Source organism: Dendrobates tinctorius, unplaced genomic scaffold, assembly GCF_039654945.1.
Source record: "Dendrobates tinctorius isolate UK_male_01 unplaced genomic scaffold, ASM3965494v1 ptg000145l, whole genome shotgun sequence".
Taxonomy (NCBI): Eukaryota; Metazoa; Chordata; class Amphibia; order Anura; family Dendrobatidae; genus Dendrobates; species Dendrobates tinctorius.
Window position 1 is genome coordinate 12,805,025 of NW_027361812.1, and position 60,684 is coordinate 12,865,708.

Sequence of the window (60,684 nt, forward strand, 5' to 3'; positions counted from 1 at the left end):
CATATTCGCTCATTTCTAACTTGGACTCAATTTAACACCTGATTTATGACTCACTACATGCATGCAATTCACACCTCCACCAAATGGACTCCGGATAACTAAGAATAACATTCCCACTGCCTCTCCATTTATAAGAAAATGCCTAATTTGATTTATTTAGCTTATCTTTAGGAGGCATCACCCCTCCCACACAAATGGCCTGCTGTAGTATGCCTTAAAATGTTGTGCCTTTTTCTTATTAATTTATTTGTAATCCTGCCTGCAGAAGCCTCTGTCCTATGAAAGCTTGCAAACATTTTCTGGTTAGCCAATAGAGGCATCACTCAGAGAATACTTGTTATCATTGGCCAGGAAAGAATTCATAATGTTAATTTTGTTGGAAAGGAGAAAAATGCTGGTTAACTATTAACAATAGCAACTTCCTAAATAAAAAAAATCAAAAATTGTGCTGATGTAAAGTAGACGTGTGGAAAATGTTCTTTATTACTTGTGTGACATAGCTGATTTAAAGGCATAAGAATTCAGAGTTTGAATATTGCTAAATTTTTGCCAAATCAGTTTTTTTCACAAATAAAGGCAAGGTATAGCGAAGAAATTTTACCACTATCATGAAGCACAAAATGTCACGCAAAAACAAACTCCGAATCAGTGGGATAACGTGCAAACCACCTTGGTGAGGAGGGGATAAAGATATTGGACAAAAACTAGAGAAGGCATTTGGGTCTTTTCCACACTTTGATAAACCTTGAGGGTACGGACTCTGCTGCGGATCAGCGGATTTGTCCCTGCGACTCTCCCAGCAGTTTCTGCTGTGATGTACAGTACCATTTAAGTCTACGCAAAATGGAAAACGCAGTGCAGACGTTGCAGATTTTTCCAAGCGAATTTGCTGCGGTTTTAAATCCACAGCATGCCAATTCTTTGTGCGGATTCCGCAGCGGTTTGGCACCTGCTCCATGACAGGTGTCAAACCACAGGGGAAAACCACACTAAATCCGCAGGTCTTCTGACCTGCAGATTTAGACAAATCTGCACGGAAAAATCCACAGCAGAATCTGTAACGTGTGCACACACCCTGAGGCTCGCAACAGGTTGAGGTTTTTTGGTTTTTTTTTTTAAACAAAAACAGTCTAACATCATACAGAGAAAAATGACAAAGTGCAATTATGCATCTCTACAGCCAACATGAACAGATCAACCAGTCCTGAAAATCTGACCCATCTTTACCCTTTAGGACACCTTCATTTCATCCCCAACATAAGGTAGCAATATTGTAGACAATTATATAACCAGGCTTTATTAATATCTAAAGTAAACATGTATAAAAACCAAACACAAGAGCAGGGCTTCCTTATGGCCAGTTCTAATCGTCTTCATCACTCTCCTTATCATTTCTGCTATGCAAGCTGGAGAGAGAAAAAAAAAGCCCACACGTTATTCATAGACAGAATTAATCTGTAAGACAATGTACATAACCCCTTCCCACCCCCTCTCTCTCCTCAGTAATAATGTCAGGGAGGCGCTCTCCTGATCCGTCTATAGGCATGCATGAAGCTGGGTAGAGTGGAATAAAACATCAGATGGCTGATATCAGAAATGCAAAGTCACTTTTTTCTTCTGCATGTAAATGGCTGTTCCAGGCTATGGGCCCTGGACACTGATCTGCAGGAGAATCTGCCTCCAGAGATTTAAAATGAAAGGGAGTGCTACCAGTGGGAGACATGTAATGACTGACACTTTACTTTCATAATCACACAGCTCTAGCAGTGGTTGCAGAACTAAAAAGTACATAAGAGCCAACCTGTGTCTCATTACAAGCATTTGCAGCAGCATTTCTTCTCTCAATGAGGTCAATGTAGAAGGAGTGGAGAAACATCAACAATCCCTTGAAGGTCTTCTGGCTATATAATGCATTGTACCACTTTCAACATTTTAAACGGTTAGCCACAGACAGGGTTAACTTTTGGAGCACCTCCATGAGGGAGGAGTTACATTGAAAACAAGGACTCTGTTCCTGTTAGGAAGATAGGGAAGTGTACTGAAAGGAGAAGGACCTATGGTCCTAATGTTCACAGGCCTACCTTGAAATATTTGCTGTGTGTGAAGGGAAGCCATACTCTGAAGGCACATTCAGAAGTAAACACAGAACTCTTATCTCAGGCATGTGGGGAAACAGCAAACTTCATCTATACTAAGTAGGATGCGAAAGTGTATCTAGATGTGAGGGTCATAGAAGGAGAATGGCCAGACAGGGAAACAAGTTCTCCTAGAGTGAATTGAAGATGAAGTGGCACAATAAAGGAGAATATGGGCCACGGCAAATGGATTTGAGAATAGTAGTGAGGAGTTGTAGTGACGCACTTCAGCAGATGAGGTCCTTCTAGTGGTTTGCTGGTCTAATGTAATGCCATATGTAACGGATTGTGCAGAAGATGGATTCTTTAAGTGTTGTGCCTGCTATCTAATGTATATACTTCATCAGTTTGTTAGGTAACCAAGTTTACATTTGGAACCGTATCCCTCATTCATCACTACCCCACTGGGCCCTGGCCTGTCGAGGGACATCATGCGGTCTGCAATAGTGTTTAGTTAAGGCAACAGCACACTCCACATCAGGATCTCCCTTTTTCCTATTGCATGGCAGGGTGCAGGTGTGAGTCTTAGCCATAGCCCTCTGCCTGTTGCATCAGATCTGCTGTACTGGCCTTCACCCACGCTGGTTGCTTGCGAGATGGAAAATTAATTATTGTGGGAGAACTAGTGCTGCTGGAGTTGTTTCTATGCAAGACAAACTTGACTCCCGCAGTAACAGTACAGCAGTCAAATGTCAGTCATTAAATGGTAATGCCTCCTACTTAAAAATAAATAGACTTAAAATAAGCCAAGGAGGCAGAGTCTCAGGGAAATTGTGTCCTGCCCATAGAGCGCAAGAGCTCATTTACAAAAAAAAAAAAAAAGTCGTAGTTACTTACCGATAACGGTATTTCTCTGATCCCATGACGGCACCACGGAGAGAAAGGGATCCGCCCTCAGGGACAGGAAACCTACAGATGAAAAAGGCAGTACCTCTCTCCCACATCAGTTGGTTTACAGAGCATTACACAGAACTTTCAGCTGAAACTCAAATGGTTATAAAAAATCCGCAATTAATCAAATTACTCAAGTTAAGTTTAATAGAGGCACCATGTGGCTAAGTATCAAAGCTAACTAACTCACTCTAATGTGCACACCTGTGTGTGTGTGTGAAAGGGAGGGGATGTACGGGTGCCGTCATGGGATCAGAGAAATACCGTTAACGGTAAGTAACTACGATTTTCTTTCCCCCATGATGGCACCACGGAGAGAATTACAAAGATTGTACATCTAGGGAGGGACCACTGCCTCCAGAACCCTTTTCCCAAAGGTGAGATCTGAAGAGGAGGTCAAGTCTAGACGGTAATGTTTGAAAAATGTAGAGGGGGAAGACCAAGTGGCAGCTCTATATATCTGGTCTATTGAAGCGCCGGCTTTCTCCGCCCAGGATGATGCCACTGCCCTGGTTGAATGGGCCCTTATGTCCTCTGGGATGGCTACCCCGCAGGAGGAGTAGGATAGGGTGATGGCTTCTCTTATCCACCTCGCCAGCGTGGCCTTCGATGCTTTTTGACCCTTCCGAGGACCCTGAAAACAGACAAACAGAGCCCTATCCTTCCTAAACTCCCTCGTGGTTGTTATATAATGGACCAGGCATCTTTTTACAGCTAAAGTGTGCCATACCTCTTCTGTTTTGTTTTTGGGATTGGGACAGAAGGAGGGTAGGGAGATTTCTTGGGTCCTATGAAACTGTGAAGACACCTTGGGGAGATATGCTGGGTCGGTTCTAAGAATTACCCTATCATTCAGAACTTGCGTGAAGGGTGAGTGGGCAGACAAGGCTTGTATATCACTAATGCGGCGGGCAGAAGTTAAGGTTACGAGGAGGCAGGTCTTAAGGGACAATATTTTTAAGGGAGCATCCGCCAAGGGTTCGAAGGGAGATTTGGTTAGTGCTTTCAATACCAGGTTTAGATCCCAAGGGGGGTGGTGCGTAGGGGGATCGGCCTAGATCTACTTGCGGCCCTCATGAATCTCCTAACCCACCGATTTCCAGCTAAGTCATGATTTATACAAAGCCCCTAAGGCCGCCACCTGTACTTTCAGGGTGCTTGTAGCTAGTCCCTTTTCCAACGCTTTCTGTAGGAATTCCAGAATTTCCCCCATTGGGATCTCTCCCGTTGGGTCAGAATCTGAAATTGATAGGAATTTTTTCCATACCTTCCCATATGCCATAGTGGTTACTGGCTTTCTACTTTGTAGTAACGTGGTTATCAAGTTTGACGAGAAGCCCCTATTGCTTAGGAGTTCCCTCTCAAAAGCCAAGCTGTCATGTGTAGGTTTTTTTATATGAGGGCGATACACTGGTCCCTGTGATAGAAGGTCAGGGGTTTCTGGTAGCACCCAAGGGTCTGTGACAGACACTTTCCTCAGCCAGGGGAACCATATTCTCCAGGGCCAGAAGGGCGCTATTACTACTACCATCGCTTTGTCCCCCCGTATTTTCCTCAGTACTAAGGGGATGAGAGATATTGGAGGGAAAGCGTAAGCCAGATGATAATCCCAGGGAACCGTGAAGGCATCTAGAGCTACTGGGCCCCCCCCAGGGATCTATTGAGCAGAAGGCTTCCAATTTCCGGTTCTGACTGTTTGCAAATAAGTCTCTCTGGTCGGCCCCAGAGGTTCACAATCTGGTTGAAGACTGACTGGCTTAGTTCCCACTCCCCCTGATATGGCGTGTTCTGCTCAAGAAGTCTGCTGTTCGGTTTTCCGACCCTTTTATGTGGAGGGCTGTCAGGGATTCCAGATTGTGTTCCGCTAGGTGAAAGATGGACTTTGTTATTTCCATCAGTGCTCGAGACCTGGTGCCCCCCTGGTGGTTTAGATATGCTACCACTACCCAGTTGTCTGAGAAGACCCCTGTGTGTTGGGAGCGAAGTGAGTCTAGAAAATGAACGAGAGCTAGTTTCACTGCCAGCAGCTCCTTCATGTTTGAGGAAACTGACTTTTTTGAGCCCAGGGCCCTTGCGCTACCTGGCTGTCTAGATGTGCACCCCACCCCCAGGGGCTTGCATCTGTGGTTAAGATTTTTGTCATTGGTAACGCCCAAGGGACCCCCTTGGTTAGATTGGCTGGGTCTGTCCACCACGCTAAGGAGTGTATTGTGTTTGGTGAGATGTTTAACCGCCTGTCTAAATTCCCGTGTAGGGAAACGTCTGCGTCTAATATTTCCCACTGTAAGACTCGCGTGTGGCTTTGTGCCCACTGTACTGCTGGTGTGCAGGCTGTCATTGACCCCATAGAGACATTGCCTTTCTCAGGGTAGTTACTGGTGAAGCCATCACTTGTGACAACATCTGTGTCATCTTTTGAATCTTCGCCTGTGGAAGATAACATTTTTGTTCGGTTGAGTTCAGTATTATTCCCAAGTATTTCTGTACCTGACTTGATACGAGTCTGGATTTGGGCAAATTTAGAATCCATCCTAGATTCACTAGAGATCCCATGACCAGGTCCAACTGTTTGCAGTGGTGAAAGGTGACGCCTACTACTAAGAGATCGTCCAGGTATGGGACTATCAGGATGTTTTGCTCTCTTATGTGGGCCATTACTTCCGACATTATCTTTGTAAATACTCTTGGGGCAATAGCTAGCCCGAAGGGGAGAGCTCTGAACTGATAATGTTTTACCGCCCCCTGGATTGTCACCGCCACCCTGAGGTATTTCCTGTGGTCTCTGAATAGGTACATGGTAGTATGCGTCTCTCGCGTCTAATACAGCCATGAAGCATGATGGGGGAAGCAATTTTACACAAGATTTTATTGTTTCCATCTTGAAATGCTGAATTTCCAGGAACTTGTTCAGTCTCTTTAGATTTATTATGGCCCTGTATGTTCCGTCTGGCTTTCTGCGGAGAAAGAGAGGGGAGTAGAAGCCTTTGCCTCTGTCCTGGTAGGGGACTTCTTGTAGTACCCACTTTTCCCTTAGGTTCATGACCTCTTGTTGCAGAGCCAGCTGCTCGTGTGGTGTCCTTTGGGGCGTTATCACAAAAAGATGGTTGGGGAGGGTATTGAATTTTAGTCTCAGTCCTTTTATTATGTTCAGAATCCACAGGCTCGCGGATATTTTTTCCCAGGCCTGGAAGAAGTAGGACAATCTTCCCCTGACCCAGGGAGCACCTTCACTATGGCTTTTTGTTATCAGGGGGCTTGTTGAACATAAAGCCTTTGTTCTTATTTTTTTTTTTATCCTCCGAATCCTTCTCTGTTCCCTTTTGGGGGTCTTTGCCGCATAAATCTTCTGTTCCAAAAAGGCCGTTTGTATGTCTGATTAGGGAAACCGGGAAAGGATTTTTCTTGTCCCCCGCCTTCTCCAAGATGTCGTCTAACATTGGGCCAAATAAGAACTCTCCCTCACATGGGATTGCGCACAATTTGGTTTTAGTCTGCAGATCCCCCGGCCAGCATTTTAGCCATAAGGCGCGTCTCGCGGCATTTAAGGAGGCTGCTCTGGCCGCCAACCTAGTTGAGTATACTGACGCATCTGCCAGGAAAGCTGGTGCTCCCTTCATTACAGAAACTGACCTTTGTATTGTTTCCCTTGGGACTTTTTCTTTTATTTGGGAATCTAAGTTGTCTAACCAAACCATTAAGGCACGGGCCGTGCATGTGGCTGCTATAGCTGGCTTTAGTCCCCCTCCTGCCGCTTCCCAAGCGTTTTTCAAAAAGTTTACTGCCTTTTTATCCGTTGGGTCCTTCAGGGTACCCATATCTTCGAAAGGCAGGGCAAGTTTTTTTAGAAGCCTTTGCAACCGCCACATCCAGTTTAGGTGCTTTACTCCATAGGGAGCAGGCCGGATCATCAAAAGGGTATTTCCTCTTGGGTGTTAGGAGGGCTTTCTTGTCTGGCTTTTTCCATTCTCGTTTGATTAGAGAGTGGATTTTCTCATTCACCAGGAAAAAACTCTCCGTTTTTTTTTGTTCCAGTCCACTGAACATTAACTCTTCCGCCGTTTTTTTAGGGCGTTCATCTAGGGAGCCCCGCTGCCTATTATCGGACTGGTTCGGTTCCCGGCATCCCGCGTCGACTGCAGGTACGTGCTGTAGGTTCCCAGTCAGGGACAGGAAACCAACTGATGTGGGAGAGAGGTACCGCCTTTTTCATCTGTAGGTTTCCTGTCCCTGAGGGCGGATCCCTCTCTCTCCGTGGTGCCGTCATGGGGGAAAGAGAAAATAAAATAAATTTTCTCTCTAGAAAGAGACACGATCAGATATCAAGGTATCATATTATTCATCTTCCTATGACCTACATGCCCATATAGACTGCTCAGGAGGGTTGATCCTACAGACAGACTCCCATTAATGTCTAGTTATGCCCAGCTTTAGCATTTGCCTCTGCATTTTGGCTGTCATTACTTTACTCTTCCATTTACATGCTTGCACAAGAGCTTGTTTTATGCAGAAGTAAAAATTATGCAATATAGACTACAATTTGGTGGTGAGTGGACTTTTCAAAATGAATGTTTTGCTAAATGTGGATTTTTAACATGTAGTTTCTATGCAATGTGCACCAATTAATTTTTTTTTTTTTATTGAATTCTAGTGACTTAAAGGGGTTTGATAACCAGGGCAGACATATGGCCGATGCAACTGCAACGGGGCTCGAAGGTGGTATGGACCCCTGCAGGCAGGAGCATAATGTCCATAGTGGCAGAGCATGCAGCCGCTAAGGGGTCACTCAGTCAATATTACGGGCAGGAGTGAGGGGCTGGTGTCAAGCAGCATCGGGCCCCTCTCACTCCCTCCCGAAATCATCAATGACTGAAGGACCCGATGAAGCGCAAGACAGCTGTAGTCCATACCTTGCATATGTCTCCCTTACCTGAGCCGCACACAGTGTTCAAAAAGCAATTTAAAACCGCATTGGTGAGTGCCATCCATCATTTTCTTTGGTTAATGTTCATTTCCTGCATGTTTTTTTTTTCACACGGATTGAGCACCTACAGCGGTGTTTTTGGAGGCTGAATAGTGTTCATGATTTAGAGTGATTAACCTCATTTTATTACGAGATAAAGGCGACACAGTGGTGCCAAACACTTTTCTGCTGTTGGCTTGTCCTCCCGTAATCATGCCACTATCCAGAGTCAGGGAGAGAGCGGTTCAAAACTGCTCAGTGCTGTTCAAAAAGGGGGCGTGTCATGCAGGGAGAGATGCTGGCCAATGAACGCTTTCCCCACCAGACTGACGAGTGCGCGCACTGGCTGCCGTCTGCCCTCCCTCTTCCTGCATGGCCCATCCCAATGGTGACTACTCACCTGTAGTCAGGGGGCCGCACAGCACACAGGGGACAACAGTGGAAGAAGAGTAGGACTTACAGGGGGAAGGGGGGGGGGATCTTCTGCTCCCTCCACTGTTCTGTACCCAGTAGGCTGCAGCATATCCTCACAGAGAAGAGGTCAGGAGGAGGAGGCTCACTTCATGGGACAGCACAGCCGCGGCAGGGGACTGACATCAGTCCTCTGTAGAGTCCCCATCCCCCATAGTGGGTTCTGCAGCCCTCTCCAGCTGATCTCTGCACTACGTTGCCGACCTCCTCCTTGGAGCATCTGAACACCTGAGGTCATAAATGAGTGTGCATACAGTATGTGTATCTATGTGTTTGTACAGTATGTGGGTGTCTGTACATCTGTATATACAGCATGTGTACACAAGTGTGTATGTGTACATACATGTATGGCATGTGTAAATGCATGGTAAGTGTATGTACGGTGTATGTGTGCTATATATGCATGTACAGTATTTATGCGTTTGTATGAAGGATGAATACGTGATCCATCGGATTGTGGATAATTTGCTCATCACTGGGGATTCGACCACTAGGCCCCCCAGAGATTCTGAGAACAGGGGTCTGCAGTCTCATCTTAGATGGAATAGAGATGTGAAGGCTTTTCATGATCTATAGAGCTGCTGAGCGCTGCACTCGGCTATTTCCATCAATTCCATAAAAATTGAATAGAGCAGATACCAGATGATACAAATTCCATACATATAATATATACATGGTCGGGCTCTGCTGGCTCATGAGGATGCGCCCGGCACACTTGCTGTCATGTGCAAACTAGTGTCAGCCGCATCTGCAGTGTTTAGTCACTGACATAGCTGACTCTAGTTGTCACCTGACTGCAATGGAACCATAAAGTATATCTCTGTGCAAGTGTGAATAAATTATAATATATTATAATTTAATATATATTTACACATATATTACACATACACAGTATAATTTTAGGTGGGGGGGCCGAATAGAACTTTTGCTACAGGGCCCCTTTTGCTATGTACGCCCCTGCTTGCAGGGCAGAAATAATGTGGGCCATCTAGCTCGTTTCTCGGAGCCAGAGGCTCCAGGGGTCCCATTGCCAGATTGCCCTCATCATAAGCAGCATACCCGGCAGGGAGGAGTACCCAGACATTTCTGTGCAGGGGCCCCCAAACTGTCAGTGTCTGCCCGAATGATAATGAATTTCCTATGCATTTTGCATTGTGTCTCATTGCCGAGTGTTGTCACACACAGTGCAAACATCTTGGGGTTCTTAATGGATCCCCAGGGATTACGGCAGAGGGGTCTCGCATTCTACGGTTTTGTCCACGGGAAACCCAATAAAAAAAAAATAATAATTTGATAATCATGCAGCAGTCCATAGCTATTGCAGCTTCCCCTGATCTCTGCCATTAAAGCAAGAGAATGTTTCACTTGCAACATCTTGTTCAGACAACAAGGGCGCTCACTGAACGATCATGCAGTCCTCATAGGTGGCAAAAGACATTGCTGCAGACTGAGGCCCGACTCGACATCCAGTCACAACAAAGCAGGCCAAGGACCACACATCAGGTCAGGTTGAACAAGACACCAGCCTACAGGCGTTACCTGGTAAGATAGGAGTGTACATCACTGTAACCACGATAACGAGCCAGAGGAAACAGTATGCCGGTAGCACAGCGTCCTTCCCGCTGTCGACAGAAGCTACAGTTACAGATCCCTCTGCACGGAGGGCAGGTCCAGTCCTGAAGGGTAGAAGAATAAGTAAATCTCACAAATACAATGTGAGGATAACCTTTATTTTCTTCAGACACAAAAGTTTATACAGATTTAGTGACGTGGTGAAAGCTGTGACGCGCAGCAGACACCTTTCCCTTGAAGTTTTGGTGCAACTAAGGCTATGTTCACATGTCTTCATTCTTTAGAACAGATCCAGCAGCAATCAGTTGACAAGAGTTTTGCAGTATTTTTTTTTTTTTTTTTTTTAAATTTATGTCTGTCTGAAGGAGAGGAAAAAAAAAAAATAAAGTCTGCACAACTTGTAAACGGATTGCTGCTGGATCAGTTCTTAAGGGTATGTGCACATGTTGCGGATTTGGCCCTGCTGATCCATAGCAGTTTTGCATGGGATGTACAGAACCAATGTTATCCTAGGGAAAACAAAAAACGCTGTTCACATGCTGCGGAAAATTCTACGCGGAAACGCAGCGGTTTATTTTCCACAGCCTGTCAATTCTTTGTGAGGATTCTGCAGTGTTTTTATACCTATTCCATTACAGGAATCCGCATGTGTAAAAACACAGGCATTTTGACCTGCGGATTCTGCAGATGCCGCGCGGAAAAATCCGCAGACGAATCCGCAAGCGTGCACATACCTTAAGGATGGTTACTGCTGGACTTGAGAACATTCAGACACCTGCACTTCTTTAAGCAAGTAATGTCTGAAACTGACAAACCAGTCTTTGTGTACAATTTTTACCAACTGTGTTTTACAGGTGGATAAATAACATTGAAAAGGATAGGAGAAGTCAAGCAATTTAATTATGGACCCATAAACTTTCATCAGTGATCAAAACGGCAGTTATACATGGCATGGAATTAACATTCATCTTCTCTCTTCACACAGGTAATCAACTGAGCCACCCTGCATGTATTTACTCCATTCACTGCTAGCAAGCAGCCTGAATGGTACAACTTCCCACCTCTGCTGCCTCTATTTTCTACTGCAATATATCAAAATGGTACAACTCCATACTTCTGCTGCTTTACCATTTTGCTGCATATTTTAATGTGCTTGCTAAAGCTTTGGTATAATTCATTTGTTGCACTGTATGTAATACTTACTGCTTTAGATCCGTGACTGGGGCCTTTCTAGATCTTATCAGGTGGAAGGTAATATAGCATATTGACACAGCCTGGTCTAGTCCCTTTGATCATCTAACCATCCCCTGGTGTGCTGGCCCCAGCTGCCAAATTATACCCAACCAGCTCCCACAATCCCTCTCTCCTGACCCTGTAGTGTGGCCTATATATATGTAGTAGTTCTTTAGGGGAAGCACGCAGTGTGGGGTGCAGCACGCAAGCATCCCATAAGCAAAGCATCATAGAAGCCAAGCATCAAGAAAATGGCAGTTATACATGCCAGTAAATCAGGGCCTGCAGGAGTTGGGTAACCCACACTTTGCTCTCCCCTTTATCCATGTGCTTTATTTTTATCCTCCTCTGTTCCCTTGCCATCCACATTCACCACCCTATCCCCCCTCCATCACAACTCATACACATCAGCCCCTCTATACTTGCCTTTCCCCATGTACAGCTCCCATGCACTCCTCACCTTCCTGAGAAACATCAGCCCATCTTACCCAAACACATCGCAGAAAAAAAACTATTCACAATTCCAACAACTATTTGCTCTTTATCTTCCTACTCCTACTGATTTCAGGGGACATCTCCCCCAACCCTGGTCCACCATTGCCCAACCTCAACCCCTACCTTACCTCATATCGAAACCATAATAATCTTATTATTACTTACACTTCCTCATCTCCATCTTTTAATTGTGCCCTCTGGAATCCATGGTCTGCTTGTAACAAGCTTCCTTTCCTACGCTACTACTTTCTGAACAACTCTTAATCTGTTGGCCCTCACTGAAACCTGTATTCAGGATTCTGACACTCTCTCCTGCTGCCATTTCCTACGGTGGCTTACAATTCTCTCACTCCTCGAGACCCACAAACAGACATGGTGGTGGAGTCGGCATACTCCTGTCCCCACAATGCACTTTCCAGGTCATCCCCCCAGTTCCATCACTCATTCTCTTCTTTTGAGGTCCACACCATCAGGCTGTTCCATCCCCTCGCCCTCAGAGTAGCGATCATATACCGGCCCCCAGGCTCACCCTCCCACTTCCTTGACTACTTTTCAGCCTGGCTGCCGCATTTCATGTCCTCAGAACTTCCATCCCTTATCCTAGGAGACTTCAACATCCCCATTAACAGCCCTACTTCCACATCTGCATCCCAGCTCTATCACTAACCACCTCTCTAGGCCTCTCGCAGCTTTCAACCTCTGAGACACACAAGGACGGTAACACCCTTGATCTGGTCTTTGAACAGAGCTGGACAATCTCCCACCTAAATAACTCGCCGCTTCCACTCTGACCACAACATTCTCTCCTTCACGCTCGCAAATCCTCGCCCACCCCAGCTCACTCCTACCTACCACACAGTCAGAAATCTACAAGTCATTAACCCTCAGACACTTTCAGACTCCCTACACTCATCACTGTCCCCAATCTCCTCTTTGTCCTGTCCTAATCTGGCTGTTCATCACTACAATGACACTCTTAGAAGCACCCTTGACCAAGTAGCTCCCCTCACCCTCAGAACCTCCAAGCACAGAGTAAAACAGCCCTGGCTCACATCGCAAACTCAACTTCTCCAGCGATGCTCTAGGAGTGCTGAATGCCTATGGAGAAAAACCTGCACACCAGAAGACTTCATCCACTTCAAGTTTATGTTAAGAACCTATAACGCTGCCCTTCACCTCGCCAAACAGACCTACTTCACCACCCTGATCTCCTCACTAGCCAACAACCCCAAGAAACTTTGACACTTTTCACTCCCTCCTCAGGCCAAAAGCACAAGCCCCCATCACAGACATTTGTGCTGATGACCTGGCCTCCCACTTTACAGAAAAAATAGATAATATCCGTCAGGAAATCTGATCCCAACCACCAAGTGCTGTGACTCCCATCCCTTCCTGCATCTCCCCTGGCTCACTTTCCACATTTGATCCCACCACAGAAGAAGTCTCCAAACTCCTTCTCGTCCCAACTACATGCACTACCGACCCTCACATCTCCTCCAGTCGTCACAACCCACCTAACTACAATCTTTAATCTCTCCCTCTCCTCTGGCATTTTCCCATCCTCCTTCAAACACGCCATCGTTACTCCATTACTAAAGAAACCCGCTCTCGACCCATCCTGCACAAACTACTGACCAGTCTCCAATCTCCCCTTCATTTCTAAACTTTGAGCGCCTAGTTTACTCCCGCCTTACCAGTTACCTCTCCACTCACTCCCTTCTAGACCCTTCACAGTCCGGCTTCCGCACCCTACATTCGACTGAAACTGCACTCAAAGTGACCAATGACCTTCTGACAGCAAAACGTAACGGTGACCACTCTCTGCTCATTCTTCTAGACCCATCTGCAGCTTTCGACACTGTTGACCACCATCTTCTACTCTCTAGACTCCAGTCACTAGGCATTAAGGACACTGCTCTCTCCTGGTTCTCTTCCCATCTCTGACCGCTCCTTCAGTGTTTTGTTCTCTGGCTCCACGTCATCTTTTCCTGTCGGGGTACCTCAGGGCTCAGTCCTTGGCCCCCTTTTCTCTCTCTACACGGCCCCAATTTGATATACCATCAGCAGATTTGGATTTCGGTACCATCTTTATGCTGATGACACACAACTATATACACATCTTCCCCCGCTGTACTACAGAACGCCAGTGACTGTCCGCAGTCTCCAATATCATGTCCACTCTCTGAAACTCAACCTCTCCAAAACTGAACTACTTCTGCTCCCGCCGTCTACTAACCTCCCTAAATCTGACATTTCCCTCTCCGTGGGTGGTACCACAATAACACCCCGGCAGCAGGCGCGCTGTCTGGGTGTTATGTTTGACACCAATCTCTCCTTCACATCCCATATACAATCTCTTGCCCGCTCTTGCCGCTTACACCTAAAGAACATCTCTAGAATCCGCTCTTTTCTCACCATGGAAACAAAAACCCTCACTGTAGCATTGATCCACTCCCGCCTGGATTACTGCAACACTATTAATTGGCCTCCCCATCACTCGTCTGTCCCCTCTCCCGTCCATACTTAATGCAGCAGCCAGGGTCGTCCATCTGGCTAATCGGTACTCGGATGTGTCCGCCCTTCGTCAGTCATTACACTGGCTGCCCATTCATTATAGGATCCATTTCAAAGTACTTGTTCTCACCCACAAAGCTCTCCACAGTGCGGCACCCCCCTACATCTCCTCCCTCATTTCTGTCTATCGGCCTAGCTGATTGCTGCGCTCTGCAAACGACTTTCGACTAACATCTCCACTAATCCGTACCTCCCACTCCCGACTCCAAGACTTCTCCCGTGCTGCTCCTATCCTCTGGAATGCTCTACCCCAAGAAATTAGGACTAACCACAATTTGCATAGTTTTAGGCGCTCCCACAAAACACGTTTGTTCAGAGCAGCCTATCACGTTCACTAATCAAAAGTCATTCTATGTGTAAGTGTGCGTGTGTAGCCCATTCACTATCTCCATCCATCCTACACTCCCTCAAGATGGCTGGACCTTCATTGTAAATACACATCTGTACTTTGTATCTCCCTCACCTCATTGTAAATTGTAAGCTCTCACAAGCAGGGTAGTCTTATTTTGTTTTAATTATTGTATCGTTAACGTTGCTACTTATGACTTGTATTTCAAAACTGTTAAACTGTAAAGCGCTGCGGAATATGTTGGCGCTATATAAATAAAGATTATACACGTGTTTTACGGTCAACAACCGCAGCCATTAAACAACCACATACATGCAAGCTGATCAGTGGTCATTTACTCACCTGCTTATACCAGACTACCACAGGTTGAAATTGTGCAAAACGATTGTTCAGTGTACAAAAAAAAATGTCTCATTTGGCAGCACATGTACCGTACATGGGCTGATAGTCATGAACTAGCATTTCCATGTCACCATATCAACCCATTTAAATGGGTTCCAAGGCAAATTACATTGAGTTTCTAAAAATAAGAAAAGGGTCCATGTAACAAGTGATATTGTTCATGGAAATTTAAGTAACATAGCTGCAGTCAATTCTTCAATATATAGTAGTTTTCCTTTGTAAGGTTAACGTGTAATCATCCAAAGTGTTTCATTTACCAACTGACGTACTGGCCGATTTAGCGTCAGGGGAATTGCAAAACTGCACAAAAAAAAGAAAATATAGGAAGAAACTGTGGGGGGGTAGTCAACTCTGCTGTTTTAATTTGGCCTCTTAGGGTATATGCACACGATGCGGATTCTGCTGCGGACCCGCAGCGTTTTTGGGTCTGCGGGTCCGCAGCGTTGTACAGTACCTTTATTTTCTATGTAAAATAAAAAATGCAGTGCACATGCTGCGGATTTTTCAGCGCGGTTTTGCTGCAGTTTACAGTCTGCAGCAGGTCAATTCTTTAGTGCAGAAACGCAGCTGTTTCACTCCTCATCCATTATGAGGTGTAAAACCACAGGGCAAAACCGCAGATAAACTGCAGGACTTTTGTCCTGTGGATTTACCTGCGGTTTTGTGGCGCCCCTGAGGCTTCAGTCGCCAGAGAGGTACTGCACCTCCTCCTGAGGTGTGGTACCCCACCATCCAGGTAAGGTGGAAGCTCCTGACCACACTCCAAAACCTGAACCCCACACCACAAAGTAGTGTAGCAAAGCACCTTCGGCGGACAGGAGGAACTCCAGTTTAACTCAGTACTGAGAGTACTTCACTCAAAGGCGCTAAGAGGGAGACGTTCAGAAAAGGCACATATGTTGGCGTAGTGTTGGAAAGGAGTGTTCCATCTTGCCTGGATGTTGACCGAGTCTCTGACCTAGAGGACCCGGCACGGATGCGGGCACCTGTTTGCACAACAGACTGAGTAAAGCTTTGGAACTACATGCCCTGGTGTCCTCCACTTATTCCTGCGCTAACACACTCAGCACTGCTACATCTCGGGGGCCAAACACCACACAGCCTGCGCCTCTCCCCCATCTCTTCATCTGCTCTGCCCTGGGACTACAGCCCTGCCTGTGGAGGGCTACAACATCACAGCTGCACTAGACCATCAGTCCCAGAGGATCTGCATGCAGCGTCGGCTTAACATCTCCCTTGCCGAACATCACAGGTGGCATCACAAATCATCAATAGACTTTATTCCCCTTTTACAATGGAGCCCCAGGGCCACGGGCCGGGTCACCGCTGCCGTGACATTCCCCATTGAGATCCACGGGGCCCGGTACAGAGTATCCCACAGCCCTGGGAGGGCGCTCCAGTTTTCTCTACAAAATCCGCACAATCAAAAAAACTACATGTGCACATACCCTTAGAAATCGCTTTAATTTTCCTCTACTTACAGGATCTAAAAGAGCATTGCGCACATCTTCTCCATATCGGTTCCTGAGACAAGGCCCACAGAACTGTCCTTGGATTCCATGACATTCTTTATTGCGGCAGTTTGTCTTTGTGTCTATGGTTTTCTGTCTGCACTGATGACATGTGGATCCCTATAAACAAAGCCATGAACATTGAGCATGCAGTGGACATAAAAGGACCTTTGTAGATTGTAAGCTCATGAACAGCGTCGTCTTATTTTGCTTTAATTATTGTATTGTTAACGTTGTTACTTATGACTTGTGTTTTGAAACTGTTAACCTCTTAATGACAGCCAATACGTCTTTTTACTGACCTCAGATATAAGAGAATATCATCCCCATACAAGTGACAATCCAGCAGCTGTCGGCTGTCCACTATAGCTGACAACTTGCTGTATCACCAACGATCAGTGTTGGCACCGTCCATATCTGTTTAACCCCTTAGTTGCTGCTGTAAAAAATGACTGCATCAAATAAATGGTTAATAGATTGTGTGGTCCTGATGTTTGCCATAGCAGTTCATGGCCAAATAGCGGCCTTAGTCTCCTGGCTATAGCAGTCAGTTCAGAAGTTAGCAATATTTAGGTGGTAAACACTTTTTCATTCCTGCTATACTACTTTGCATTAATTTCTGAAAATCACCTGAAGGGTTAATAAACTACCTGACAGCAGTTTTAAATGTGTCAGGGGGTGCCATTTTTAAAGTGGTATCGCACTTTTGGGGTTTTCCAATATATAGCACCCCAAATTCAATTCAAACCTGGATAGGTCCCTCAAAAATAAATTTTGTAAATTTCCTTGAGAAAAAAATTACTGCTGCATTTTTAAACCTCCTAAAAGGCTAACATAATAAATTAGCGCTTTAAAAATGGTGCTGATGTAAAGCAGGCATGAGGGAAACGTTATTTATTAATGTTTTTGTGTGGTATGACTATCTGGATTGAAGGGATAATCATTCAAACTTTGAAAATTAGTTTTTTGTTTTTTTTTAAATTTGTCAAGTTTGATTTTTTTTTTTTTTTTTTTATAAACAAACAACATATCAACCTAAATGTACGATTATCAAATTATAATGTGCCATGAAAAAAAAAAAAAAAAAATCTCAATCACTGGTTTGTTGAAGCGTTCCAGAGCTACCACAATGTGACATTGGGCAGAATTTTAAAAAACTGGCCACGTCACCAAGGGGTTAGACTAAAGCGCTGCAGAATATGTTGGCGCTATATAAAGATTACTACTACTACTTTGAAGACCTCTGTGTCATCTACTAGTACTGCATTAATGAGAGAGAGAGAGAGAGAGAGAGAGAGAGAGAGAGAGAGAGAGAGAGAGAGAGAGAGAGAGAGAGAAAATATATAAGGGTGCCATCATGGGCTCTGAAGAATCCTGTTGCCGGTAACCAAGATTTTTTTTTCCCCCTTCTCCCATGACCATACCACCCGAGAGATTTAAATAGATAAAAGCACCCTAGGGAGGGATCACTGCTTGCAATACCTTCCTCCCAAAAGGATAGAACAGAGAAGGACAGTTTAAGACGATCGTGTCTATAGAAGGTGGAAGGGGAAGTACATGTGGCTGCCTTACATATTTTTCCAATCGACACCTCCGCTTTCAGCCCCGGAGGTCACCATGGTGGAACTGGCCTATCACGAGAGGTGTATGCTAAGCTAATGGCGTCCCTAATCCATCTAGCTATAGTCCCCCTTGTAACACCAAGCCCCTTCCCGATTCCCTGGAATGGCACAAATCAAGCCTCACACTTCTTCCACTGCCCTAAGTAGTGTATCAAGGCCCTCCTAACGTCTTGTGTGAAGTCTGCATTCCTCTGCAGTCTTTGGTTTTCTACAGAAGGAGGGAAGAACTACCTCCTGATTCCTATGAAACTTTGAGGTCACTTTGGGGAGATAAGCTGGATCTGGCCTCAGAATCACTCTGATACCTGCATAAATTGATGATTAATGGATAGAGCCTGTAAATCGCTAACCCTGCAAGCGGACATGAGTGAAACTAGTATCAATGTCTTTAGTGTTAGTGTTTTTAGCTGATACTTCATGTAGGGGCTCAAAGGGTGATCTTGTTAAGGCTTTAAGGACTAGATTTAAGTCCCAAAGAGGCATTGGTCTTGACCTCTGGCATGCTTTAATGAACCTAGCCACCCACTTAGCTGCTAGGTTATCTGCCTTAGTGGCCCTATACAACTATAACCTTAAGGGTGCTGGTGGTGAGGCCCATCTCCATACCCCTCTGAAGGAACACTAATAGCTCCTATTGGGATACTACTCCTGACAGACTGTCCTGAAAAAGCTAAAAACTTAGCCCATATTCTGCCATATATCCTAGTTGTTACTGGCTTCCCACTGTACATCAGGGTAGCAACCAAGGCCGGGGAGAACCCCTTCTGTGCTAGCAGCTCCCTCTCAAAATCTAGGCCGTCAAATGTAGACCTGACTTCTGAGGATGTGACATTGGTCCCTGCCTGAGGAGACCCAGAATGTCTGGGAGAATCCAGGGATCTGACAAGGACATACGCCTTATCCATGAGAACCATGGTCTCTTGGGCCAAAATGGAGCAATGAGGATGACATTGCTTCTTCCTCCCGAATCTTCCTCAGAACTGCTGGGATCATCAAGGGGAAAATGCGTAAACCATTTGGAAACCAAGGAATCTGTAGTGTAGCCACTGTGTACAGCTTTTCTCTTGGGTTTAGAGAGCACAACATTTGTCACTGTTCCTCCTGTTGGCAAGCATTTCTGGCTGCTGAAAGATTGACGGATCCAGTTCCCATTCCCCCCTATTTCAAGGTTGACCGGCTGAGGAAATCTGCTTCTTTGTTTTCCCTTCCCTTTATGTGTAGAACCGAAAGCTGTAGATGTCCCTCCATAACCTGGAGAATTACCCGAGCTAGCCGCATTAGGGGCTGTGATCTTGTGCCCTCCTGGTGGTTGATATAGGCACCTGAAGTTCAGTTGTCGGACATTATGCAGACATGTTTCCTTCTAAATGGGGAAGAAACTTACCACCTGCTCCTTGTAGTACGAGGAATGATCAGCCTCTAACAAGATTCCCTGGACTATGTGGCATCAGCCAAAAAGGAAGCTGCTCCCTGCAACAGCGGAAGGTCCATCAGGATCTTTTCTCTCAGGGTGGTGTCTCCAAGATAGTCCTCAAGCTGCTGTAGCCACACCATCATATCTTGCTGTGCAGATTGGCGCCATTGTCGGTTTTAATGAATCTGAAGAGGATTCCCAAGCTTGTTTTAGAAAGACTTCTGCCTTCTTATTCAAGGGATCCCTGAGTCCCTAGGGCCTCAAAAGGGCAACGTAGATCTTTTCACCGATTTCACGACGTCGATCTTTGGGGGTCTTCTCCCATATGTTTGCCTCTTCTTTATCAAAAGGATATCTCTTCTTTGAAGATGATTGTAGTGGACCTTTCCTTTCCGGCCTCTTCCACTCTACTAATGAGCATTTTGATCTACTCATTAACTGGAAAGGAATGCCTCTTCCTCTGCTCCAAACCACTGAACATAGTGTCCCTGGATTGTTCTGGTAGTCTTGGAATCAGATATGCCCATAGTGGACCTTATTGCATTAACCAGCCTGTCAGTATCCTCAGCTGGGAAGTAAGGTCTACCACCAGTGTCCTCAGAGGAGGAAGAGAAGGATGAATCCATTAAAGGGGTTGTCCAAGCTTTTCACATAATCTCAGTACATATCTGGCCTGCAGAATTATGACAATAAGTAATTTACTTTGTCACTAGTGTGCACGGTTTTCTAGATATTCTAAACAGAATGTCCAAGGGGGGGGTGTTATGGCATTGAAATGAGAACTGGTCGTAACCTCCTACTCTACTCCAAACATGCCCTCTATAGCAACAACCCCACCCTCCATAGCTACAGGCCCTCCCTGTCCACATGAAGAAGCCCTCATCACACAGTAACAAATCCTCCCCCTCTAGCAGCCTCACTGCAGAGAGCATACCACCCAGCTGCTCCTCCCCAAGACACACGCTGAACAGTGATCTATGGAAAGTGAAACTAGTGAGGAGGGAAAATCGTCCTGTATTCTGGGACAGGCTGCTCCCATCAGTATTTGTGTCATTAGACACAGTGCTCACACATACACTGCACCAAATCTGCTGCTGTGTGAAGACATCAGTGACACAGAGCTGTCTCATTCACACAGCAGAGGCTTGTCACAACAGATTACATCAGTGACTGCCATGCCCTGTGCAGATTAGAAGCTGCAGACCCCCCCCCCCCCCCCATCACACAGTCTGTTCTCACTGCTGCCAGCAGCCTTGGACAGTGAGGGAAGGAATTACTGATAATCAGTTATGTATTGTAATCATGGAGTGGCCCAAAATACAGGACGATTTTCCCTCCTCACTAGTTTCACTTTCCATAGATCACTGTTCAGCGTGTGTCTGGGGAAGGAGCAGCTGGGTGGTCTGCTCTCTGCAGTGAGGCTGCTAGAGGGGGAGGATTTGTTACTGTGTGATGAGGGCTTCTTCATGTGGACAGGGTGGGCCTGTAGCTATGGAGGGTGGGGTTGTTGCTATAGAGGGCATGTTTGGAGTAGAGTAGGAGGCTACGACCAGTTCTCATTTCAATGCCATAACACACACCCCCTTGGATGTTCTGTTCAGAATATCTAGAAAACCGTGCAAACTAGTGACAGAAAGTAATTTGTCATAGTTCTGCAGCCCAGATATGTACTGAGATTATGTGAAAAGCCCAGACAACCCCTTTAAGTCTGAATCCTCCCCCTTAAACACTACTGATCTTTCAGACTCTGGTGACAATAGTTCTGACTTCCCCTCTCTTTGCCCCATCAGGTGCTTTAAGGACTCCTTGACCTCCGATCTAATGATGGCCTTCAGGTCCATAGCAACCCCGGGGGGTTCTTTCAAGACAGTCTGCGGTATACAACCTGGGCAGAGCCTCTTACTATAAGTGCACGGTCAGTCCCCCTTGCACAGGGCACATTCCCTATTGTTCTGCTTTGAACTATGTTTCAGAGGCCTTCCCTAGTAAAAGGAATACACAAAGGGGACCCGTTTTAACACAGTGCACTTTCACATAGATCACTCATCATTCAGCCAATTAACCTACGATACTGGAGACTGAGGATGAGCTGATTCTGAAGCATGTCTCCCCCTGGAGGTGGGCTTGTGACCTGTCTTGCTTTTCAGGCTGGTCCTGCTTCTTGTACGACTGCCATTGCAGCATCCTTGCCGATGCCGCTTGTGGCATTTAAATGGCTCCTGTGTCGACAGCAGCGAAGACAGTGGTGGTGTTGGATGCTGCTGTGGTGGCGTTGGGCAACGATGCTGATGTAGTTCATCCATGATCTGGATTGCTGCAGGAAATGCCACCATCTTTCTGGGCACCTCCCCTTAAATACTGGATGGCCTAGCCCACCTCTGGCTCAGTCACACAAAGCTCAAATCTGGCACGCTGTGTGCAGGGAAACCCGTAGCCCTGGATAGCCACTGTAGTTCCCGGCGCGCTAATTCATTAGGACGCTCCAGATATCACCCTGCACAGACCCGGGCGGCCTCGCTTTGCGGCGCACTCTGCCCCAGAACACGCCAGCTCCATCCAGCTTCCCCGGCACGTGCACAGACCAGGGACCTCATGTCAGATAGAGACATGAGCCCAAGAGGTCTCAGCCTGCACGGCACTGCACCAACCTCCCGGTTGGTGTTACCTAAGAGGGTGTCAAGGAACAAGGGATGCCGTCTGCGGGGAGGCAAGTGTACCGCTTCCTTCTGCAGGTTCCCACAAGGACAAGAAACCAACCTGATGTGGAGGAGAGATACCCCCTTTAAAATTCAGTAGGTTTCCTGTTCTGGTAGGCAGATACCCCATCTCAGGTGGTGCTGTCATGGGAGAAGGGAAAACTGACCATTTTTTGGCACACGAGGTTTGGTGTTATTACTTAAGTCATAGTACTTTAAAGTGCTTCACAGACTAAATATTGGAGAGATTTTTAAATTTTGTAGTTGACCAAGTCACTGGCCAATGCTGCAGTGTGAAGCAGATGGTCTCTTAGGCAATGAATGCTCTAAAGCGTGCAAGAACGCTGGGTCTGGCCAGCTTTAGTGCCCCTGCATTTTTAAATAATGTAAAATGCCTTTGAGTGTAATCTTAGCTGCAAAGATTGGGCAAGTGGCACAAAAAATGCTGCTGTTCTGAATAGTCATGCAGGAGGTAAGCAAGGAGCAGGGGAGCGATGTGCTCTTGAAAACAGGACTTGGAAAACCTGCATAATTGTGAATACACTACTAGACTTAGGGCCCCGTCACACATAGCGACTCACCAGCGATCCCGACAACGATATTAACGTGTCAGGATGGCTGGTGAGCTGTCAAACACACAGCTTCACCAGCGATCAGCACTAGTGACGCCGAGCGCGCGGCGTTGCTGTGTACGTTACCAGCGCGCTGATGCAGGGAGCTGGTAACTAAGGTACACATCGGGTTTCTAAGGGACATGCGTCCCTTGGATACCCGATGTGTACGTTAGTTACCAGCTGATCGCTGGTCTCCCGCCTGTCACACGCAGCGATGCGTGCTTGCCATCGGGAGACCAGCGACCAAAAAAAAAGTCCAGGGCTTTCCAACAGCGATCAGCGATACCGGCAGGGGGGCCGATCGCTTTCACACATAGCGATCTCGCTGGCGAGATCGCTGTTGTGTCACAAAACTTGTGATTCAGCAGCGATCTCGGTAGCGAAATCGCTATGTGTGACGGGGCCCTTAGTCATGCCTTAATCTAAGATCAGTGCAAGTAATAAAGAATAAATACTTTGTACATTTACAAAGTATTAATGTACGAGTGGTGAACTATGTTGTCGCATTCCTACCGATGAAGGCACCAGTTGCATTATGTGAATAATGTCATGTGAAGAGTGAATTATTTCCTGCAGTTTTTAGGATCTATTGTGATATGGTAATGTATAGAGTAAGAAATAAGGTAGTAATTATAGGGGTAAGCTAGACTTTGGTAAAGATTATAAAAAGTAATACGTTTGAGGTATGCAAATGCATGTTTGTAAAAGTATCAGTCAGCTACAGACAGACATAGTTCAAGTTTGGGATTAGCGGCAAGCCACAGTACAAAAAAAGGATTGCTTCCTGATAGGGAAGTTTGCTAACCAAGTTGAAGTGGAAATATGGATCCATCTTTCGGGTCAGTGGGAGACCTCGCAGACATTCCTGCAACGTCCAGAACTAAAGGCTCAATACAGGTACTACAAAGAGTGTCTTATCCTCTGCTGTACAGGGCACAATGGACATGGGACAGTGTAAATGGAAGGTTACAGATCACGGGTGTACTACAGAAATGGACAGGAATTTCCAGGGACAGAGCCAGTAAAAGTAGGGATAGTCCAGGAGGAACGGATTGTAATGCGGAAAATGTGCTGTGTTAAGGAAACAAAAAATTAGAAATGTTGCCCATTACAATCTGATGAACTTGAACTGTCCAGTAAATGTCTATGTGTTGAAACGAACTGGGTGTACCCCAAGTTATGTTAGGAAGCTCCAGAAGATGGAGGCCTTGAGACAGCAGCTTACAAGTGGTGATACACCCCACACCTGACTGTATATTGGGACAGGGACATGATTTTCCTGTAAACCATCAGCTTGTCCATGGCTACCGCCCTCTAGCAATTCTCACATTAAGGCTGTGTGCCCACGTTGCGTTTTGTTAAGTGTTTCCGCAGCGTTTGTGCCGGCTCAGACGCTGCAGAAACGGTTAAAAGAAGCTTCACATTAAATTGCATGCGCTTTTGGCTTTTTGTGCCAATGCATGCGTTTTTTAAACGCTCAGGAATCGTTTAGCGGCTAAAAACGCAGCATGCTCATAAATTTCCACATTGCTGAGTGGTTTTAGCCTTTTCCAATGTTCCCAGAAAACGCACGGAAAAAAACAAGTCAAAAACACACATCTTTTGTGCAAAAACGCGCAAGAAACACAAATAAAACGCGTGTTTTCTGGGAAGGAGATCAGTTTCCTGAGCGTTTAAAAACGCTAACATGGGCACATAGCCTTACATCAAATGATTCACTCAAAAGCCAACTCAAAAGGAGGAGAGAAAAAAAAAAAAAAAAAAAAATCTGACAAGTGTTTCTCACATTCACAGTGTTATACACTTTCTCCTTCACATTATCAGCAACATTATTCAATTCCTCTTCTGTGATATCCTCCACCGGTCGCACAACATGGGGAATCACATGAATGCTGGACCGTGTAATTCGCCTCCTTCCTTTTGTTTCTCTCTGTTTTAGATAAAAGCAAAATTGAAGGCAATTAAACAGTAGAGCTTTAGCATCATACAGTCTGGAGAAGTGTGACTGAAAATAAGTGCCAGTGACTATTTACGGAATACCCCACTGCTCCTGGTGTATGTGACCACCGAGGCCAGAGATTGGCTTCAGCAATCACATGAATAGTGGAGACAGTGGCCCTGGAGGTCATCACTGCAGAAGTAACAGCAGGGATTCAACAGGGCTTTAGTGGCAATTTATTCACGTTACTTACCAGATAAGAGTTCTATAAAACTTGCCTAATTGCATGATGGGTGTCTAGAATATTTTACACATAACATATGGGCAGCATGCTGGATATACCAGAGTGCTGATGAAGTATTAATGACTACTTCATATCTTAGAAAAAAAGCATTAAGATGGTAACCCAAAAGTGTAGGTCTTTTCCCCCCCATTACAAACATTTGTTTTAAACATTATATATCAAATAAAATGGTGGCAATCAAATGTAAACTGATCCTACAACAAACATTAACACAAAATTTGATATAAAAAAAAAAAAAAAAAAAAATGCTCGCTTTGCACGTTGCACCATTGTAAGCTCTTCGGTGCAAGCAAATTAAAAAGGACATTTGTTTAACATCTGCTAGGTTCTTACTTCCTCCAGCAAATTATCCTCAAGATGCTGCAGCTTTTCCTCCTTTTGTGGAGATTGAGGCAGCACTGCTCCCATAGAGCGGGTCACTCGCCGAGTGGCTCTTTCTGGATTCCTTCTAGGTTCAACTTTAGGTAGAGATTCACGTGAACGCCTTTTATACTTCTAAGTGAAAATACACATACATATTACCATACGGTGGATAGCCAGTGCCCAGAATGGTCGAGGACTACTGAAAATTGCCATTTTTTTTTGCAAGGGAGTTGAGTTATACATTGGGGCAAGAGCTGTTCCCAAAATTAAAAATGATCTTATAAGTGTACATATATTCATTTCTGCCAGTCACCGTTACAGCTACCCCCCCTTTGGATGCCCTTACAGTTTCCATTGGATCAGTCTTGCGGTTACTTCACCTCTTCTGGTCAAGCATATGCAGTAAAATCTTTCAGCATGGCTCCCCTATATCTCCAACATGTGCAGTGGGGGAAAATAAGTATTTGATACTGTGCCCATTTTACAAAGTTTTCCCACCTACAAACAATAGAGAGGTCTGTAATAAAATTAAAATAAAGAAAACCACATTGTATGATTTTTCCATAATTAAATTGCATTTTATTGCACAATATAAGCATTTGATCACCTACCAACCAGCAACTCTGGCTCTCACAATCCTGTTAGTTTTTCTTTAAGAAGCTCTCCTACTCTGCACTCATTACCAGTATTAATTGCACCTGTTTGAACTTGTTAACTGTATAACAGACACCTGTCCACACACTCAATCATACTCCAACCTCTCCACCATGGCCAAGACCAAAGAGCCATCTAAAAGACACCAAGGACAAAACTGTAAACCTACATAAGGCTGGGATGGGCTACAGGATAATAGGCAAGCAGCTTGGTGAGAAAGCAACAACTGTTGAAGAACACAAGATGACTGTCAAATCAATCTTCCTCGGTCTGGGGTTCCATATAAGGTCTCACCTCGTGGGGCAAAAAGGATTCTGAGAAAGGTCAGGACCTGCATGTGAGGACCTGTTCAATGATTTGAAGAGCGCTGAGACCAGTCTGAAACATTACCATTAGTAACACATCACACCATCATGGATTAAATAATCCCTTAGTGACCACCAATAAGCATCCACATACTGGTGACAGTCCAGCAGCTATCAGCTATACACTATAGCTGACAACTTGCTGCATCATCCATGATCAGTGTTGGCACTGACCATAGCAGTTTAACCTCTTAAATACTGCTGTAAATAAGCTCCCTGACATCTTCATAGTGTGGTACTGGTGTTTGCTATGGCAATTCATGGCCAAATAAAGCCTTAGAGTTTGCAGTCTAGAGTGGCCTGTTCAGAAGTTAGAAACATTTAGGTGGCAAAAATAATTTTTTTTCATTCCCGTCATGTCACTATGCATTCATTCCTGAAGCGCATCTGAAGGGTTAACTACCTGAAAGCAACATTGAATATGTTGAGGGGTGCCATTTATAAAATGGTATTACTTTTGGATGTTTCCAATATATAGGACCCCCAAACTGATTTCAAAACTGAATATAATGTTTTTTTCCCCTAAAAAATTTCTGCTATACTTTTAAACCTTTTAAAAAGGTTAAAATGCATTTTACAAATGGTGCCAATGTAAATCAGACATAAGGGAAATGTTATTTGTTAATGTTTGCGTGTGGTATGACTATCTGGATTAAAGTGATCAAAGTTTGAAAATTGCAATTTTTTTTTTAAATGTCAAATTTGATATTTTTTTTATAAATGCACACTAGACATACCAACCTAAATTTACAATTATAAAGTATAAATGTGTCATGAAAAAAGAATCTCAAAATCAGTAGGATATGTTGAAGCATTCCAGAGTTACTATATAAAGGGACATCATATTTCAAAAACTTGGCCTGGACATTAAGGGGTAAAAAAAAATAAATCACAGGGCACCCAACGTCCCCCTGCTCACACCAGCACATGTCTATGCCCGTTTGAAGTTCGCCAGTGACAATCTGGATAATCCAGAGTAGCTATGGGAGAAGGTCATGTGGTCAGATGAGGGCAAATTAGAACTTCTTGGTATCAACTCCACTCGCTGTTTGGAGGAAGGATGAGTACAACCCCAAGAAAACAGTCCCAACCATGAAGCATTATATTTTCGGAGTGCTTTTCTGCAAAGGGGACAGGACGACTGCATCGTATACCAAGGATGGGGGTAATGCATCGTGGTTCCTTAAGACGCATTTCTGTAGTGGCCTAGCGAGTCTCCAGAACCTGAACCCAATAGAAAGTCTTTGGTGGGAGTGGAAACTCAATGCTCCCCAACAATATTCCCAAAACATCTGGAGAAGATCTGTATGGAGCAGTGGGCCACAATCCCTGCTCAAGTGTGTGCTAACTTGGTCAAGAGCTACAGGAAACGTCTGACCTCTGTAATTGAAAACAAAGGTTTCTGTAACAAATATTAAAGTTCTGTTTTTCTATTGCATCAAAATTTCATGCAATAAAAGGCAACTTAATTATGTAAAAAAAGTGATTTTCTGGTTTTTATTTTTAGATTCTGTCTCATTGTTGAAGTGAACCTGAAATAGAAGTTACAGATTTCACCATCCTTTGTAGGTGGGAATACTTGGAAAATCAGCAGTGTATCAAATACTTATCCCACTGTACATTCCATGTTTAGTACACACCATTCTGTGCATTTAGCACATTGTAAAACGAATCTGTTTAGAACACACTGCTTCTGTGCGCCGCATAATCTTGTACATGTCATCGCACAAAGGATCTCTTCTGCCAACAAGACTAGTTTACTTGCTGTTTGTGGAATCAGGAAGGAATCCCCCCCCCACCCAAAGATGGAGCTATTAGCATCTGACCCATGTGGTTTTTGCTTCTCTCTGGATCAACATGTAAGGTTATAGGTTGAACACAATGAGTCACCCCCCAAAGAAGCCCAACATGCGAAACGTGCGTCGGGGCAATCGACGCACACGTCACTCTCTCCCACACGGGTAAGGAAATTGTTTATCCTTTTGCACTGTTACTGGCACTTTAAAGATACTCCATGGATGTTGACGACACTGGATCTCAACAATAATAAATATATTACACCATCTGTTGATTATACATCTATTTAGTGGTGATTTTGCCATACAAGTTACATCTTTAACTGGTGCCATTGTTGGGGTTTGAGTGACATTTAAACCTTCCAGTGCATCTGAACACCCTCACCTCCCCCCCCTCCCCCCCCCCCCCCCCATGTACTCATCCTGTATATTGTGTGCAAAGTCATCATAACCCAGTTTTATATAATTTGTGAGATAATAAAAAAATTCTAATGGATCATTTATAAAAATTTGTCTCACCATTATTTATTGAGTAAAGTGCTCCATTTCACTTGTAGGATTAAATGATGCTTGGGAGATACTCTTTCTGCTAATTGCAGATTCTAGTTTTTGGAGGTTGTGTATCCGCAATGTCAGTTTTTGTTAACCAACATTGACTTGTTAGCTTGTATAAAACAGGGAACAACAGTCCTGCACTACATTCTGCTTTCATTGTAGAGCTTGAAACAACTAGATATAGTAGAGCCAAGACAAGCAGGCTCAAGCAGTGTTTGATGGCTGATGCAGGTGTAAGAAGATGAGCCAGGGCAGTCAACAGTTTCCAGTACACTTTGTGGCCAGAACTATCACCTATGTTGGCGGCGGACGATTCTTCTGGGAGGGGGGGGACATTTGCACTGGACAGCAGGGGGCGTGGGGGAGATAAGAGACTGAGCGCGGTAATGAGGGAGATTTGGCGGGAAGGTGACAGGAGAACAAAGAAGTTGACTCCCTCCCCACTGCACCGACTACCAACTTCTCATATCTATCACCCAGAGGTCTGACTTGCAAATTGACTGTCCTTACTGAGCTGTTCCCGGACCTTCCCTTACTTGACGGCTCCTTCCAGCTCTCAGTGAGAGATAATCTGACTTGCTCCATTCTTAGCGACCACTTCAGAGGTTCGCAGGCTGCCATGGCCTGCATGCTGTTTGTGTCCTACGCCATTCCAGAGGAATCTACAAAAGAGATTGTTTCCACGTTCCAACGCACTCAAGCCAAGCAGACCTGGATACATCGGCACAGTTGGGAGACAGTGCTTTTCGTTCCTATGTAACAGAGCCAGAGACATTGTTCACAATTTACGATGCCGGCGGAAGATATTCCAGCTTCTCCCCAACTGCAAGCGATAAGCTTTTTTGTACACCTTTTTCCCCCCAATATTGTATGTTCAAATCCTGTCATCGCCACTGTTGATTTCGTTTCCCTGTGCGGAGTATTTCTTGGATGATAATAACCTGTTCTAGTAAATCCTGTTATCCCCCTCTGCCTCCTGCTCTTCACTGCATCCAACGAACCTTACTTCCAGTACCTCTTACAGACACCACTCTGCATCTCTGACCTATGTAGGCAGGGCTGACCTGTGTTTGATGTCACCTGCAATTTGAAACTCCATAATGGAGGCATAGTGGAGCGCAGGACAGTTGTGTCCCGCTTCAAAACCAGCGCACAAGCCTATCATACAAAAACACCAAAATCCTCAATTCTGTGACCATAGTGACCCAAGGCCCTATTGTGCAGAACTTACTCAAATTCAGAAATATTTAGCACCTCAAATTCTATAAAACAACTTAGGCAAAACTAGCATAAACCTAAATTGATAACATACACAATGCTCTGCTCCTCTAGACACAATCTTGTACTAGTGTTGGAATAGGTTTGGTGCAACAACGCAATTTCTGTCTGAGTGTTTAGTTGCTAGATTTGTATGCTATTCATAAAGTTAGGAAAAAAGGAAAAAAAAAAAAAAAAAAAAAAAAAAAAAAAAAAAGACTCCCAGAGGCTCACACAGGGGCAGCATGTGCCCATTTCCTGTTTATTTCCTGTGTCTGTGTAGGAGAAAAGCAGCCTGCTGTGGATGCTGCACAGAGACACACAAATGATTTATTCCTGATCTATTAAGCTTATCCTATATGGTTCCTGTTTGTTCCTGAATAAAGAAGCTCTGTTGTCACATGCTTGGAGAGTATCCTGAATAATCCGCTGCCAACAACTAGTTATGTCAATATTGCTACATTAATGCCTGCATCCCCTTTCAGTTACGCTAGCATATTTGGTAAGCAGTCTCACCTGGGTGTTGCCATCTTGTGAGGTAGATGCTGACTGCAGATGTCCTGGGAGCTTCTCCAATTCTGCCATAAGTTTGGCAAGCTGCAGAAATCCAAGTGTAGCATGCAGATGTAAAAGACAATTGCAGCATAGAAGACATTGTTGTGTTCTACATAAAGACTGCATTACACACACTAGTTAACCCATTAGTGACCACCAATACGTTTTACTGAACTGCGATATAGGAGACTAGCATACGATTAGTTTTAGTATTGATTATAGTTGTTCAGCCCCTTATATGCTGCTGTCAATAACTACAGCATCTAGATGGTTAACAGTCTGGGGGCTCCCTCTTTAAGCCCATCGACATCCTGAGATCTTGATCATGTGGTCCTGGTGTTATAGCCAAATAATGGCCTTAAAGTCTGCCGGCTACAGTGGCCTGTTCAGAAGTTAACATTTAGGTGGTAATAAAAAAAAAAAAAAAAAAAAAAAAACACATTCATTCTTGTTATGCCACTTTGCATTAATTCCTGAAAAGCACCTGAAGGGTTAATAAACTATATGAAAGCAATTTTGAATATGTTAAGGGGTGCTGTTTTTAGACTGGCATCAATTTTAGGGGTTTCCAACATATAGGATCCCCATTTCAAAACTTAATAGGTCCCGAAAAAAATCTAAGTTTTGTAAATTTCCTTGAAAAAATTTTTTTTTAAAAATTACTAGTAGAATTTTAAAAGGTTTAAAAATGTATCAAAATAAAACATTTTTACAAATGGTGCTGATGTTAAGAAGACATAAGGGAGATGTTAGTTATTAACCCCTCTCTGACATCAGATGTACTATTCCGTCCATGTGCCCTGGTCCTGTCTGACCGTGGATGGAATAGTACGTTATAGCGAATGGACGCGCACACAGGGTGCACGGCCGATCGCGGCCAGGTGTCAGCTGATTCTCACAGCTGACATCTGGCACTAGGTGACAGGAGCTGTCACAGACACGAATACAATCACAGCATTCTGGGAGCAGGCAGAGGGCTGACAGCCCCTCTGCCTTTGGCTCGGAGACCTCGTGGCATGACGCAGGGTCCCAATCGCTGTCATGGTAACCTGATGTAGTCAGCACGACATCCAGGTTACCAGAGCTGAGAAACTCCGTCACGCACAGTGCATGTCAGGAAGTCTCTGAGGTCAGTGTGCACAGAGTGCAGCTCTGACAGCTTCTATGGCATGCAGATCTGCATGCCATATAAGCCATCAGTATGCATAAATGATTGTTCCATAGTGGGACAAAGTATAAAAGATAGAAAGAAAATCAAAATAATTGTAAAAATATTTAAAAATTAAGTGTTTATCACTAAATAAAATATTTGAATAAAAAAGTCTAAACAATTTAAGTCACATATTTGTTATCGCCACGTCTAATGACCCGACCTATAAAACTGTCCCACTAGTTAACCCCTTTAGTGAACACCATAAAAAAAGGCAAAAGACAATGCTTTATCATCATACCGCCGAACAAAAAGTAGAATATAAAGATGGATATAAATAAACATGGTACCGCTGAAAACGTCATCTTGTCCCGCAAAAACGAGCCACCATACAGCATCATCACAGGAAAAATAAAAAAAAAAAAGTTATAGCTCTCAGAATAAAGCGATGCAAAAATAATTTATATAAAATAGTTTCTATTGTATAAAAGTGCCAAAACATAAAATATAAATGAGGCATCTCTTTAATCATACTAACTCAGAGAATAAAACTGCTTTATCAATTTAAGCACGTGGAATGGTATAAACGCCCCCCCAAAAGAGAAATTCATGAATTGCTGGTTTCTGTTCATTCTGCCTCCCAAGAATCTGAAAAAAAGTGATCAAAAATAGTCACGTGCCTGAAAATGGTACTAATAAAATCAGCAACTCTTCCCGCAAAAAAAAACAAGACCTCACATGACTGTGGGCCAAAATATGGAAAAATTATAGCTCTCAAGATGTGGTGATGCAAAAACTATTTTTTTGCAATAAAAAGCGTCTTTTAGTGTGTGACAGCTGCCAAACAGAAAAACCCACTATAAGGCCTCTTTCACACGTCCTGATATTTCCGGTACCAGAGCCGTTCAGTGTGTGTAATATTTGTGGCACATGTGTGGCATGCGTGTGCCGCATCAGTACCACAAGGACGGTCGCCAGGGAAGAAGCGTTACAGTAAGCGCTGTTCCCCGGCGCTGAACACTGCTCTCATCATTCTCCCCTGCTCTGCCAGCGATCGGCACAAGCAGGGGAGAATGATGAAATGTGTTCAGCACCCGGCGCCAGGGAACAGCGCTTACTGTAACGCTTCTTCCCGGTGCCGATGGGTGTCACATGGTTAACATCCATGTGTTACGCGTACGCACGTGTGCTGGATGTTTTGTGGCCCGTGCTGACATTAAAAAACGGACATGTCAGCTTTTTTGTCCATGGACATACAGTCCGTGGAAACACACTGAGATGTGAACAGACCCATTCACTTGAATAGCCAAATAGTGCTCCGTTCCTCCCGAGTCTCTACGCATGGCTGCCCAATGGTATAAAATTCTGTGACACATCCATGGTGTCAATATGATCACTGCACCCCTAGATAAATTCATTGAGAGGTGCAATTTGTAAAATTAGGTCAATTATGAGGGGGGGCGGGGTGTTCTGCTGTCTTGGGCCCTCATGGGCTCTCAGTGCGTCATGGCACCGGCAAACCATAACAGTAAAATCTGGGGGTTCCATCCCTTCTGAGCTTTGCCATGTTCCCAAACAGTGGTTCCCCCCACATATGTGGTATCAGCGTACTTGGGACAAATTGCACAATAACTCTTGGAGTCCAATTTCTCCTGTTACCCTTGGTTAAAAAAAAAAAGAGATTGGATCTGAGTAACTTTTCTGTGGGAACAAAAAAAAAAAAAAAAAAATAAAAAAGGTTTGTTTTTTTCAAACATTGCATAAACTCCTGTGAAGCACCTGAAGGGTTAATAAACTTCTTGAATGTGGTTTTGAGCACCTTCAGGGGGTTCAGTTTTTAGAATGGTGTCACTTTGGGGTATTTTCTATCATATAGACCCCTCAAAGTGACTTCAAATGTGATGTGGTCCCAAAAAAAAAATAAAAAAAATTAAAAGTTAGAAATCGCTGGTTAACTTTTAACCCTTATAACTTCCTAACCAGAAAAAAAACAATTTGGATGCAAAATTGTGCTGATGTAAAGAAAACACGTGGGAAATGTTACTTAAGTATTTTGTGTGATATTTCTGCAATTTAAAGGGCATGAAAAGTCAAAGTTGGAAAATTGCAAAACTGTCTCCAAATTTCTGAGTTTTTTTCCCACAAATAAAATGCAAGTCATATCAAAGAAATTTTACCACCATCATGAAGTACAATATGTCACGAGAAAAAAAATGTCAGAATCACCGGGATCCATGGAAGCGTTCCAGAGTTATTACCTTATAAATGGACAGTGGTCAGAATCGTAAAAATTGGCCTGGTCATTAACATGCATTAACCCTTGGGGGTAAAGGGGTTAATGTTGGTGTGGTGGGACCATCTGGATTAAAGAGATAATCAGTTAATCTTTATTACCACATAAAGTGACACTAGTAAAGTTTGACCTGGTCACTAAGGAGTTACATATAGAGCCTAGGAAGAGAAAACCATGACTGCTTGGTTCCAGAAGAGACACGTGTCCATGGGTTATATCTGGTATCAAAGCTCTGCTCAATTTTATGGAATAGGGCTGAGCATCAATTGCTCATAACCCCTGCATGCCATTTTAGAGAAAAGCAGTAGAATATAAATCATATTATGCACAGAAAAGATACTCGACAGATCCTTGTAATATTTTCTGCTGCTATGCCATCAGTTACGCATTAGAGGTTTCAGACAGTCGTGTAGACAGCAGACCCTAGGGCATTTGACACTAGTCAAAGTGAGGATGCAATTCACGATAAGTCCCCATCACCCTTTCGTCATTATTTCTGGAATATACCGTTATCTAACCACATTAAAAATACAATGGTGGAACAAACCATGGCCTTATTATCTTTGATGTTCTTTGCTCTCCTCTTTAGGAATTCGTTTGGTTCCTCTTCGTCCGACTCACTTGATGGCACCACTGGCGGTTTCACCACTTCAGAGTCTGAAGAGGAGGAGCTGCTTTTGTGTTCTTCAGACTCGCTGGTTTCAGAAAGATAGGTCGCCTTCTTCATTGCCACTCTGAGCGAGTACCTGTGGCCTCTTTGCGCAACGGAAACGGCAGGTGACTTTCTAGGCATGGTGTCCTAAAGTAAGGGAGCAATGACAATAGTTGGTGTAAAGCTCGTGTCAGGAATGCATTAAGTGAAACCATACATGCCAGTTTTGCAGCCACTCAACTCACTGTTCATGTTGATTTTTAAATTGCCACATTGTTTTGCAACTAAAACTGCCGGTGACCAAGAAACTAGTATGCCATTATCAGTCTGAAAACCTCAAGTGATCATGGCCACAACCTGGCCACTAGGTGCAAAGTAACACTTAGGCCTCTTTCACACTTCAGTTTTTTACAATCAGTCACAATCCGCCAGGTTTTGAAAAAACGGATCCGCAATTTTTTTTTGATGATCCGTTTTTTTCCCCATTGACTTCCATTATTGGCGGATTGTGACGGATTGCCGTCTGTTGCATCCGTTTTTTTTTGCGGAGCCGCCAAAAGTTGCTGTCCGTCACCATCCTCAAAGATTTCAAAACGGAGCTTGCAACGTTTTTTTTTTCCTCTGGCGGATCCTCCAGACACTCATTTAACCCGAAATTCTTTCTGGTTGCCGGACAAAAAAAAAAACTCCCTCTCTCTCTCTCTCGGCTGAGATTCCTTTAAAATTCTTCATTTGTCGGATCCGTCAAAAAAACGGACGGGTGGCATCCGTTGTCATCAGTACTAAAACGGATCCGCCATCCGTCCTTTTGGCGGATTATGACTGATGCAAAAAACTGAAGTGTGAAAGAGGCCTTAGTCTAAGACTTTCGCAGAAAAAAAGGAAGCAGGACATGATTTTTGACCATCCTAGACAGACACAGAGGCAGAATTTGCTGCACATGTCCATGTATGGCACAATGAAACAAACAAAAAAATAAAAAACTTTATAGTACATTGCCAGTGTTGCTACACATTGACATGCACTGAAAGTTACATCTAGCCCCTAGTCAGACATTCAGGATGACAGGTTCCCTTTAAGGATAAGGTCACAGTGCAGTTTTCGTGAAGGGGGGGGAGAAATCACAAGCAGTTTTTAGATAAGACATAATGGATTTAAAGTCTCACCCAGATGTGAATTGTTACATGTATATTGATATCCACTGTTTAGTGTTTAAAATCTTTTGAAACCTAAATAAAAATAACTGGTTTAAAAAAAAAAAAAAGTCTCACCCAGAGGTCTTTGTAGGATAGAACAGCTAAGGTCTAGGGTGCACACTACCAAATATGGCTTTATTAGCTAAATTTAGTCTACAGAAAACACACACGTTTTAAATCAGAGAAGAAACACCTTAAATTCACAAGTGTAACTAAATGAAGTGATGATCAGCTAGGACACGAGAAACACTTCTGAGCATCTGCTCTACTCAACAGTATATTTCCATTCTCTACATCAGCCTCTGCCAGCATTTCACGGACTTTATGATGAAGCCTTGCACAATGAGCCATATATATATTATGTCAAATCTGCCAATGCCTGACAGCTTTCCTCTAATATCAAAATTACTTGTACCTTTTATTAATTCCCAAATTCCATGATTTAAAGCAGTTACAGCATACAGAACATTAGTACACCATAGCAAAATCAAAGTGGGTACATACTGTTATTTTACACCAATGGCTTCTCCTTTGTTATGCAGCTATCCTGGTTTACAGCCCACCTATGAAGCAACTCAATCTTATACACAAGTGCTGACAACCCAGTGATGAGAATCCCCAGGTATTGGCAACACCTGGGTCACTTATTACCAGCAATCCAAGTTTACATTCTCCAAACTGAGCACTAGGTGGCACTATTCCCTTGGACACGTTTTCTAAGCATAGAGCTCCTCAGTCGGCCATCAGTGTCAGGAGGAGTTCAACAGCAACTGCAAGGACTGCTGATGTTACTGTCCAGCTCTTGCTTATGCCACATTCACATGTCCAGTATTTTACATCAGTAATTATAAGCCAAAACCAGAAGTGGAACAATCAGAGGAAAAGTAGAATAGAAACACGTCACCACTTCTGGATTTATCACCCACTCCTGGTTTTGGCTTACAGATACTGAATGTGTGAACGCGGCCTTATGGTGCCGTCTCACATACATAACATACAAAGTATAAGATGTGTTCCGCCAATAGTAGTGTGCACCCAGCCTGAAAAGTGTCGGTGCGGAACCATTCGTGACGTTCATTTAGAGCTAATTCACACCTGATTATCAGGAATCATCCACTGAAATAGCTTTGCTGATTAGGGTGGTATAGCTCACCTTCCTGCTTTTTATTCATGTGCCTGGCTGTACTATCAATACGCAGCACATTCCAATCTATGGGTATTGCTAGGCTTCTTTCTCACGTGCGTATTTGTCATACGTATTTCATCCGTTTTATAGAACTGGCTAATATAAACCATTAGTGCTCGTCACACTGAAGGGTTTTTTTTTCCCCCCCAAGTCCTTTTTATAAAACTAAAAGCAGCATGACCTATTTTGATTCATTTTCAGGATTGAATATGTCTATTAAAATCTCCGGGGAGTTCTTAGAAGGGAGATACTACATCAGTATTTGATTCGTATTTGATCATTCATTTCATCCACATTTGCATTTATTGCTATTGTTTTCTTGTGTGTCAAAACAGATCTGTTCTGTTTTTGCCCAATAGAAAGAAAATAGCAATGAATGAATATACAGATGTAAAAAAAAGATAAAACAAATGGTCAAATACTGATGCATCCTGTCCCATCATGACGTGTCTTAGGCCATGTGCACACGATGCAGATATCCAGCAGATCCGCAGCGGATTTTACCGCGCAGAAACGCTGCATATCCGCATTGTGATGTACAGTAGCATGTTAGTCAATAGAAAAAAAAACCGCTGTGCAGACGCTGCGGATTTTTCTGCACAGTTTTCTTGTGGTTCAAAATATGCAGCATGTCACTTCTTTTGTGCGGTTTTCCACCTGCTCCATTCTCCAGATCCGCAGGGGGAAATCCGCACAAAAACCGCAAGAAAAAAGGAAGAAATCCGCAGGAAAAATGCAGGTCATTTGACCTGCGGATTTCTTAAATTGTGCGTGGAAAAATCCGCAGGACCAAAAAAGAACGCCTGCACTTAGCCTTAGGCCTCATTCAGACGTCTATTTTTTTTTTCTTGTACGTCAAGAAAAAAACCAGACTGATTTTCATCATGGTGGTGGATCAGATTTTCCCCAGAGTCAGTGTGTTCGTTTTTACCATCAGGGATTTTCCTGTATGCCAAAAACAAGACAGTACAAGGATGGCATAAATGTGGTGTCAGTGTCTAGGGTGTCTCCATGATTTTTTGGCATACACGTGCTCCGCAAAAAAAAAGCCCATGTTAACAGCTCTACAGATTATAATGGATGCGTGTTGTGTCCGTGAAAAACACAGATAAGGTCACTTTCACACTTCCGGCTTTTGGTATCCGGCATGGTGCAGCGAAAAACTGGACTGCCAGATCCGGCGCCTGTTACGACCAGATCCAGCTTTTTCCCCGTGCTGTTTCATTGGTGCCGCATTGCGCCGGATGGCAATGCGGCGCGTCCGGTTTTTTCCGGATCTGGAGAAAATAGCCGGTCCGGCGTCTGGAAAAAACGTTGCATGCAACGTTTTTTCCCAATGCTGGACCGGTTTTTCGCACTGCGCATGCCCGGAAACCTTCTCTGCCAGGAATATATCCGGCAGAAAGAAGGATCCGGTGTCTGCGTTTGCGGCCGGATCCGGTAGTCCGGTTTTTCGCCGCACCATGCCGGATACCGAAAGCCTGAAGTGTGAAAGTGGCCTAACACACGTATGTTAAAAGCGGACATCTGAATGAGGCCTTCTAATATTGAAGGCCTCAATCAGACCTTTGTTAAGTACAAATGGAGCATATACCTTTGTAGTGTATGGTGCCGTTCACTAAATTGACACTGATGAAAATCTGATCCAGCACAAAAAAAACCAACAGATGTCTGAATGAGGCTTAAGGCTGTATTCACACTTGAGTTAAGGTGTTACCAGCCAAGAGAAACAGACAGCTTTTTTTACCAGGTGTTATCCGCGTTGCTTCCATTTTTTCCCCCACTATTTTAGGCAGAAGGTTGTATGAAATTTTATTTATCCATTGTCTCTGATGGAATACTGAAATAAAAATAATGACTTCCGTCCGTTTTTCATCCTTGTCTAACAGATCCCCATGGACTTTAAATGCCGTCTGATCTCCAAAACGGATGAGGAAGAAATGTGCGCTGAGCCTCAAGGGCTCGACACAAGGATTCGATTTTAAACCTGATGTATACATGGATCAATGAAACACTATGTGTGTGTGGGCAGTCCAAGAAAAAGAAACTGGAGCACAGACAGACATGTAGAAGACATATGACTGCAGCTGAAGAGTAAATGCCTATTTTTAATAGCAGAAATATATGAAAACTGCATCATGAATATGGAAAACTATTATATATAATACTACTTTAGGGAAAATTGTATAAAATTTGCAATCAGTTAAAATAATCCAATATTCATAGCTTTTTCAAGAGAGTGGCTCCATAAATAGTGTCTATAGGAGAGACACAGTCCTTAAACAATGGGCCCAATATGGTCATTTATTCTGATTTGTACAGTGTTGTTTCTTAGGGCTTAGTCACATGTCCGATTTTTCCACGTACAAGAAAAATGGACTGATTTTTTTGCTTAGACTTTGATCAGAGTGTGGTCCAAGTGTCATGTTTTTTTTCGTAAAAAAAAAAAATTTTCTCCTATTCCATACTGACATTCCATGAAAATTGGGTAGCCCTCAGATGTCAACTGAGTTGGGTCGGATTTCTTTACCAGCCCATTGACTTGTGTTGATGATTTTGATCCGACCCTTAGATCCAAATTGGACATGTCTCAGCATTTTTCCGTGGCCCTCTTGGTCCTCAAAAAATCATGGGCGTGTGTATGCCTCCATAGACTATTACAGGTAAGAGTGCTATCCGTGAAAGACACAGAATGCTCTCACACATTAAAATCAGGCATCTGAGTGTTAATGTCTTCAATAGGCTATCCCTCTAAACAATGCCAATCAGAGAGTATTGTTATTTATTTGTTGGCCTTTGACTTTATCTTGGCTGTAGAAAGATCTATCTTGTGCAAGACTAGATATGTCCACCAGAGTAGCATAGTATAAAGTGTAAGGTGGCTGTAGGACACCTAGTGGATGGGAGATAAACCTGGAGTAATGCTTTAGTACATATAGGACTAAAAGGGATTAATCAGTCATGACAGGTCGATTATAAGCAGCAGAACAGCTGTTCACCATATGTCCACCCCTGGGTGTGGTTCACTTGGTAAAATGAAACCTATTTGTCTGACACATGTCTGTGCGAATAGAGGTGTTAGGTTCCGAGGGCTGCACAGCAGGAATCACGAGCGCTGCCATCAACAGTCTCCCAATTCTTCTTCGGCCACAGTGGAGCCTGCTCAGCAGACTCCTCGATCCCAGTGTTCTGCTCACACCAGCAGTGTGGACTTGGTTGCTGCTGCCACCTCTGGTCCAGTTATGACAATGCAGCCTGGCCAGCAGCAAAAGACTCCAGAGTCTAAGTCCTTCCGTCGCTCCACTGAGCATGCTCATGGGACGATCTCCCATTGGGGATCCGGAGTCACATGCTCAGGTCCTTCTCGGACCATCAGGGGGATCATGAAGGTTCCGGAAGGACACGGCTATAAAAGCTTCGCATGGCCGCCCCGCCATGTGCTATAATAGACTCTGAGGCTTTAGTGCATGTGGGATGGATGGATGGATGGATGGATGGATGGATGGATGGATGGATGGATGGATGGATGGATGGGCGGGCGGGCGGGCGGGCGGGCGGGCCTGGTGACTGACGCATTATAATACCCCCTCCTTGGATATTACGTATGAGTTAGGAATCAGAGTCAGCACCGTAGCTCTGAAACTGTTAGTGCCGCAGTGTGTGTCCTCATCATCCAATAGCGCCTTGGGCATCGGCCAGTACAGGCCTCGTGGACTACTGCTACCGCAGCGTCCGCCAGAGCAGTGCCGTATGTGCGCTTTCCATCACCCTTGACAGGCTGGTTAGTGGCGTCTGTCAGAGCGGACATTGCACCCGCTCCAAGCAGTGGTTCACATTGTGACGTTAACTGGTTGCGTTTGTTCGCCGGCTGGCACGAACTACGTGAAGTAACGGAGTTCGTCCCTGCTAGCACTGGGTGAGTGGTTACCCACCAGTATCAGGCTTTCTCCTACACGCCTTCTCCTCATTGTTTAGCTGCAGTTGGTCATCTCTGCACAGTGGGCCTCGGGCTGCGAACGCACCTCATATATTATTCCATCTTTATTATGTGGTGCGTTCTGCCTGCCCGTAACAGGATGTGTGCAGACCTCTTGAATTGGAGGTTGGACCTGAAATGTATGTCCAGACCTGGTCAGCCTTTATCTGCGCTCGCCCTTTCTGGCACCATGGGAGTGATTCAGAATCGCTTCAGGTACAGTTTGCATTTAATGTGGTCTTGCTTTTAATACATTTAGGAGGCCGTAATGGCACAGGGAGTATAAAAAATGTAGAGTAGGACTGCCCCATATGAGAATGCCTTAACATGGCGGGGTGGCTCAAAAAATTGATCAATTGTTTGCTAAATGTCTGATTTTTTTAAATAGTTAGGAATTAATATATGCATATGCACTTTATGTATTGCGTTCTGACCATAGGCAGCGCTGGCTTCTCTCTTTTTTTATTTGCTCTTTGATTGAGTGCCTTTGCTAAAGGACTAGGAAGCTGGACTTTAAGCCAGGTGGGCTAACCTGCATTATTGTATGGACTTGTTACTTTATGTTTCACATTGTGATGGACAACGGCTGTATTTAAGTTTCCTTGTGATGTGGTTTATGTCCTCTTAAACCAGCAGGGCCTTAAATAGAAACGGTTCCTGGGATACCTCAGATTGCTCCCAAGTGACTAGCATTGTTGCAAAAGCCATCGGGTTGCTGGTTTTCCTCTTCACCTTGTTTCTTCTATTCTTCCCACCACGATGTCCTTCTCCAGTGATTGCTCTCTTCGTATGATGTGGCCAAAGTAGGCAAGTTATCACTTGGTGATCTTTGCTTCAAGTGACATGTCTGGCTTGATTTGCCCCAAAATTGATTTGTTCATTCTTCTTGCCATCCATGGTATTGATAACTTCCTCCTTCAGCACCACGTTTTGAAGTTGTTGATTCTTCTTCTGTTTTGTTTCTTTATCATGCAGGTTTTGCATCTTTATGTTACCACATAAAAGACCAAACTATGTATGAGCTGTGTCTTCATCGCCAGTGGAATATTCGTTGATTTGAAGACTTTGTCAGAGAGTGCCCACTTATATAGTGTAATGCTACGTTCTCCTGATGAGGTTTTAGTGAGTTCTTTTAGTCTGAATATTTTCAATAAAATTCAAGTATTTTATTTTTCGGACTATAGGATGCACTACACCATTAGACGCACCTAGCTTTTAGAGGAGGAAAATAGAAAAAAATTGAAGGCAAAAATGTGATCATGATGTACTGTTAAGGAGTGATCTGCTGCTGACACTGTTATAGGGAAAATGTCCACAAATTCTGTACTAATATCCTGCATCCTGGTATATACACTCACTGGCCACTTTATTAGGTACACCTGTCCAACTGTGTGTTAAGACTTAATTTCTAATCAGCCAATCACATGGCGGCAACTCAGTGCATTTAGGCATGTAGACATGGTCAAGACAATCTCCTGCAGTTCAAACCGAGCATCAGTATGGGGAAGAAAGGTGATTTGAGTGCCTTTGAACGTGGCAGGATTGTTGGTGCCAGAAGGGCTGGTCTGAGAATTTCAGAAACTGCTGATCTACTGGGATTTTCACGCACAACCATCTCTAGGGTTTACAGAGAATGGTCCGAAAAAGAAAAAAAATCCAGTGAGCGGCAGTTCTGTGGCCGGAAATGCCATGTTGATGCCAGAGGTCAGAGGAGAATGGGCAGACTGGTTCGAGCTGATAGAAAGGCAACAGTGACTCAGATTGCCACCCGTTACAACCAAGGTAGGCAGAAGAGCATCTCTGAACGCACAGTGCGTCGAACTTTGAGGCAGATGGGCTACAGCAGCAGAAGACCACACTGGGTACCACTCCTCTCAGCTAAGAACAGGAAACTGAGGCTACAATTTGCACAAGCTCATCGAAATTGGACAGTAGAAGATTGGAAAAACGTTGCCTGGTCTGATGAGTCTCGATTTCTGCTGCGACATTCGGATGGTAGGGTCAGAATTTGGCGTAAACAACATGAAAGCATGGATCCATCCTGCCTTGTATCAACGGTTCAGGCTGGTGGTGGTGGTGTCATGGTGTGGGGAATATTTTCTGGGCACTCTTTGGCCCCCTTGGTACCAATTGAGCATCGTTGCAACGCCACAGCCTACCTGAGTATTGTTGCTGACCATGTCCATCCCTTTATGACCACAATGTACCCAACATCTGATGGCTACTTTCAGCAGGATAATGCGCCATGTCATAAAGCTCGAATCATCTCGGATTGGTTTCTTGAACATGACAATGAGTTTACTGTACTCAAATGGCCTCCTCAGTCACCAGATCTCAATCCAATAGAGCATCTTTGGGATGTGGTGGAACGGGAGATTCGCATCAGGGATGTGCAGCCGACAAATCTGCGCCAACTGTGTGATGCCATCATGTCAATATGGTCCAAAATCTCTGAGGAATGCTTCCAGCACCTTGTTGAATCTCTGCCACGAAGAATTGAGGCAGTTCTGAAGGCAAAAGGGGGTCCAACCCCTTACTAGCATGGTGTACCTAATAAAGTGGCCAGTGAGTGTATGTCCCCACCATCATCACCATCCTGGTATACTTGGTCCCCTCACCCCCATCCTGGTATACATGGTCCCCTCACCCCCATCCTGGTATACATGGCCCCCTCATCCCCATCCTGGTATACATGGCCCCCTCATCCCCATCCTGGTATACATGGCCCCTCATCCCCATCCTGGTATACATGGCCCCCTCATCCCCATCCTGGTATACATGGCCCCCTCATCCCCATCCTGGTATACATGGCCCCCTCATCCCCATCCTGGTATATATAGCCCCCATCACGCTGCACACATAAAAACATAAACCATTCTACTTACTTTCCCTCTGCTCCCATGCAGCATCCTTTTCTAATGCCAGCAGAAAATGTCAGCTTGGAAGAAGTGTGTGGCAGTGACGTCATGCGTTCCTTCGTGCCGAGGTTAGCTGCCAGAATACTCACTGCTCCCCACACCCAGGACTATGGGAGAGGAGAGCTGTGAATATTCATCTTCTTTAATAGCAGGCACACTATTAACGGCAGCTGCCGGCTTCCTGCAGCGGCTGGGTGATCACGTGTGCTCACTATTAAAAGGAATGTATATTCAATGCTCCACATGCCCATAGTCCCTCCCACCTCTTGGTGCCAGCTTCAGTGCATAGAGTTGGACTATGGGTGTGGGGAGCAGTGGATATTCATTTTCTTTAACAGCGGGCACAAGTGTTAGCCGCTGCAGCCGACTCCTGCCCCCTGTGACCTGCTCGTCCGCCGCTGCCACTCCCCAACATCCCCCAATCCACAGCAGGTACAGGCTATAAGACGGACCCTCCATTTTCCTCCAAAATTTTGGAGGAAAAAAGTATGTCTTATAGCGCAAAAAATGCGATAACCTCTTCTACTTAATGGATGCAGAAGATCTCCAGCATCAAAGGCTCATAGTGGAAACATAGCCTTGGTGTAAGCAGCTTCAGTCACATAGTGACCTATAAACAGCACTAGTTGACTAGACAGCCTACAATTAGCCACAACCACGATCCAACATTCAGCTGAAATCCAACCCTGATACATTCACTATTATTACTGGTAATATGTGGTCACATGGCCACAAGTTTTATATAGGTTGACCCTGCTACATTTAGGGACTATGTGTAAAAACATTAAGGGAAAGTAAGTGGTCTATGTAATCAAAATAGGAAGGTAAGGCCACGTGCACAGTATAGTGCCTAAATAACACAATACTACCCAAATAATACTACTGTGCATAAGTATGCATTTACGACCTAGAGAGGATGATGTGCCTCTATGGAAACCCGTTATTTTAAATATACTGTATTTTACGTGTTATCTTTCTGAAAGTTACAGTTCCTGCTAGTTAGGTTTAACTGGAGGGCTAGCTCATAGGTCCCCAATCCTCCTCCCCAACTATGTGTCAGTTCTATTTTGGTAGGATTAGTTAGTGGCAGAGAGACAAGAAAGGACACTATGAGTGGAAGGTGATCATCACCGAGTGTGTATGACAAGATTAGGAAGAGGGTGGTAGCAGTGTACTTCTTGAAGCAGGCAAGTAGGGGGGACCTAGAGTACAAAACTTTTAGGAAGTTCTCTAAGGGACTATTTGGAACGTTTTAGTGTCAGCAAGGCTGGGGGGCACGTTTAGTAAGGTAACAGTCAGAGGTGCGTCGTTATGTGATTCCCAAGAAGAGGCTACTGAAGTGTGGTAGTCACAGTGAAAAAGCACAGCTTTAGGTGGTGCTTTACTGGGCAAGGATAGAGAGGTCCTCAACCTAACCTACAATTCTACATTAAAGGGAATCTGTCACCTGAAGATTCCTGATTGCAGCCCCCATGGAAGGGGGGGATGAGGTATTTATTTCTGAGAGAGTACATGGCGCAGGTGTGGGATTCTGGGGCCAAAACTGATGCTGATGGTAGGGGGGCGGTATGATAATGAAGATAGGAGGCAGGAATTTTTTCCAGGCACCACACGCCTCGGAGCCTGGGAGAAATGATTAGCATAACATTTCTCCACAACAAGACCAATAATATGAGGCATACAGGCAGGACTAGTGTAACATTTCTATTACTTGTATGCCCAAATTGAAAGGTCATATGTGGCGCCCCTGAGGCTCAGTCGCCACAGAGGTACTGCCCCTTCTCCTAAGGTGTGGTGCCCCACCATCCAGGTAAGTTGGAGGCTCCTGACCATGCTCCAGCACTCGCACCCCCCACAATATAGTTCAGCAAAATCACATTGCGGCTCCTTGCTTAGAGAGAGGCAGAGCACCTTTGGTGTGGTTCCCTGCAACACTAGACATGCTGGGAGGTGGGTGGAGTTTAGAATACATATAAAAGAGCGGGACGGTTCCAGGATTGAGGTTCAGTTGAGTTTGGAGGTTGAGTAGGAGAGGAAGCCACTCGGGAGGAGTGGGGATCTCTGGAAGAGGAATGGAGAAAGGAGTGCTGCAGCTGCCTCAGTGACCTGAGCCAGCTGGCACGGGAAAGGAAAGAAGGAGAAGGACATTGAATCGAAGCCTGAGCTTCCATAGAAGGGAAAAGACAAGTACGGAACGTAGGAGTAAGAGGGAACATAGAGGACGTGGGTTAGAGGAAGAACCCTGCCTAGAAGTTCTAAGCGCAAGGCCGGTGCCCGGTCCCCAAGGTTGTATGGACACTAATGGTTCTGCAGCAGACACCGGTGGAGTAGTGGGCTGTAAATGCACTACTCCCATCTAAGACTTGAGGGCACAACAGCAACACGGATAGAGAGCCGGGACTTAGGAGTAGAGAGTCCCGAAGCAGGCTACAGCTGTCTGCCGTGCAAGTAGCGTTCTTGGGAACATCTGTCAGGAGGAACTCCAGTGTAACTCATGTAACTCAGTACTAGAAGATCTTCACACTTAAAGGCGCTATAGAGGAGACGTTCAGAAAAGGCACATAAGTTGGCGGAGTGTGGAAGGGAGCATTTCATCTTGCCTGGAGGTTGACTGAGTCCCTGACCCGGAGGACACGACACAGAAGCGGGCACTACAGACTGTGAGTAAAGCTTTGGAACTACGTACTCTGGTGTCCTCCATTCCTTCCTGCGTCCATCCGCCTGGCGCTGCTGCATCCCCTGCGCCAAACACTACAACATCTAAGTGTCTCCATATCTACACTGCTCTGGGACAACAGCCCTGCCTGTGGAGGGCTATAACATCATTGCTGCACCACACCATCTGTCCCAGATGATCTCTCTGCAGCGTCGGTCTAACACCTCCGTTGCCGAACACCACAGGTGGCGTCACGAACTATTCATCTAACCACATTCCACCATTCACAACATCTTCCTATTACTTGGGCGCCCAGGGCCACGGTCCGGGTCACCGCTGCTGTGACACATCCCACTGATACCGGCCCGGTACCGAGTACCCCACAGCCCTGGGAGGGCGACCCAACTTGGCGTCACGAAGAGGATGACGAGACCCGATGCCATCGGGTTCTGTGCTCCTAAGATTTGTTGGACTTAAAACTTTTGAGAATGTGCAGAAGACCCAATTTAATAGACTGTGAAATGAATATTAAAAATGGCCGATGGCGTGGAGAAAAAGGGCGTGACGAGATGGGAGGTCCTAGGAAAAGACCGCGAACAGTCTTGGGCCTCCCCTGCCTGAATTACTATGTGACAGCAACATGGCCCACCCCCCGAGGGGTTCGTATACTGGCTTGGTATGGAGGCGCTGGAAGAAGACACCGCCCCAAGAAGGAGGGGCAGAAGCAAGTGGCGGGAAAGGGGCCGAGAGAGGAGGGAGAAGAACGCCAGAACGCCATCATGGAGAGAGAGGGAAGGAGGCCTGCGGAGCGCGGGGAAGAGGATCTCCCTGGCGCCATGGCTGAAGGCTCCAACTCCGCAGGGGAGATGAACCGTCAGCAGCTGGAAGACGAAATCGCCTGGCTGACCCAATGTTTGCGGCTGAGGCAGGAGGTCTTGTGGAGGCTGAACTGGCAGCTTGCCTAGGAGTGGCCTACATCTGCGATGACTGCCACCGCTGCGCCGGAGCTTCCCCAGGCAGATTCAGTGGAGCCTGCCGCCGCCGTCACATCGCCGGCCGCCTCCGAAGCCCCGTTGCTACCGCCACAGGAAGAATTATACGAGGCCCCGGGAGCTGAAGCGGAGAAGAAGGAGCTCCCGCCTGGACCCGACGCGGCCGCGCGGGTCCCGCCAGAGGCCCCCGCGGACCCGGAGCCACCACCCGCTGCCACCGGCACCGGAGCAGAGACCACGCCACCAGGAGGCCCCAGGTATGTCCGATGCCCCAACACCTGGGAAGGCCCTGGGGTGCACCACAGTCGCAGCGGCTGGCCAGGTCATGCTAGATCTGGTCTGGGACCGGGATACCAGTCCCCGAGGGGGAACACCGAAACCCCTGAAGGTGGCGCCGCAGTACCAAACCAGCCTGGATCGGTCCCGGGAGGAACGGGAGGATGATGAGAACTGGGCTAGTTGTCAAGCTACCATCCGGCAACTGGCAGCTGAACACCGGGAGAGGGAGCAGCGTCGGCAAGCGGTACAAGGCCCAGATTTGGAACGGAAGGAGCGGGTCCGTGCCGGTCATTATGTTTCCAAGGATGCGGCAGGTTGGGGCCATGTCCTGACCGTGAACCATGAGAGGGGGTTCGGCTTTATCCATGACCCTAGCCGAATCTCCGATCTGTTTTTCAACCGGAGAGATGTGGAACCTCACTTGAGGAAAGGACACCCTGCCAGGAACCTGAGCCCGGGAGACCATGTGACATTTACCAGACATGAAGGTCTGAGAGGCTGGTATGCCATGAACATCCGGCAAGTCCCAGAGGATCTCATCCAGACTTGCAGGCAGAGACCACCTACTGCCCCCATGTGCCAAGATGTGCCAATGGTACAGAAAGCCACAGGTTTCACCCCACAGGAAGAAGAGTACCTGAAGACTGCCCGTGAGTTTCTTACATCTGGTAGCAGATCCCAATCAGCAGCTTCCAGAACCCCAGGAAGGAACAACAACCACTAACTCTCGTTACCCAGGAGGGTTTATTTGCACCATTGTGCCTTTTGTTCTATTTTTTTTTTTTGACTATCATGGTTTAGTTTTGGTTTTTCCAGTGTTGCCCTGTGTTGTTGGCAGCCTTTACATTTGAACTGAGCGGTCATGAACTTGGAGTGATCCAAAAACTTTTGTTTGTAAATAGTTGCACCTCTTTAGGTGCCCTCTCTTGGTTTTACATATAGACAATTTGTGAAGATTACGTCTACCTCATTTGGAGCATGACTCCAATCAACGGAAACTGCAAGAGATCCCTGCTGGGAGCGGTGTCCAGCACTTACAAGAATTATTGAAAAGTTTTAATGTGAAGCATCTGATGATATGTCTTATAAGAGTATTGGTAACTAGGAAATGGCTTTTATATAGAATTAGGAATGTTTTGATACAGAGATGAGAGAATTGAATAAAGAATTGAAAATGTATATGATGAACCAGATGTCACGGTTATCACTCAGAGTTGAAAGAAAGTAGAAAATGTGCACTAAAGAGAGAAAAGAAATGTGTTGATGAAGAATACTGAAGTGATAGAGAGTAACAGATAATAGCACTTTGAATTAAGCATTGTATGGAAAATTGCACTTTTGGCTTAGGATTCTAAATAGTTAATTAATAACTGTTTGTAACGTTCATGAATGAGTGCCTCTCACATTGGGAAGTTTAGTATAAGAAATGTTTATTCAGCATTGCAAAAATTTGTATGTTCCTGTATTGTCAACTTTGTTTACCTTGCAGCCCGCGGACGTGCTGTGTTTAACGGGGGGGTATGTGGCGCCCCTGAGGCTCAGTCGCCACAGAGGTACTGCACCTTCTCCTAAGGTGTGGTGCCCCACCCTCCAGGTAAGTTGGAGGCTCCTGACCACGCTCCAACACTCGCACCCCACACAATAGAGAAGTTCAGCAAAACCACATTGCGGCTCCTTGCTTAGAGAGAGGCAGAGCACCTTTGGTGGTTCCCTGCCTAGATCACTAGACGTGCTGGGAGGTGGGTGGAGTTTAGAATTCATATAAAAGAGTGGGACGGTTCCAGGATTGAGGTTCAGTTGAGTTCGGAGGTTGAGTAGGAGAGGAAGCAACTCGGGAGGAGTGGGGATCCCTGGAAGAGGGATGGAGGAAGGAGTGCTGCAGCTACCTCAGTGACCTGAGCCAGCTGGCACGGGAATGGAAAGAAGGAGAAGGACATTGAATCGAAGCCTGAGCTTCCATAAAAGGGAAAAGACAAGTACGGAACGTAGGAGTAAAAGGGAACATAGAGGACGTGGGTTAGAGGAAGAACCCTGCCTAGAAGTTCTAAGCGCAAGGCCGGGGCCCAGTCCCCGAGGTTGTATGGACACTAATGGTTCTGCAACAGACACCGGTGGAGTAGTGGGCTGTAAATGCACTACTCCCATCTAAGACTTGAGGGCACAACAGCAACACGGATAGAGAGCCGGGACTCAGGAGTAGAGAGTCCCCGAAGCAGGCTACAGCTGTCTGCCGTCAAGTAGAGTTCTTGGGAACATCTGTTAGGAGGAACTCCAGTGTAACTCAGTACTAGGAGATCTTCACACTTAAAGGCGCTATAGAGGAGACGTTCAGAAAAGGCACATAAGTTGGCGGAGTGTGGAAGGGAGCATTCCATCTTGCCTGGAGGTTGACTGAGTCCCTGACCCGGAGGGCACGGCACAGAAGCGGGCACTACAGACTGTGAGTAAAGCTTTGGAACTACACGCCCTGGTGTCCTCCATTCCTTCCTGCGTCCGTCCGCCTGGCGCTGCTGCATCCCCTGCGCCAAACACTACAACATCTAAGTGTCTCCATATCTACACTGTCCTGGGACAACAGCCCTGCCTGTCGAGGGCTATAACATCATTGCTGCACCACACCATCTGTCCCAGAGGATCTGTCTGCAGCGTCGGCCTAACACCTCCTTTGCCGAACACCACAGGTGGCGTCACAAACTATTCATCTAACTACATTCCACCATTCACAACATCTTCCTATTACTTGGGCACCCAGGGCCACGGTCCGGGTCACCGCTGCCGTGACACATCCCACTGATACCGGCCCGGTACCGAGTACCCCACAGCCCTGGGAGGGCGACCCACATATATGTCCCGGGGGTGACAGATTCTTTCTAAGGAAATGTGCCTCTGTAGTGTACAGAAGAACATGGCAACCTCACCTCATGCTACTCTCTATATACAGTATCTATAGATTGTGGTTTCCTTATCATGGGGTCAAAGGGGATCAGCGAAGATTACGTCTACCTCATTTGGAGCATGACTCCAATCAACGGACACCGCAAGAGATCCCGGCTGAGAGCGGTGTCCAGCACTTACAAGAATTATTGAAAAGTTTTAATGTGAAGCATCTGATGATATGTCTTATAAGAGTATTGGTAACTAGGAAATGGCTTTTATATAGAACTAGATTATGGCCCGATGCTATCGCATCGGGAGGATGCGATAGCATCACACCTCTTGCCATGTTAACCCTCAACACACACACTCCTCAACACACACTCCTCTCACCATCTCCACTCACTCTTTCACTCCACATAGAATCATAGAATCATAGAATCGTAGAGTTGGAAGGGACCTCCTGGGCCATCTGGTCCAACCCCCTGCTCAAAGCAGGATTCGCTAAATCATCCCAGTCAGATGTCTGTCCAGCCTCTGTTTGAAGACTTCCATTGAAGGAGAACTCACCACTTCTCGTGGCAGCCTGTTCCACTCATTGATCACTCTAACTGTCAAAAAGTTTTTTCTAATATCTAATCTGTGTCTCCTCCCATTCAGTTTCATCCCATTGCTTCTAGTCTTTCCTTGTGCAAATGAGAATAAAGTTGATCCTTCTACAATGTGACAGCCCTTTAGATATTTGTAGACAGCTATTAAGTCTCCTCTCAGTCTTCTCTTTTGCAAACTAAACATTCCCAAATCCTGCAGCCTTTCCTCATAAGACAGGGTTTGCAGACCGGTCACCATTCTGGTCGCTCTTTTCTGAACTTGCTCCAGTTTGTTGATGTCTTTTTTAAAATGTGGTGCCCAAAACTGGACACAATATTCCAGATGAGGTCTGACCAAAGAGGAGTAGAGGGAAATAATGACTTCACGTGATCTAGACTGTATGCTTCTGTTAATACATCCTAGAATTGCATTTGCCTTTTTTGCTGCTGCATCACACTGTTGACTCATATTCAGTCTGTGATCTATTAGTATACCCAAGTCTTTTTCACATGTGCTGTCACTTAGCCCTATTCCTCCCATTCTGTATATGCTTTTTTCATTTTTATTGCCCAGATGTAGTACTTTGCATTTCTCCCTGTTAAAAACCATTCTGTTAGTTGCTGCCCACTTCTCCAGTTTATTTATATCTTTTTGAATCCTCTCTCTCTCTTCTCTAGTATTAGCTATCCCTCCTAGCTTTGTGTCATCAGCAAATTTAATCAGTTTACCCTCAATTCCTTCATCTAAATCGTTGATAATGATGTTGAACAATACAGGGCCCAGGACAGAGCCCTGTGGTACCCCACTTGAGACATTCTTCCAACTGGATGTGCAGCCATTTACGACCACTCTTTGGGTCCGATCACTAAGCCAGTTATGAATCCACCTAACAGTTGCCTTGTCCATTCCATACTTAGTCATTTTTTCAATAAGGATTGTATGAGAGACTTTGTCAAATGCTTTGCTGAAGTCAAGATATACTATATCTACAGCATTTCCTTGATCCACCCAATCAGTGATTCCGTCATAGAAGGAAATTAAGTTAGTCTGACATGACTTATTAGTTACAAACCCATGCTGACTCTGTTTAATCACTTCATTCTTATCCAGGTACTGACATACATGTTGTTTAATAATTTGTTCAAAGATCTTTCCTGGTATAGAAGTCAGACTCACTGGCCTATAGTTGCCTGGGTCCACCTTCTTCCCCTTTTTGAAGATAGGAACAACATTTGCTCTTCTCCAGTCTTCTGGCACTTCTCCTGTTCTCCAAGAATTTTCAAAGATTATGGAGAGGGGTTCAAAAATTTCTTCTGCTATCTCCTTCAGTACTCTGGGGTGTAATTCATCTGGACCTGGAGACTTGAATTCATTTAGGTTAGCTAAGTGTTTCCTCACTATCTTTCTGTTTATAGATATCCTGGATTCTTCTATTCCCTTTATAGGACAGTGAAGAACAGTTGATGTTACATTTCCTTTCTGAGAGAAAACAGATGCAAAATAGGAATTTAAAAGTTCGGCCTTCTCAACATCCTGTCTTACCATTTCATCATTTTCATCCTGTAAAAATCCTATAGCATCTTTGACTTTTCTTTTACTTTTGACATATCCCCAAAATCCTTTATTATTGCTTTTGACATCTCTTGCAAGCCTCAATTCATTTTCAGCTTTAGATAATGTGATTTGTGCCCTGCAGGTTCTGCAGACAGCATTATATTCTTCTTTAGATATGCCTCCCTCTTTCCATTTTATAAACATTTTTTTCTTCCTTTTTAGCATGTGCTTAAGTTCTGTGTTCATCCATCCTGGTTTCCTTAAATGCTTCCTATTCTTCCCTCTTTTCGGAATTGTTAACAACTGTGCTTTGAGAATTTCATTTTTCAAGATTTCCCATCCTTCCTGGACATTTTTGTCTTTAAGGATATCCAGCCATTTGATCCCTCCAATTCTCTTTCTGAATCCCTTAAAATCTGCCTTTCTGAAATCTAACCTTGACGTCTGAGTCTTCACAGGTCTTCCGCCTCTAGTTATCCAAAATTCTAAAATAGCATGGTCGCTACCTCCTAGGGTCCCAGCCACTTTTACCTCCTCAACCATTTCCTCCCTGTTTATAAGGATTAGATCCAAGGTAGCAGTTCCCCTTGTTTTCTCCCCTACCTTCTGGAAGATAAAGTTGTCAGCAAGAGAGGATAAGAATTTCCTTGACCTGTTAGTTTTGCCTGAGAGAGATTCCCAACAAATGTCTGGATAGTTGAAATCTCCCATGACAACTATGTCATATTTTTTGGAGAACTTGGCCATTTGATGCATAAAGAGTTCATCCATATCTTCAGCTTGCACAGGCGGCCTGTAGTAAATGCCTACAATCATGTCTTTTCCATTGTTCTGTCCTTGTATTCTTACCCAAACAGTTTCCACAGAACTCCCAGTCTCTGAAGCTTCAATCTCTGTGCAGATATACGCGTTTCTAACATACAATGCGACACCTCCTCCTCGCTTATCAAGTCTGTTTCTTGCAAATAAGTTGTATCCTTCTAGTCTTATATTCCAATCATGTGTATTGTCCCACCAAGTTTCAGTGATTCCAATGACATCATATTTCTTTTCCTGTGTTAGTAGTTCCAATTCTCCTTGTTTGTTGCCCATGCTTTGTGCATTAGTATAGAAACATTTTAGTTTGTGATTGGTTTCTCTTTCTCCAATATTTTTATTAATTAGATTCTTTTGTCTTTGTTCTTCCTTTTCACTTCTAATAGCAGAGCTCTCAATAGCATTTGTCAGGTGTATGGCTTTTTCTGGTCTCTTGCTTCCCTTCCCATGTTGTTCTAGTTTAAAGCTCTCCTTACAAGTGTAGCAAGGCGACTTCCAAATGCATGTTTTCCAGTCTTCGTAAGGTGCACCCCATCTCTAGCAAGTATTCCATCGTATAAGTAATTCACTCCGTGATCCAGAAATCCAAATCTTTGCTGACGGCACCATCGACGTAGCCAGTTGTTCATCTGCAGAATCTTATTCCACCTCCTTGTTCCATGGCCATCCACTGGGAGGATGGAAGAGAAGACCACCTGCGCTCCCAGTTCTTTCACTTTCTTGCCTAAGTCTTCAAAGTCTCTGCAGATGGTTTCCAGGTCATTTCTTGCGGTGTCATTTGTCCCCACATGTAGTAGCAGGAATGGGTAGTCATCTGTAGGTCTGAAGAGTCCTGATATCCTGTCAGACACATCTTTAATTTTTGCACCTGGAAGACAGCACATTTCTCTTGAAGTTATATCCGGTCTGCAGATAGCGGCCTCTGTTCCTCTCAACAGGGAATCCCCCATGACCACCACTCTCCGTTTCTTCTTCACAACATTTTTCTTTCTCCATCCAGGAGGACTCTGAAGGCGTACAAGGTTGCTGTTTGTTGGCAAAGTCTTATCCTGATGTATTTCTTCATCGTTTTCCTGCGTGAGAGCCTGGTACTGGTTCCTGAGCAGTATGAGTGCTGACTGCCTCCTGATCTTCCTGCTTCTCTGGGTCACATGTCTCCATTCCTCTGTTTCTTCAGGTGCACTTCGAATTTCTTCTCTTTCTGTAACATGAAGAGATAATTCTGCTCTGTCCAAGAACTCTTCACCTTCCTTAATGATCTTCAACGTAGCTAACCTCTCTTCGAGATTTTGTAACTTTTCCTCCAACAGGGACACAAGCTTGCATTTGTGGCATGTGAAGTTTGGCTTTTCCACTGGTAAGTCTGTGAACATGTAGCAAGAAATGCAGCTCACCAAATGGCTCCTGGCCTCTTCCATCTTGAGATTTCTTAAAAGCGACCCCTTCTCTCACTCCGTCTCTCATACTCACGCCGTCATCGCCGCTGCTCCACGATCCCCGACATCTTCTTCCGCCGGCGCCATCCTGGATCCAGACGTTGTCCATGCCGGCGACATGTTCTTGCGGCGACGCCATCTTGAGTATCGTGAAATCCCGCGATAGTCAAGATAGCGTCGCCGGAAGAACATGTCGCCGGCGTGTACGACGTCGGGATCCAAAATGGCGTCAGCGAAATCTCGCGAGTTTTCGCCGACGCCATTTTGGATCCCGACGTCGTCCTCGCCGGCGACATGTTCTTGCGGCGACGCCATCTTGACTATCGCGGGATTTCGCCGATCCAAAATGGCGTCGCCGCAAGAACATGTCGCCGGCGTGGACGACATCGGGATCCAAAATGGCGTCGGCGTAATCTCGCGAGATTTCGCCGACGCCATCTTTTTGGATCCCGAGTCGTCCACGCCAGCGACATGTTCTTGCGGCGACGCCATCTTGAATCTCGCGGGATTTCACGAAATCCAAGATGGCGTCGCCGCAAGAACATGTCGGCGGCCTGGAGAACGTCTGGATCCAGGATCGCGGCGGCGGAGGAAGATGTCGGGGCAGCGACGATGACGGTGTGAGTATGAGAAACGGAGTGAGAGAAAGGAACGTATGTGGAGTGAAAGAGTGAGTGGACGTGAGTGGAGGTGAAAGGTGAGAGGAGTGTGTGTTGAGGCGGTGTGGTGTGTTGAGGGTTAACATGTGCGTGTGTGTGGTGACGTCACCGGTTACAACTGGACGGAAGTTGTTACAACCGGAAGCTGCTTAGGGCATTTATTATTATAGATTAGGAATGTTTGGATACAGAGATGAGAGATTTGAATAAAGAATTGAAAATGTATATGATGAACCAGGAGTCACGGTTATCACTCAGAGTTGAAAGAAAGTAGAAAATGTGCACTAAAGAGAGAAAAGAAATGTGTTGATGAAGAATACTGAAGTGATAGAGAGTAACAGATAATAGCACTTTGAATTAAGTATTGTATGGAAAATTGCACTTTTGGCTTAGGATTCTAAATAGTTAATTAATAATAATAATGCTTTGTCAAATGCAAGCTGTGTAATCAGAAAGTCAAAAGAGGGAAAAGTGTCAGCAACCTCAATACCACAAATATGTGGAAACATGTGCGGACCAAGCACATGGTGGAGTTACAAAGACACACTGAAGACGTAGGCCAACCTACAGCACCACCTACCACCTCTTCAGCTCATGTTGTAGCCTCTTCCTCCAGCTCACACACAGCTGGTTAGGCTTCCTCACAGGATCGCCATGGAAGAACCTCTGGCACTGTTGTCCAGAGACCCAGTGACATTCCACCCACAGCACCACGTACCCTGTCATCTTCACACTCCCAGGCCACTCTACAGCCATCTGTAGCACAGGCATGGGAGAAAAGGCGGCCATAATCGGCAAACCATCCCCGAGCACAGGCTCTGAATGCTGGCATTGCAAAACTGCTGGCCCTTGAAATGCTCCCATTCAGACAGGTGGAGACTGACACCTTCCGTAACTTCATGGCATTGGCAGTCCCACAATACACCGTGCCCAGCCGCTTTTATTTCAGCAGGCAAGCTGTCCCTGCCCTGAAAAAGCATGTGGAGGGAAAAATTAAACATGCGCTACTAAACGCCGTCAGTAGCAAGGTCCACCTGACCACCGATGCATGGACCAGTAACCATGGACAGGGACGATACCTTTCCCTCACTGCCCATTGGGTCAATGTTGTGGAGCCGGGTACAGATCTTGAGAGTGGCGCTGTACGTGTTCTGCCAACTCCAAGGATTGCAGGAATCCAGTCTGTACACACTGACTCCTCCTCATACTCCAGTTCCTCAGAATCAGCGCTGCAGGAGCCGTCACGGTCTACCTCCACATGGACCCGTGAACGCATACCCGATATGAGCACAGCCGTGGCCAAACGTCAACAGGCCGTTCTGAAATTAATTTCTTTGGGGAATCGAAGCCACACAGCACAGGAGCTCTGGAATGCCATCAAGCAGGAGAGTGATGTGTGGTTTGTGCCAGCGAATATCCAGCCAGGCTTGGTAGTGTGTGACAATGGCCGAAATCTGGTGGCAGCTCTGGGCCTAGGCAACCTCACTCACATCCCATGTCTGGCACATGTGCTCAACTTGGTCGTGCAGAGCTTTCTAAGGGACTATCCGGATCTTGATTCACTGCTGCACAAGGTCCGCATAGAGTGCGCTCACTTGCGGCGTTCCAGCATGGCAAGATCGCACATTGCAGATCTGCAGCGCCGATTCCGTGTTCCGGAACATCGCATCATATGTGACCTACCCACCAGGTGGAATTCAATGTTACATATGTTGGAGCGGTTGTGTGAGCAGCAGGCAGCAGTAATGGAGTACCAGCTGCATCAGGCGCAAACAAATCGCACTGTGCGCCGGTCACACTTCAGCACCGAGTGGGCCTCTATGAAGGACATCTGCCACGCTTTGCGTGCCTTCGATGATTCCACGCAGATGGCGAATGCAGATGATGCACTAGTCAGCATGACTGTCCCCCTTATCTGCCTGCTTCAAAACACACTGCAAGCACTAAGGGAGGAGGTTTTGGAAGAGGTGGAGGATGAGGAGTCACAAATGCCATCTGCTTCTGGACAGTCTGCGCAACGTGGTTCCTCACAAAGGCCTAGGCAGGGGACACTTTGTGAGGAGGATGAGTAGGAGTCAATGGAGGAGGAAGACATCTCTCCAGAGGAGGGAGGTACACAATGCTCTAGTAGTCAGTATGTAGAGCGAGGGTGGGGTGATGCAGAGCAGGCAGAGATGACGCCTCAAGCAGGGGACAGGGTTTCTTGGGAAGTTGGGAGTCTGCAGCACATGGTTGATTTCATGCTGCAGTGCCTGAGAAATGACCGCCGCATCGCCCACATTCTCAACACGGCTGATTATTGGGTGTATACTCTCCTAGATCCTCGTTACCGGGACAACTTATAAAGCCTCATAACACCATTGAACCGGGAGCGTAAAATGCGGGAGTACCAAGACACACTGGTGCATTCCATCATGTTCTCCATTCCACCCGAGAGCAGTGCGGCTAGTGCTTTACAAAGCAGCTCTGTGCGTCGAGGCAGTGGAGGAAGCTCTGCACAAAGAGGGAGCAGAGGCAGCACCTCAGCACAAGGCAAGACCAGTATGGCCCAAATGTGGCAAAGTTTTGTGTGCCCGCCACAAATGTCTACACCATCACAGACGGCTCCAGTCAGCAGGAGGCAACGTTTCCGTCAGATGGTGACAGACTACATGTCTTGCCCTGTCAGTGTACTCCCAGATGGCTCGTCCCCCTTCAAGTTTTGGGTCTGTAAGCTGGATACATGGCCAGAGCTTAGCCAGTATGCATTGGAGGTCCTGGCTTGCCCTGCTGCTAGTGTATTATCGGAACGCATCTTTAGCGCCGCAGGTGGTGTACTAACAGACCGTTGCACGCGACTATCCTCCGATAACGTTGACCGGCTTACTTTTCTGAAAATGAACAAGGCCTGGATCTCGCCGGAATTTGCCATTCCTCTTCCAGAATAAATAATTGGTTGGCAACAGTATCCAGGTCTCCTGTTGTGTTCATGTTTCTACCACCTAAACTGTAATCCCTGGGCTCCAACACCGTCAGTTGAAAAACACTAGCTCCTGTGTTAGTGGGGCTCAGTAACGCCAGCTGCTCCCCTGCTGTGTGTCCGGAAAAGTCTCCTGCTGCCTCCACATTCAAACTACATCAGATATAAAACTTGCTCCAATTAGGCCTCAGCCAAAACCCTGATTGAACCTGGGCTCCAACACCGCCAGTTTTTGCTCAGAAGTGCCGTCTTCACAGAGAAAAACACTATCTCCTGTGTTAGTGGGGTTCAGTAACGCCAGCTGCTCCCCTGCTGTGTGTCCGGCAAAGTCTCCTGCTGCCTCCACATTCAAACTACATCAGATATAAAACTTGCTCCAATTAGGCCTCAGCTTAAACCCTGATTGAACCTGGGCTCCAACACCGCCAGTTGCTGCTCAGACGTGCCGTCTGCACAGAGAAAAACACATGCTCCAGAGTTAGTGGGGTTCAGTAACGCCAGCTGCTCCCCTGCTGTGTGTCCGGCAAAGTCTCCCGCTGCCTCCATATTCAAACTACATCAGATATAAAACTTGCTCCAATTCGGCCTTAGCCTACTCCATGAATGACCCTGGGCTCCAACACCACCAGTTGCTGCTCAGAAGTGCCGTCTGCACAGAGAAAAACACTAGCCCCTGTGTTAGTGGGGTTCAGTAACGCCAGCTGCTCCCCTGCTGTGTGTCTGGCAAAGTCTCCTGCTGCCTCCACATTCAAACTACATCAGATATAAAACTTACTCCAATTAGGCCTCAGCCTAAACCCTGATTGAACCTGGGCTCCAACACTGCCAGTTGTTGCTCAGAAGTGCCGTCTGCACAGAGAAAAACACATGCTCCAGTGTTAGCGGGGTTCAGTAACGCCAGCTGCTCCCCTGCTGTGTGTAAGGCAATATCTCCTGCTCCCTCCACATTCATCCCAACATCAGATATTAAACTTGCTCCAATTCGGCCTTAGCCTACTCCATGAATGACCCTGGGCTCCAACACCACCAGTTGCTGCTCAGACGTGCCGTCTGCACAGAGAAAAACACATGCTCCAGTGTTAGTGGAGTTCAGTAACGCCAGCTGCTCCCCTGCTGTGTGTCCGGCAATATCTCCTGCTCCCTCCACATTCATCCCAACATCAGATATTAAACTTGCTCCAATTCGGCCTTAGCCTACTCCATGAATGACCCTGGGCTCCAACACCGCCAGTTGCTGCTCAGACGTTCCGTCTGCACAGAGAAAAACACATGCTCCAGTGTTATTGGGGTTCAGAAATGTCATCTGATCCCCAACTGTGTCCGGCATTTTCTCCTGCTCTGTCCACACTCACACAACTACAGATTTTAAACTTGCTCCAATTAGGCCTCTGTCTCCACTCTGTTTGTAGTATTTTCCCTGGGTTCCAGCACCGCCAGCTGTTTCCCGGCATTGTCTTTGGCACGGGTACTCCCTCCTGCCCAGCCTGGTTCCAGCACGCCTGCTGTTTCCGGGTAGTGTCAACGTCACTTTGCCACCAATACTTTTCTCCTGTCGTGTTGCGGTCGGGTTAGCCGAGTCTATGGTGCCTGCAGTTTATGGGCTTCCTATGTGCGCTGCGGGATCTGGCAACAAAGGCTGGTTCCGTAGTGCCAATAGGACAAGCACCCCCTGTTAGGACTGTGGGTTTCTCTAACTGCGGCTGGCTCGCGGCCTTGCAACTTTGCTTTTCATGGGTACCTTCTGCTACCCATCCGGGTTCCAGTACCATC

The 60,684-nt window shown here is 45.5% G+C and overlaps 1 protein-coding gene across 3 annotated transcripts; it reads right to left on the bottom strand.

Moving 5' to 3' along the window:
• Positions 1 to 454: 454 nt before the first annotated feature.
• Positions 455 to 36,677, bottom strand: LOC141049618 (cell division cycle-associated protein 7-like). 3 transcript variants are annotated; one of them, XM_073546203.1, is made up of 9 exons: positions 36,523 to 36,677; positions 34,718 to 34,969; positions 30,689 to 30,769; positions 25,516 to 25,674; positions 24,726 to 24,869; positions 16,564 to 16,713; positions 9,997 to 10,133; positions 2,973 to 3,044; positions 455 to 1,406 (listed from the first exon to the last, which is right to left on the bottom strand). In XM_073546203.1, exons 2-9 carry the CDS (start codon positions 34,961 to 34,963, stop codon positions 1,364 to 1,366), a joined length of 1,032 nt encoding a protein of 343 aa, XP_073402304.1. In that variant the 5' UTR covers positions 34,964 to 34,969; positions 36,523 to 36,677; the 3' UTR covers positions 455 to 1,363. The 3 variants fall into 3 exon arrangements, with proteins under 3 accessions (XP_073402304.1, XP_073402303.1, XP_073402305.1); XM_073546202.1 differs by having other exon boundaries at positions 25,516 to 25,677; XM_073546204.1 differs by lacking the exon at positions 2,973 to 3,044 and having other exon boundaries at positions 25,516 to 25,677.
• Between the last annotated feature and the right edge of the window lie 24,007 nt (positions 36,678 to 60,684).

Coding starts and splice junctions, on each gene's coding strand:
- LOC141049618 (XM_073546202.1), bottom strand. CDS start 34,963: ATGCCTAGAAAGTCACCTGCCGTTTCCGTTGCGCAAAGAGGCCACAGG. Junction 10,134..16,563: donor GCAATGCTCTTTTAGATCCT/GTAAGTAGAGGA, acceptor TCTACCCTTCAG/GACTGGACCTGCCCTCCGTG. Junction 1,407..2,972: donor TCAGAGAAATACCGTTATCG/GTAAGTAACTAC, acceptor TTCTCTCTCCAG/CTTGCATAGCAGAAATGATA.